Source organism: Ixodes scapularis, unplaced genomic scaffold, assembly GCF_016920785.2.
Source record: "Ixodes scapularis isolate PalLabHiFi unplaced genomic scaffold, ASM1692078v2 PGA_scaffold5__190_contigs__length_132052651, whole genome shotgun sequence".
Classification (NCBI taxonomy): domain Eukaryota; kingdom Metazoa; phylum Arthropoda; class Arachnida; order Ixodida; family Ixodidae; genus Ixodes; species Ixodes scapularis.
The window spans coordinates 108,387,812-108,459,900 of record NW_024609880.1 but is presented as its reverse complement, the minus strand read 5'-3'; the positions used below and the strand labels follow the sequence as shown (position 1 = coordinate 108,459,900).

At 46.1% G+C, this 72,089-nt stretch overlaps 1 protein-coding gene and 2 pseudogenes across 1 annotated transcript; 1 reads left to right on the top strand and 2 right to left on the bottom strand.

Annotated features, from left to right (window-relative positions):
- The window catches only part of LOC115331917, a 10,848-nt pseudogene extending 112 nt beyond the window's left edge, over positions 1-10,736 (top strand).
- An 11,910-nt stretch (positions 10,737-22,646) lies between these two features.
- On the bottom strand, positions 22,647-33,497 carry LOC115332577 (annotated as a pseudogene).
- Positions 33,498-38,945: 5,448 nt separating this feature from the next.
- On the bottom strand, positions 38,946-49,609 carry LOC120842737. Its single transcript, XM_040213911.1, has 5 exons — positions 49,490-49,609; positions 48,368-48,525; positions 48,198-48,292; positions 46,361-46,444; positions 38,946-39,103 (listed from the first exon to the last, which is right to left on the bottom strand). The coding sequence occupies exons 1-5, from the start codon at positions 49,607-49,609 to the stop codon at positions 38,946-38,948; spliced, it is 615 nt and encodes a 204-aa protein (XP_040069845.1).
- Between the last annotated feature and the right edge of the window lie 22,480 nt (positions 49,610-72,089).

Genomic DNA, 72,089 nt, shown 5'->3' with positions numbered 1-72,089 from the left:
CGATAGCACCCAATATCAACAACACACTTCAGAGAATTTCGATTATAAACATGTGAAACACAAACGCAACCTTTTTAGGGGCGAAGGTCCTTAGGGTCTAGCCTTCTCCGTCCGGCGTCCGTCCTCACATCGATTGCCATCCCATCTGTCTTCTTACAAAAGAAAAAAAAATGTTTGCGCAGTCGACAGGATTTGAATCTGTGCGGGGAGACGCCAATGGATTTCTAGTTCATCGCCTTAACCACTCGGCCACGACTGCGGGACGAGTACGGGCTCTGAGATGTGGTAGTACCTCAAGAGCTGGGGATGTCATGGATGAAACGCTGCATGTAGCCGCTCAACGTCTATAGGGGAGGGGCGGCTGCGGTCAAATGCGTATATAATCGCGTTAAACTTTGCATGCATCGGCTCATCGTTTATAGACCAGAGGGCGAATCGGTCAAATGCTCAAATGCGTATATAACCACGATCCATACCACACATTCCATACCAACGCTACCCGGAACTCAGCACTACCTATGAGCAATAAAAAAAATCAGCACCATCTGCACTACCTATGAGCAATAAAAAAAAATCAGCACCATCTGCACTACCTATGAACAAAATCAGTACCATCAGCACCGCCAGAGCTTTCCTCCAAACAACATCATTCACCACGTGGAGATGCGGCCATCTTTTATATTTGGATGACATTGCACAATGCACATGGCCATAAAAATGTCCTGGACGTTGCATCAATTCACATGGCCATAAAAATGTCCTGGTTGCAATAAAAAAAATTAAAATAAATATATCTTGTATTGATACAATAAAAAAAATTAGCTTTTAAAGGTGGAAAGCGATAGCGTTATCGTGCCCGTCTACTTGTATGCAGGTTCAGAGAAAGCGAAGCTGGATCCACCGTTCCAGCTGCACATCCTGAAGGCGACCCTGACTAAAATGAAACGAGGAACGGCACGGGCCGGGACATGATGACCGTGAAACAGCTGGCCAATCTTCCCGACCCCGCCTATCAAACCTCCTCGCTTTCATCAAGTCGATATACCCTGGTGAGGCACCCCTCCCACTAGAATGGAAGCCCGCCCTAATAACTTTCAGTCCAAACGCCGGCAAAGCCATAAACACAAACAACCTCCACTCCATGTCTCTCATGTCTTGTGCGGGGAATCTGATGGAGACCATGGTGCAGGGCAGGCTGTCTGGGTTTCTGGAAAACCAAAATGCATTCGTAGAAACCATGTTCGGTTTCCGCCAGCACCGGTCCGCGCAGGATATTCTGCTTCAACTCGACCGAGGAATTCTCAACCCTGTCGAATACCCCTCAACGATAAGGCAGTACTTGCCCTAGACTTGAAGGTGGCTTTCGACAACGTAACACACGAAATCACCCTGCAACATCTCTCCCAGACCAACTGTGGACATAACACCTTTCAATATATCAAGTAATTTCTCTCGGATCGACAATCTCTCATCCGAATACAAGACGAAAAACACGGCCCCTTTCAACTGGGAACGAGAGGAACCCCGCAGGGCACGGTCCTCTAGCCGTTACTTTTCAAACTGGCCATGATGAAACTTCCGGCTCAGCTGGGGAAGGTTGAAGACGTCCAGCATATGCTCTACGCCGACGGCATAACCATCTGGGCCAAACACGTTTCGGCTGGGGACTTTGAGGCAAACCTGGAGCAAGCTGCGGAGATCATGGACGCCTACGCCTGCCGCTGCAGCCTTCAGTGCTTTACGTCGAAATCCGAATTTGTGCACATTCGCCCGTCGCCTAGGTGCACCACCAAAAATGAAACTATCCCTGGCCAGCGGCCTGATACCCGAACATGTTGAGATTAGAGTGCTTGGTCTCTTGATCCACAAACATTGACGAGATGACACAGCACTAGCCAAACTGCGCAAGGTGGGGGGGGGGGGGGCAGGTGGGCCGGATGGTCTTTCGGGTTTCCAACAAACGCGGGGGGTTACAGTGCAAAGACACCTAGCGGCTGGCACATTCATTCGTGCCCAGTCGAGTCGTCCACTGGACTACTTACCTCCCTCCACCTGCGTAAATTCGACGAGACCCTCCTTGAGGCGCTTCTCAGAAAGATGTACAAGCGTGCCCTCTATCTTCCGATGAACAGGTCCAACCTGCGCCTTATGGGCCTGGGGATGGTAAACACTCCGGGAGGGCCTCTTAAGCAATCAATGTGCAACACTTTCAGAGACGCCGTCGGGACGCCGCCTATTACCCCGACTGCACATCCACCCCCGAACACTGACGGAAGAGCGCGTACGCATCCCGATGTAGAGATACGCCCTGCACGTGCACACTCTTCTAGCAAACATCACACGTGACGACCATAGTGGTAGGCGCCATGCGCGGGAGGCGGCACTGGCCCGCCACTAAGGGACCAAACCCGGAATCTTCTGCGTTGACGTCTCCGGCCCTCACCATGAGGGGGGTGGGATGGTACACGGCCGCGGTCGTCCACCAAAACGTCGCGGTGAACGGCCTAACGTTTAAGACATAACACATGCGGACGAGATCGCCGTCGCTCTAGCCGCCGCAGACAAGGACTCGCGAGTCATCATGACTGACTCGAAAGGGGCCTGTAGAAATATTGAACATGCGTACATTCCTCTCTTTGGCTATCGCAACCTTAAAGATAGCGACTACTTCGGGGCCCCCGCGTCTCAAACGATCGTCTGGGCTCCTGCTCACAAGGGTCTCGAAGGCAATGAAACCGACAGACGCCACCGCCCGTGCGCTCACTCTCCGGACAACGCCTTCAGACCCTTCCGAAACGGATCCCAAACCTAATCCGGCCTTCACTTTTTCGAGAAATTAATCAATTAAACCGATTCGGCCCCGCCATTTATCCTATGTGCCGTGAGGCCTTACAAAGGCGGAAGAACGCACACTCCTCCGTCTTTACACCAAAACCGTGCTGTGCCCGGCAGTTTTAAAACAATTTGATTCTGCTTATACAGGGAAATGCCCGCACTGTGCGAAGTTGTACAGGGTGATTCAGGGAGACGCCAGGCTCTTTAAATCGACCGCTAAATTCGGTTTCTTAACCTATCGCGCTACGACTTTGTGCAGCGCTGCCCACAGATGGTATATTTGTTTTTTCTTTGTAAAATTTGCAAAGAGCGAACCTACGTGAGGAAAAAGTAAAGAAAGAAAAAGGCTTAGCTCCTATGAAAACGTAGCGACGCCACCGGTCTTCAAACAACACGGCGCCGTTCCGCACGGGAGACAAGAGATGGCGCAACGAACGCCGCCAACGAACGAGCATGCGGCGCCGTGAGCCAGCGTCTTCAGCAGGCAATCTTTTCGACTCAAAAGCTGCGCGCGTTCCGCAGGCGGCGACAGTCGCAGAAACAAAAACAGGCGCGGTAAAAACAAGGATTTGGAGTTCCTTATCATTTAAATACGCCGGCTCTCGGCGTCGTATGCTCGTACGTTGGCGGCAGTTGGCGTCGCGACCGCTTGCGCCATCTCTTGTCTCCCTTGCGAAACAGTGCCGTGTTGTTTGAAGGCCGGTGGCGTCGCTGCGTTTCCATAGGAGCTAATCCTTTTTCTTTCTTTACTTTTTCCTCAGGTAAATTCGCGTTTTGCAAATTCCCCCCCCCCCCCCCCCCCCAAAAAAAAAAAAAAAAAATGCACCATCTGTGGGCAACGCTGCACAAAGTCGTAGCGCGATAGGTTAAGAAACCGAATTTCGCGGTCGATTTAAAGAGCCTGGCGTCTCCTTGAATCACCCTGTAAAACTCAAGTTGGAACACTCCACCGTCCCCACACCGTCCCGAATTCGGCTCGGCGCCGACAGCGCCTGCGCCGGGACGCGGCGAGATGCCGGCTGTGTGAATGAGTCCTATGAGAGGACGCCGTCGGTCTGAAGCGGCTTGAGGAGTGCCTCAGGTTTTGATTGCATCTCTCAGATGGCGCCACCTGCTGTATGATCCTCACGACTGGCGCCAAACTTCGAACACCTCATAAAAATATCCTGCTTTTTTCCGCAACTCGGGTGCTTTAATTTACACAAAATAATAGAAGCCACTTTTAGCTGCACACGTCTTTAATACATGGTTTGCAGTATTTAGGGAGCGATCGTTCAAAGATTTTTAGACGACATTAAACCGTTCTATCGAGAAGTGAAATGCAAAAAATGCGCAAGAAGTAAATGAACTAAAATTGTATCTTTCATTTGATGTCACGTGACCTGACGTCATTTCGTCAAGTTATGGTTCCACGTGACATCGGGATGTCACTTGACCTGATCTGACGTCACGTGCCATCACATTGTCACGTCGTAGTGTCACGTGAAGGCACATCACATGACACACGTCACGTGTTATGACGTCAAGGTACGTGACATCATGGTGTGTCACAGGGCGTACAAAGTGCCACATCAAGGGACGTCCTATGCCACCACGACTTAACACTATGACACTGCGCCACCAGACGGGAAGTTACAGTCTTAATTCGTGGTGTCACTTGGCCATCATTGGTTTATATACACATAATAAACTCTCTGCCGCCACGGCAGTGTGGTGGTTCTGCTGCCGCAGTGTGCATGTGCAGACGCGTCACTTCAATGGAACCTGATTTCTGCGCGCGAGCAGTGGCCACACCTGCTGTGGGCAAACACTGACCTGTTGATGAACAGTGTTTTGGTATATCCCCAAATATAATTTGTCTGTTAAATTTAGTAGGAATATGCTTCCCACACTTCCAGTAACGTACGACAGGACCTTGATTGTTGTATAAAAACAAAAGTAAATTTCGGCTCTAACTTTAGCGGCTAAGCCACAGCCAGAGGGACGGACGGGACGACGGGCTTACCTCCCGAAGTTGGAAGTTCTGTTAGAGGGCATTCTAAGCTTTAAAAAAAAGTGAAATATTGTTAACTGTTACATTTTAGCTACAAGAGTTGCCAATAAAAGGAGAAGTTTGGTGACTAAAGCAGTAAGAATCTTCGCTGAAACCAATAAAAATACCAAGAGTTAAAAGTCGTTCTTCAATATTTTCTAGTAAAACTTACTTTTGTCACAATCAAGCTGATTCTTTGAATTTACCTCTTCGAATAAACTAACTTGAAAATTTGTTAGTAGATAAAGTTTTGCAAGAAATCTTCAAGACGTATGAAAATAGTTTTCCGGGCCCTGTAGGCAAAAATAAGGAAGAACAGATATACGTCTGCAATAGTTCAGAATATTTTTTCACGTCCTCCAAAAATAACAGATTATTAAGCTGGTTTCACATTTTGGGGTAACAGGTCACAGCTTAAAAATAGGTTCAGGCTATGTTATGAGTCTTGTGCAATATTATCGATAACGATCCTAATGAGTTTAACGCGGAATGGATTAATGTCGCATCTCTTGCTATTTTTAATGCCATAAAAATAATAAAAACCTCTTGGTCATTTTAAGGTCCGAGAAACATGGTGTCATGGGTATGACGAACAACAGCGACTTTCATGGCATATGTCGTGAAAGTTGCTGTACGCGCGTCCGTTTTTAGTTGGGACATCAACCACGCAAAGAGCCCGTTTGTCCTCCTCGCCTCTTCACTGTCGCCTCTTTCCTTTTCTGTTTTCGTGAGATTGGGGGACTGACGAAAACGGTGGCGTCCATTATTGGAGTCGAACTGCGTATGAGTTGATGTCCGGGCCAACGGGACGAGCACGCTCTAGGCGTCTATAGAGAAACGAAAACAGAGGGAAACTCCTCCTCCCCTCCCCCCCCCCCCCCCCCCCCAGCGAGAAAAACGTACGGCATATTATCTAGAAGACTTAAAACCGCAAAAAACACGGAAGAAGAAGAGAGAAAAAACACGAACTGCCACTAGTCTGCGTCGTATATGTCTCTTCGTCCGTGTTTTTTGCACTTTTAAGCCCTCTAGATCACAATGAACCAACTAGTCCAATCTAAAGTTTTAGTACGGCATACCCTTTTCGAAGGCTCAAAAAACAGTTTACGTTTTGTCGTACTAATGGCGGTAATCGACCTGCAGTCTGTAGTATTTTGCCGGGCTCTATCACTTTCGCTAGAAAGCGGCACACGAGAATGTGTTCGTTGCCTTGCAATTCTTTCTGGATCTCCAACCCAAACAACACAGACACGTTCAAAAGACGTCGAAAGAGCATCATTAAAGTCAGGTCGTAATATGAAAAGGCTAATGTTTGGAAAAAAGCGTGGATTTTACGTCGACATAACGTCCCACTTAACGACGTTAGAACGTCGAGTGCACATCTGAAGTGGACGGGAAGTCAAGTGATAACGTTATATCAATATTGACACATTCTCCTATATAACGCCCATAAAACTTCGAGTATACGTCTAAACTAAACGGGATGTCAATTGAGAACGTCATATTAACGATATCATAACGTCCCATTTAACGACATGAAATGTCGAGCGCACGTATGTGATAACGTTATGTCAATGTAGAAATAACGTCCCATTTAACGGCCTTAAAACGTCAAGCATACTTCGAGACTTAACGGGATGTCAATTCATAACGGTCTCGACCTGGGTCCTCATGGAACAATGGATTCAACCGGATCTGGCTTCCTTGCTCGAAGCAATGCTCGCGAAAGCATGTACATTCGGACGGAATAGACCCTTTCCTAAATCCCCCATGCGCCCCGGCCCGCACTCCAAGAATTATGGGAACGGTGTTCCTTCAGCTCACTAGTTATCGGTAATTACGGCCACTTTCATGGCTCAACCGTTTTGGGTGTAATTCGAAGTCAACCTAAACGAGCGTCCTATAGTGCCCAAGGACTTGTAATATCACTTTTAAGATTTCCCGTCTATGACAGCGTTTTCGATACTGTGCATGTTGTCCACCCTTAAACCTAGCTGAGTCAGAAATCTCTTACATTAGTGTCATTCGCTTACAGCTTCAAACACGCTGATATTAAGTTAGAAACGCTAAAAATGCTATAAACAGCCCCGCTGACTCCAAGCTAAATCCTGTTTCTTTTTTTTTCTTTTTTTTTTTGTGAATTCTCGGCATTTTATGCAATTCCTGCTAAAACAACAATCACGAGAATGATAATATTGTAAGAGGTTTCTGCAGCTCAGGCCAGGTTGAAAGGCGGATTGCACGTACACTATAAAAAATGCTGACATTGACGAGAAATTTTAAAAGTGATATTACAGCACCTTGGGCTTTATAAGGGGCTTGCTCAGGGTGATCAAGGCGTTCGCTCAGATATTGTTAGGACGTCTCGTGCTCAACGTTCAAAGAGCCTCCTGAGAAAAAAAAAAAAACGTAGAACTGACGTCGAATAATGTCGACGACGTCAAAGTGTTGCTCAGGACATTGTTGGAACGTCTCGTGCTCCACGTTCAAAGAACTTTCCGGAGAACGCGTAGAACTGACGGCTATTATTGCGAATAACGTCAAGGTGTTGCTCAGACATTGTTGGAACGTCCCGCGCTTAACGTTCGAAGAACCTCCCGAAAAAACGTGGAACTGACGTTGAATAATGTCGATGACGTCAAGGTGTTGCTCAGGACATTGTTGGGACGTTTCGTGCTCGACGTTCAAGTAACTTCCCGGAGAAAACAGACGTGGATTAATGTCGAAGATGTCAAGGTGTTGCTCGGGACATTGTTATTACGTCTCGTGCTCGACGTTCAAAGAACTTCTCATAGATATGTCGAACAGACGTCGAATACTGTTGAAGATGTCGAGGTGAAGCTTATGACGTCGTCACTACGCAACGTGTTTGACGTTGTCGGAACCTCTCATGTGGATGTACCAATGCCGTCAATAAAAGTTTGTTAAGGACTTCGAGTCACCCAACGTTTAGGACCTTATTTCGAAGACATCTCGACGTCTTGTGCTGCCTGGGAAATTTCAATGGTGACAATATACAAGTGATAGGAATAAGGCGCCAAAATATCTTGACACCGTGATAAACGTTTATACGTCAAGGGTCTTTAAAGCTCATTATGAGTCGTCAACAGCTTGACTGGACCCGAGCTAGAATGGACACTTACGGAGCTTTTGTATTCAATTCCTGCGCCGCGTCACACTCAAGTCCCGAATGTATAGGCCGTGCACCATCCGCTTGGGGACATAAGCAACTTCTTCCATTATCAGTACGAGGTCACCATTAGTACGGCACATATGTCATTCATCAGATTATGACATTTATCAAAGTGGCCAGACCGAATTTCGGAAAGCGTCTATTTAGGAAATCTGCTGTGGGGAAACACGCCGTTTGCTGTGTCCGGTTTGGACAGCACTTGACGTGCCAAAAACAAAAAAAGGAAAGACGAAGACGGTGACATTTTGGAGGCCACCACTTTCTAACCTGAAAGAGTTCCAAGAGGACCCTAGATTTCTTAAAGTGCTGTCTTACTGATTTGGAAGACATGTCCCGAAATGTGTTATCAAAAGACGCTCGAACAAACTGACGCTCTTAAAGGGACAAGTTGATTTTATTACAATTCCCTCTCTCTTTTTCTTCCTTGGCAATAAATTTACATAGTTATGACCTTGCGTAACTTTCATACCACCCAAAAACCGGCTTAACGTACCACGACGTATATAAATAAGGTTTAGAATCTTACTGAGAGTTTTATTTTGTGCAAGTATAGATGAAGATTTTAATGAACTTTGAGCTTAAAAAACTCTGGGTACAATATATAAAAAACAAAAAGTTTTCAACTTTTGTTTAAGAAAATAACAATATCATTTTCGGCACTTCAGCTGCATGTTACGCTATTACATCTCAAAAACCTCACGAAGACAGTATTTATATGTAAAACGAAGCCATTACGTTGGAGCCTTACACGTTCAGACTTTTAATTTGAGGGGTCGGGCATTAGAAACGCATGCTTATTTCATTCATTGTTTGCGTTTTTGTGTTGCATGAATTTGAATGTCATAAAAAAGTATATGCTTATTTTATTATATACATTTAAATTAATTTCTCATACATACCTTCGAGCGGCACTATCTCATTAAATGAGACAAACATACCTGAAATGTCATAAATGCAAACCATAGGCAGCAAGGGCAGGGTGCAGTATAAAAATGCCGGTTATTTCGTTTCACAGAAGTGTACCGATCTTTGCACTGAATTCCTTAAAATTGCATCTCTGTAGCAGAAGGTCAAATTTAAAAACAACGGTAGTATTGAAGCAAATATTGTCTAATGTTATCTTCTATGCAATTAACAACTAACTCGAGCTTTGTTTCTAAATAATAAGGGTAGTCGTACGCTATGGCTTTAGCCGCTGCTCCCACCATAAACATGCGATATACCTTGTTGCAGTATGGTTGTCTACTTCTTGTTTTATTATCGCCGATCTCAGCTAATTTTATATTTTAGAGCGCAGCTCTTAGGGGCCCGTTCCCGGCTTGAGCGGCGTCGCCGTCGGCGTCGGCGTCGCCGTCGGCGTCGGCGTCGGCGTCGGCGTCGGCGTAACCGCAACCCTCGTAACCCTCGTGAGGGTTACGAGGGTTACTTACCCTCGTAACCCTCACGAGGGTTACGAGGGTTTTTACCCTCAGAAGGGTTACCTTCACAAGGGTTACCCTCACGAGGGTTACTTACCCTTGTAACCCTCACGAGGGTTACGAGGGTTAGTAACCCTCGTGAGGGTAACCCTCGTGAAGGTAACCCTTTTGAGGGTTACGAGGGTTAGTAACCCTCGTGAGGGTAACCTTCACGAGGGTTACCCTCACGAGGGTCACGAGGGTTATGAGAGTTAACCTCACGAGGGTCACGAGAGTTACCCTCACGAGGGTCATGAGAGTTACCCTCACGAGGGTCACGAGAGTTGCCCTCACAAGGGTTACTATAGGGTTACCCTCACGAGGGTCACGATGGTTACCCAGGTCAAGTGACCCCCCCTGGGGTCACGTGACCTGGGGATACCCCCCGAGGTCACGTGACCCCCCGTTGACGTCATAGCCACTGATGACGTCATCAGTGACGTCACTGATGACGTCACCGGCATCCGCATCGTCATCGTCACTGATGACGTCATCAGTGACGTCACTAATGACGTCACCGGCATCCGCATCGTCATCATCATCACTGATGGCGTCATCAGTGACGCTACTGATGACGTCATCGGTATCGTCACGTGACCCCCCGACGTCACGTGACGCCCCAAGGTCACGTGACTCCCACAAGGTCACGTGACCCCCAAGGTCACGTGACCCCCCCGCCCCCCGAGGTCACTTGACCCCCCCCCCCAGTACCCTTCCCTCCTCCTCCTCAAGAGCTGCGCTCTAATTCGGCGTTACAGGGAGTTGTAAACGGCTTTCATTTTTCATAAAATGGCTGATAAAAAAATATATTCACAAATACGAGCACTATTGCTATTATGGCCGGCGATTAGTAAAGAATGCAATAAAAGCTTCTTTTGGAGCTTCTATAACATTCTTGCGTGTGTGTCGATTTTATTTCCGGCCGTCTCGGGGGTTGAGTTAGTTAGTGATCTCGTACAGCTCGCTTGCGGCGTCACATTTCGTTCATTAATTTTATAAGACCAAACTATTGTCACTTTTCGGTTATTTCTCCCGAATCACTCCCGTTTCCACATGTGCACTCACTCTCGCTCTCTGCAAGCTTCGACAACAGATAGACCGGATCGAAGCCCAAATATCGTACACGGGTATGGCCCACAGACACAAGTACATCGATGCAACTAAGCTTGGGCAACTAGCAACAACAGAAGTAGGCTCTCATAGCAAAAAGAAAGTCTAAACGACTCCCGGACCTGCACAAGAAAACAGCTACAGATAGCTGCGGACCTTCCCTGTCGCCAGATATAGACCGCTTTTTTAGGCGAGAACTCTCGCTTTGTGACACGCAGTGGCAACCAATACAATAGACACTCTTTGTGTGGCAGTGCTCTTTTTGCTTCCTGCAGTCTCGGGGATTGAGTTATGAAGCTCCGACCCCAGCACGCGCTCGTCGGCTTCATACCTGTTTTGGTTGCGCGAGCCGGAGCATTACCGAAAGTTAAAATCCCGCGTTGAAGTTGGAGCTTTAATTGTATTCTTAACCTGTCAACGACCATACAATTTCTCCAGCGCTCATCACCCAGGCGAAAAATGCCGAGTTAGTGGGCTCTGAACGCAAGTGCTCCGCCTAATATTCCGTAGAAGAGGCTGACCACTTGCTGAGAACGCGCTACACAAAGCAATAGTCAAATGTGGCAGTGCAGCAGAAGCCAATACTGGTTTTGTCCTGTAATATGTAGTTTCGATTGAAACCTTTGAATGGCACCTTTATAAAACATAAATTCCTTATGGTCATTTAAGATAAGAAAGAGTCAAGAAGGTAAGACATAATAAATAATAAACTTTTATACATATAGCGGCCATGAGAAAGGCAGGGCAGCTCTAACCAGACAAATATGTTTTGCCCTCCAGGGCATAAAACGTTAATAAGAGATATGGACAGTGATTATAGGTATAACAATAAAAATAAGACAGAAAAATGAAACAGCATTATGCGATCCATTATTTGAAATGGCCTGGTAGGCCATTTTTTGTAGAAATTCACCGATTATATATAAAATATAAAATCGACAAGACAAAACATGGACATATCTTGTCTTCCATTTTTCATATTGTGCATGGACCACTTGGACGGCGTTTATTTGTCGTATTTTGTGGAAACTGCGAGACCGCTAGTAAACAGAACTGATAAAATAAATGCCTGGATTAGTTTGTATCATTGCAATCATTAATTCCCTCATTGTAATGTGTCTACGCTTCCTGTTATATTCTTACTTTTATGTGCTTTTTTTTTTGCGTGAGTCAGAAAATGTTATATACAGTAAAACCTCGTTATAACAAAGTTGAAGGAGCAGTCGTAATTATTTCGTTATAATCATTAGTTTGTTATAGCCAATGTCCATTTCTTCCCACTATTAGCAAGCAAGGGGAATTATAATTGCTTTGTTATATCCATTAGTTTGTTATATCCCGTTTTGTTATAACGAGGTTTTTCTGTATTGCCAACCGCTAGGTACCGCTCTCTTAGTGTCCGAATAGAACACTTCTCGGTGGGTGGTTCATCGGAACAGCGTCACCAGCATCTATGCGGTTGTGAGTAGCGCCCTTACGTCCCTTTTGAAAGGGAAACAAGAGAAAACGTTTATGTTAGGGGTGGCCAGACAGACATATGCAGAGGGCCATTTCAACTGAAGAGCTGCAATAAAAAAGGAGACGCGGCATTTTTTTTTATAATTTCAAATATTTCAGTTGGCGGCCACGGTGATTTCCACTCTTAAAGCTGCTGCTAATTATGTCACTGACCCTAATGCCATTTATCCGGTGGATCCGATGTGTGCACGTAGGCACAAGGCCGTCAAAACACAAGCTATATGTTTTCATCTTTCCTTCTGATCTAGCACTGCATCAAATAGGGAGAGGAGTGGGGGAGGCAACCTTACCAGGGAGACGCGAGCAGCAGTTGAACCCGCGAAGAGCCGCATGCGGCTCGCGACTCACAGTTTGGCCACCCCAGGTCTATGTAGTCGTTTATTAAACTAAAAAATGATTCCTCCTGAAGTAGATCGAGGTGTTGCTTGGAGCGGTTTGCCGGTTTCAGCAAGAATATCGGCAACTCATTTCGCTTCACCTGAGTTGTATCCGCTCACAAGGTTCTGAGGTTCACAAAACAAACGACCACATTGCCGGTCGACAGCCTTTTCTGATGTGTACAGCTTCATCGGTTAGGTTGGCAATGCGGACAGGTACGCATTCAATACAAAAATCTACGAGTTTTATTCGAACAGTAACGCCTGGAAATATGAGAACATGTTACATGTTTTTTTTGTTTTTTTCTGTGACCGCGTTACCTTGTGCACTATTACCATCAGTCGTATAAAAAATGGCTTCGCTTCATGGGGAAGCCAGAGTTGAAGAGCAGATGACAAGTTGACAAGAGCAATGTTTCCCAGAAGCGCTCGTCAGATGCCCAGAATGATGCTTTACTCGCTCGAATTCAAGGTTTGAAACTTTGGATTCATTGAGGAACCACGTGCTTTCAAAAAATCGAGCAACGTAATACATTCTTCAAATATATCTGCGACATAGATGACATGCGATAGTTCTTACATGCCGAAGCGGAGCGTAAGTTTAGATGATGCCGTGACTGGTGCTACGTGGCTTCTGGCCGTACACAGTGAACATCCTGTAAACGTCTGTACGACGTTCGAGATCACCTTATTTGCTTTAAGAGAGCACGCCTCACTAAATTGTCTTTTGCACCAGTGTTCACAAGCATGGTACTACACGTAACGCCTTGCGTTCCTCCGTCAAAAAAGTCCGTCCTTGAAGCTCGCAACTTATGCACCTGTAGATCAATGATCGGCCCCTTGTCTTCTAGCTCTGCCGAGTTCTTACGTGAGGTTGGCCGTCAGTAGATTGTCCGGAAAACAGTCATCGTTTCCTCTCAGCCGTGCCTCAATGCCAGTCCGGTTACAATCACGCCTGAGAACGAAATACCTGCCACAGCTTCAGCATGTGGGCGGGGATATCTGGCACAAAAGGTTCCTGCATTCTTATGCACTAGTTTGAAAACTGCATCCACTTGCCTGTCACTCCTACCACAAACCAAGCTTACATGATGCCGGTTGGAAACTTTGCATCAGGAGCCTGATGGGTAGCCCTGAGAGATCTCTTGGCCCCTTCCACCTCCATGACTCGAGCAACAGCATCGCCCATGCAGCCAGGCAACTAAAGACGCTTGAACTGCTGTCTACTCCTTGGTTGGTGAAGGTTTGTATTTCTCGAATTTTTGGCCCAACCAGACGGAGTTCCGTCAAACGTGTTTAAGTTTAGAACATGCATCTCAATATACCTCTTTTTACAGAAGAATACCATTAATTATCTCTCTTCCTGTACATTTCGTGTATTTGCCTTCAGGTCTATAACGTGAGCACACAGTCCTTTCTAGCATACCCAGCGACCCGGTGTTTCACACTGTGAAAGGCGATAGGGCGATACTCGCTGCTACACAGCGAGTATCGCCCTCTCCTGTCGGTCTCAAGCGACACGGGAGGATCTGAACTTCGTACAGTCAAATTTATTAATGATAAAAAGAAATAGTCTATTGCTAAATGAAGACTTGACAACATAAATAAAGGACCGATCACCGTAAAGATATACATCATAAGTACATGCACCCCCAAATTATCTGAAATATACTCTGCCAATCTTTGCTGGCGTTTTTATCCTCGGTAGGCACGTCTATATGTGATTTGAAAGTTCCTGACCCATATTCAACTTCCCAAACATATAAAAGTATGTTGCCTCTTTTTTTTTTATGCAAAACAATTTTAAGTGTCTGCGGTCTGGACGAAAACAAAGTACACATTCGCGCGTGGCAAAACTATGACGATTGCAGACGCAGGCCGTTAGAGAGTCAGCCGTTAAGTATGCTGCGATGTCGAGAAGACTGTCAAGTACTACTTTGCCCTGTTTAACAGAAAAAAAACACGAAAAACAAGGATGACGCTTATTTGCAAATTGAATTGACCAGCTTCTTGCCAAGAACAAACCTCAAACGCTAAGCTATGTCGAAAATGTTCATTTCGATACGCGCTATTTTATATCAGATCCTGAAATGAGTAATAAGGTCACTCTTTTCTGCAGAAGTATTCTCCTGCATCACGGTGCTGAATGCAAACGATATTGGTCAGCAAAGCAAGCGTTGTTATTGCCGCTCAGTGTTTCAGTAGAAGGTACACTGAAAGGGTTTGTTCGAAAGCTTTCCTAGCATTTCGAAAATATTATTGCTTCTAGTTCAGTTGCGTCGTCATCATATATATTGTGAAAGGCATTGTGCAAACGAGATTTCAGAATATATCTGTCGAGGACGTGCCCATTTTATGACCTAATGCACTGTAATTAATTCCTAAGTTCAAGAGCACAACGAGATTCGACTTTTATTAGTGCGACGTAAAGTTGTAACCGTCACGGGTGTTTTAGGCGACCTACCAGATTGAAAATTTTTCGATTCAGGTAAAATATATACAACTAGAGTCAAAAGACGAAACGAATATGTCAAGTCATGTACGGTAATCTAGCTTTAATATTACTGTCCATGGAAGTTAAGTACCGTAATTAATTTTTGCTCCTTGAAATTAAAAGTGGATTCTACGAACGATGAAAAACAATATAGTTACTCGTTTTACTTTAGAAATTGTACCTATTGCCAAAAAGAACGCATAAAATATATTCTCAATTTCGGGGTTGGAACCGGTACCAACGAGTTCAAACCGGTTCGAACCGTCATTTTCATTCCCCGGAATTCAACCGGAGCAGAACCGAAAGCCGTGAACCCCTAACCGGAACCGAATCGACAAAAATTTCGGTTCGACACTGCCCAGTAGTACTGGGCGGGGCCACTGATTCGTGGGCGGGGCTTAGAGCGTGTCGTGTGCTCCACCTAAATATCGTCTAACAGTGTAAATATTGCGCGATTTTTTTTTTTTTTTGTGAAAAAAGTACAAAAAAAAATTTGTAAGTGTTTTATCTATGCCCTCTAAAGAAAAATGTTTTTTTCTTTATTCATTTCAATGTCTCTTTCAGTGTGAGCGCAGCGGATGCTACAAGAGCCAGCTCCGGGCTTTCAGCGTCTCTCCCAAGAACTCGCGCTCGTGCAGTGCAAGCGCTGTTCAGGACCACATTCTCGCCCTTTTCTCGTGAGCTGCGGGGTCCATATCACATGAACAAATGACGTTTTAGCGAACAGCGACATTTGAGTGAATTGACGTTTTAGCGAACAAAAGGGGCGCGCGTTATCCCATCCACCGCTCTGAGCTTACGCCGCTTCGCGGCGACAGTCTGCGACGGCTCATTACGAAAGTGTGAACCCATTTGGCCCACCCAAAAACGCCTCTTTGCGGCGTTCGACTATTCGCTAAAGTGTCATTCGGTGAAACGTGGGCGTTCGCTACAACGTCATTCGATTAAGTGAGCGCCTCCCTCAGCTGCGTCTGGACTTAAAGGGGCCCTCCGGAGCTTTTTGAGATCGTCTGTTTATATTTTTTTATATTGCGTAGTAGGTGCAAGTTAATATGTATACAATGTTTTATATTACAAAACCGTTTATTAAGCAGATGGCAGTAGAAATACATTGGGGCTATTTTCTCTTGGAAGACAATTCTCCATTCCCTGCCCATCGCTGAAACTTGACCAACGGAAATGCTGCATCTCGCGGTGAATGCGAACGTTAATATTGCAACACTTTTTAAGCTTGTTGTAGATTAGAGTTTGAGAAAAACGTAAACTGATTGTGGTGCGGGAAAAATAGTTCGCAGTTATCGTTCCAAAACCAGCGAACTATATTTTCTCCTCGCAAGTTTGTTGCTAGGGGGTGATGCGTCGGGGCGTCTGCTCGTCTGCTTCCCGGGGCGTGTGCAGGCGTGCGTTTGCGGGACACGCGTATCGGGGTCGAATCATACGAAATGGCTCTCATGTCAGTAGTAGTAAAAGTGTACAAGTTTGGCCAACTTGTAAACAAACCGTTGCTAGGGGCGTTGCCCGTTGCTAGGGGCGTTGCCCTGTGGGCGGGGCCCGATCCAACCAATCACAGCGCAGCAGGGCGGGGCCTACCCCAATCCGACCAATCACAAAGCAGTGGGGCGGGGCCCCTTCCCTCTCTCCCATCCTAGTGACCAATGACATCGATGGCCCCGCCCACAGGGAATTAGCCAGTGACCAATCGTAGCTAATCGAGGTCCCGCCCTCGAGTCACGTACGTGGTATAGGTGTGAGGTCACGTAGCCAATGTTAACACCTCGTTAAGGATGTTAACACATGCTTAACAAGGTGTTAACAGCCGATGTTATCAGTCACGTACGCGGCGCGTGTCAGAAGCGTGGAAAAGACACGTACAGAGATGTCGTCACCACCGCTCACAACCACGTGACTTTCCACGGGTTCGAGTTGCGTCGGACGGAGGGCGCTCACCTGATTTCACACAGGGTTTGAGTTGCGTCCGATAGAGGGCACTCACGTGATGTCACATGACGGTCACGTGATATTATTTGAATCGCTGCGCGGTAACCGACTTTTATCAGCAAAAAAAGGCTCTGCGGCGGCTGGGAATCGACCTCGCTACCTTGTGCACAGGAGCCCGACACTCTACCCCCTGAGCGCGAAGCACATTGCTTCCTAGAGGGCTTAACTCTTCGTAGTTGTCCGTGTGTGCAAACCAGATCACGTGCTTTCTCGCTACCTGGCTTCTGTAATACGATTGAAAAACAGGATACGACATTGCCGCAGGTCATGTGACGATGGTCGTGTAATATTATTTGCATCGCCGGGATCTAGCGCTGCTCGTCTTCTTATAACGTGATTTCGCGCGATTCAAACGGTGTTCGCGGACTCGTCGCCTCATGGTGCCCCCTTAGCTGATGCATTTGGGGTCTTCGACCCGCTAAATTTGGGCATCATGTGACGGTCCCAAATAGCAGCAGCTGGGTCCCGCTAAATGAGGGGGTTGAGGTGACGGTAAAAATTTGGAGCTCGCGGATCGTGATATATATTGATCCAGCGTAAAGCTTTAAAGTAGCCCTGCTAAATTTTGGGGCCAGCTCGTAAAACTTTGCAAAAAACCCAGCGGATGGATGGATGGATGAATACGGCTGAGCCCTTTGGATCGGGCGGTAGCTTACGCCACCTAGCCATTTTGTTTTACCATTTAAGCTTAGAATATTTAAATGTGAAATCTATATTCACTCCGCAGTGCAAAGAAAGTGAGGCTATGAAACCCCCTTGCCATCAGTGAATAAGAAAATACCTAGTTTTCTCTCGATTTCTGCCACCATTCACTTAATCTTTGCTTGGTAATCTCTACAGTCTTGAAATCCACTCTCCCTTCGCTGTCTCTAAAACCCAATGACTTTATTAAATCTATGTTGTCTTCGGTAGGCATAGGGTGAAGCCCTTTACAGTAGAGTATTAAGTGCTCAGCCGTCTCGTCCTCCTCTCCACAAGCAGTGCACACTGTATCAATTTCCTGGTACTTCACTCTGTATGTTCTGGTTCGCAGAACACCCGTTCTTGCCTCAAACAGCAATGAGCTTCCCCTAGAATTGTCATAAATGCTTTCTTTGGCAATAACTCTTTTGTTTAATCTATAGCTTTCCAGAGCCGCCTTTGCCTGCATTCCCTCTAGCCACCGATCTCTTTCTGTGGCCTTAACTTTCTTCTTAACTGAGACTTGCTCTTCCGTATCTTCGCTATAGCCCAAAAACTTTCCTCTTAATTTCCTAGTGCGCTGTCTCCACTTGGTGTCTACACTCCTCATGTATAAATAGCTGAAAACCTTTCGTGCCCATTGCTCCCCGTCCATTAGCCTCAACCTATCCTCAAATTCTACCTTGCTCACCGCTTCCCTGCTCTCAAATGATGCCCATCCCATGTCTCCTTGTACTCCCTGGTTTGGCGTTTTGCAATGTGCCCCCAAAGCCAGTCTACCTGCTCCGCGCTGTTTTATTTCTAGTTTCGCATGCACTTCGGATTTCATGCATAGCACTGCGTTTCCAAAAGTCAAGCCAGGCACCATGACCCCTTTCCAAATCTCTCTCACCACCTCATACCTGTTGTAATTCCAAAGTGCTCTATTTTTCATTACAGCTGCATTTCTGTTGCCCTTACCTATTATATACTTTTCATGATCTCTGAGATATTCTGCACCATCACATATCCATACTCCTAGATACTTGTATTTACTAGCTCTCTCAACTGTAATATTCTGTATCTTCAGCCTCTCAACTTCATCCTCGTTAAAAATCATGACTGCCGATTTTTCGCTACTGAATTCTAAACCTAATTCCTCTCCTTCCCTACCACAGATGCTCATTAATTCCTGCAACTCTGTCCTGTTGTTAGCCATTAGTACAATATCATCCGCATACATCAATCCCGGTAAGGATTGCTGAATTTTTTGGCCTAGCTTACTGTAAGAAAGGTTGAACCCAAGCCCACTCTTCTCTAGTCTATCCTCCAATCCTCTCAGATACAACATAAACAGCAAAGGCGATAACGGGCACCCCTGCCTAAGGCCTCGTCTTATCTCTATTTTCCCTGTCGCCTTTCCTTCCCATGTTATAATCACCTTGTTATCTTTGTAAATGTTCCTTAATAGTGCTGTTAGTCCTTCATCTAGGTTTAAGTTCTCCATTATGTCCCACAGGTTTCTTTGGTTCACATTGTCATAGGCACCCTTGATATCCAGAAATGCCAGCCAGAGCTGTCTGTTTTCTTTTTGCGCTATTTCTATACACTGTGTTAGAGAAAATAAGTTGTCCTCCAACCTTCTTTGTTTTCGAAACCCGTTCTGTAACTCGCCCAGTATGCCCTCGCAATCTACCCATTCCTCCAGTCTGTTCTTTATAATCTGCATTACCAACCTGTAAATAACCGGTGTCACGGTTATAGGACGATAATTCCTAATATCAGACTTATCTCCCTTTCCCTTATATATCATACTCATCCTACTAAGCCTCCATTCATCTGGAATATTTCCTTTTGTTATCATGGTACTCACTACCTCCCTTAGTTTTGCCTTAGATTTAGGACCCAAATTCTTCACCAGCTTAATAGGGATACCATCTGTGCCTGTCGACGTGCCACTAGGGACTCTTCGTTCCGCCTTTTCCCATTCTCTTTGTCCAAAATCCGCGATGTCACAAACTGGACTGCTACTTCCTTCGGTTCTCCTATCTTCCACATGTACCCGTTCCCGAAATTTCTCCTCCATCACTGCTCCTATATATTGTATCGCATCATCTCCCTCTAATTGATCTCCCTGATGCGAGAGTATGAACCTCTGTCTAGCTTGCGTCGTTTCACCGAGTGAGTTCAAGTGCTCCCAAAACTTCTTGGCAGCGTTTCTATCTTTCTTACTTACATTACTCATCCATTCCTCACCCTTTTTCTGAATTTTCGCATTGATCAAACTGGATGCCTCTCGGCGACATGTTATAAAATTGTCCCATTTTCTTTTTACTTCCGTTTCGGACTCCCCACTACGCTTGGAATACCTGTGTTCTCTAGAGGCTTCCTGACGTTTCTGTATCGCTTGCTTCACTTCTTTGTCCCACCAACTTTTTGGTCTATGTCCTTGCTTCCCCTTTCGTTTACTCTTAACTTTGTCTAGTTCTAGAGCAAAAAGCCTAGTTAGGCTCTCATAGGTCCAATCTGTATGCCGTTGCCCTGAAACTGCTGCCTCAATTCTTTCAACAACTATTTCCAACTCTTTGTCGCTGCAGAAAGTTTGCTTTGAATTATGTTGTCTAGTTTCAGCATTTACTTCTCTGGCAAAATTCAGCTTAATACGTTTGTGATCACTACCAAGACTTTTGAAACCTTCTTCATCTATTTTCATTACTTGTAACTTACCATATATTTTGTGTGACATGAGTACGTAATCTATAGTTGAATGTAGATTGCCAGTTTCCCAAGTTATGTGCCCGTCACACTTCTGACTGGTATTACATAAAACTAAATCATGCTTTTCCACCAGTTCTAGTAATATGCTTCCAGTTGAGTCCGTATACCCATCCAGACCCTCAATATGGGCATTCATGTCTCCCATAATAATTATTTCGGAGCCTTCCCCTAGTTCACTAATGTCTCTTGATATGCAATCAATCATTTTTCTGTTTTCCTCTTTAGCACCTGTCCCTGTCCATAAGTAAACCACTCCAAGGACTGTTGATTCCCCAGCGACTTTTCCTTTCAGCCACAAGTGTTCGGCGCACTCCTTTCTGAACCTTTGAAAGTTCATATTCTTCTTAATAAATGCTCCAATTCCACCTCCCTTCCTCGTTCCCTCCATTCTGTTGCATTCTTCCTTGGGAATAGGCGCCATCTAGTGTTCAAATAGTGAAGTGGTTGTTGTCAAAATGTGGCGCCATCTGGTGGTAAAAGCTTCGAGCCGCTATAAACTTTGGACGTCATGTGACGGTCCAATTGGCATGAGCTAGGTGCCGCTAAATTGGGGGTGAGGTGACGGTAAAACTTTGAAGCTGACGAACCGTGTTAAGGTTTGGTCCAGCGTAGAGCTTTGAAGTGGACCTGTTGGGGTCAAAGTCTTGAAACTCACAGACCGTGCTGCTGGACCCAGTGATTTGTTTTGAAAAGACACCATCAAGCGTTAGAACTTTGCAGTGCTCATCGCTAAAATTGCTGACATATGGTGGTAAAAGCTTCGACCCGCTAAATTTGGGCGTCATCTGAAGATTCCCTTAGCACCAGCTGAATACCGCTAAATTTTTAGCTGGGGTCACGGTAAAACTTTGAAGTTCACAGGCCGTGCTACATCTTGGACCGTCGTAAAGCATTCAAGTGGCCCTGCTACATATTGGTTTCCACCGTAAACTTTGAAAAGCTCACAGACCGTGCTGGACCCAGTGAATTTCGGGATAGGAGTCATCTAGGGTTAGAAATTTGAAGCGCTCATCGCTAAAATTGCTCACCTCTGGTGGTAGAAGCTTCGACCCGGTAAATTTGGGCGTTACGTACTTAGCACACGTGGCAAGCTGTATCCACCTAATTTCGAGGGGTGACGGTAAAATTTTGAAGCTCACGGACCGTGCTAATTTCAGACCCAGCGTAAAGTTTTGAAGTAGCACTGCCATATTTTGGGGGGCTAGCGGCGTGAGTGTGACCTTCCGACATCTTTTGCGGAAAAGGTGAATTGCTTGTATTTCTAAGGTGTGCTCATCCGTATTTTCCCGCTCGCGCAAGTCCGGGCTTTGTGCGGATAAGTTGCCAATTCCGTTTGTACATGGTGAACGTTAGCAATATTGCGTAAAGTCTCTCTCTCGCCCGCGTGACATCTCTCGCTAATTTTAGCGTCATCTGTCTGCTGACCGGAGCAGTGTGGGAAATGGAACGGAGCGTCGCGCGCATCCATACGCGCTAAAGAAGAGACTGATATGGTGTTTCATTTTTTTTATTATTCTCGTTCGCTCTTAGAACACGCACACTTATAAATTTAGATACGGCGTTTAAATTCGATCTACGCAACAAAGACATAATTGGAAATACTTTACACAAAAAATGTATGCAACAGAAGCAGTTTGAAGACAAATCCGAGACAAAAAACAAAGTTGTGAAACGGCATCTCACGAGCAACGCGCGATACAGTCCAAAATATTTACGCGGTCAGGATCTTCGACGAGGAGAAAGATCGCTAGCTTCCGTACACTATCGGAATATACAGAAAAAAATGTACAACAATACAAGATGTTTGAAGACATACCGACGGCGAAAAGTTTGGGAAATGACACCTCGCGAGCAACGCGGTATACAGTCTAAAAAAATATTTACAAGGTCAGGGCGTGCGATGAGGATATGAAGATCGCTTGGTTCCGGAAACGCTCGTTTGGCAGGCGCAGCTTTGTGGGGGATCCTCTCCAGCCTGGACCGACAGATGGCATACCGAAAGCTGTAAAGAAAATCCGATAGGGCGTGCAAGTTGATCGGCTTTTCTTTTACCCACCAAACGCATTGACATTTTTCCGCCCTTTTCCAACCAATGTCGGCGAACGCATTTCTGCCAAGTCATTCTTTAGATACAACTGCATAACGTTCTAGGCGGATTTCTCACCGATGAGGAGATGACACGAAGCATCAGCTGTTATTCGCTGTCCACATAGTCATCCTCCACACCACTATCGTCATCTGAAAAAAGAAAAAGAAAAGTGTATGAAGCTATCAAGCTGTACATACGTGACTCACCAGTCCGCACTGGCAGCAGGTGCTCAGCCGCGATCAGATGATCCCGCACAAATTCTTGCACCTGCTGCGTCGCCTCGGCCGCCTCGGCCGCCCCGCGGGATCCACCCAACCCAGCCCAAAACTGTAGAGTCCGGAAGCGGGCCGTCAATTGTTGAACAAGGTCAGAGGGTGAAAAATACGATAAAAGCATCCCGCAAGGGCAGATATGCTCACCGAAGGCGACCGCAAGGATCACCGACATTTGCATCGCCAAGTATGCAAATAGAGGTGGTTGTATATCTCTCCCGGGATCAACTTCTTCCTCGTCCCAGTTTTCTCCTTCACCCGAGCCGTAGTCGTGGAGGAGTTGCGGATTGACAAACGCAATAATCTCCTCCAAAGACCGAGGGTTTCTTTGCCGAAAACGCTCGATGAAGTGAGAATGTACAACATCAAAGACTCGCTGTCCTTCCTCTGCCATCTTTAAAACGACGGGGTAGTTATCGGGCTGCCTTTGGGTAGTGCGACAGCGAGTCAGTTTCTACCCCTATTTTATACAAACCGTTTCCTCATGTGCAACTATATTTAATTTCAGATATGCGCGCGTACAGCGCGCATATTAATCTTTGTTAGCCCGCGGTTTTAAACGGAGTTATGAAATATGCTCAAACAAAGTTGTTTTTCGACGTCCTTCTTGGAAGTACATGCAAGTGAGATTGAGATAGTTCACGTTGCATGAAGGTGCTTAACGTCTCACACGTCTGCTATAGAAGCGCCCATCGAGAAAGCACGCGCGCGGTATATCTCGAAATAGCGACCTTGAAGCGGTTTGACTGGTTTTTTGCTTCTTTCGAGCCACTGTCTCGTTTAAGCTGGTTAATGGCTGTGTCGGCGGGGCGTCCGCATCCCGCAGTAATTGCTTTTAGGAAAATATGCGTTAAACATTGCGACTTCACCGCTTCCTGTGATTGCACAGCATATGTTTCATTGTGTATACCCCAACTTTGGGACCCTATAACACTGATTCGCAACCGAAATACCCGACTCACGCATCGTTTTTCTCCTGATCTTCGCACTGCAGTGTGAGCAGACTAAAAGCCTCGCGTTTTCCTTGCTAATAAGACATTTTGTAATGTAAGTGTCGTCGTATGTACACATCCTACAGTAATTGCTTAGAGGAAAATCTGCGTTAAACATTACCACTTCACCGTTTACTGCGATTGCACAGAATAGGACTCCCTGGGCGTACTCCAGCTTTGGGACTGTATAAAACTGCCTCGCACTCGAACAACCCGACTCGAGCATCGTTTTTCTCCTTATCTTCGCGCTGCAAGGTGAGCAGACCGAAAGCGTCACGTTTCCCTTGCTAATAAGAAAGTTTGCTTCAAAATTTGGTCATCAAGAGGAAGAAAAATTACCTCGGTCCGGCATCACACCATTATTGCAGAGCAAGGTGAGCAGTCTAAAATCCTGGCGTTCTCCTGGTTAATAGAACTTTTTTGTTTTGTTTCGATATCTGTAAAGTTCACACATGCATTCCGCTTTACGAAAGTGTGTGGAATGCAGGGATTGGTGTTCCACGCGCTGCACGCGCTGGCCGCAGCTGTAGTAACTTTTCTAAATCAAATTCCCAAAACAAATGGCATCCTGCACGTGCGTTCGTCAACACTTTATTTTGGTTATTTACTTCGAATTTTTTTATACGGGGAAGGCGTGCGCGTATTGCATGTGTAACACTAGTCCCTTTCTCCTTGATGTTTGGGTAATTTAGCAATTTGTCTTGTGAACCAAGGCTAAGTGAACTTGCAGCGCTTTCGTAAAGCGGAATGCATGGCGATGGAGTCACATTGTGAACCAAGGCTAAGTGAATTTGCAGCGAGTCTGCACTGCAGGTGCAAACCGCGTTTGTGGACGGTCAAATCAGTAATCACCCCCCCCCCAATTGAGCGGGACCCCGCTGGTGCCTTTTGGGACCGTCACATGACACCCAAATTTAACGGGTCGAAACCAGATTGCATAAATCAAGTAGCAGGACAGCTTTAACACGTGATCTGACTTGCGCGACATACGGATAACTACATCGTCACATGACCTGCGATAGTGAGGCATTCAAAATCCTGTAGGGTTTATTTTTTACCTATATTACAAAAGCCAAGTAGCGGGAAAACACGTGATCTGATTTGCACACACGGACAACTACGAAGAGTTAAGCCCTCTAGGAAGCAATGGGTAGAGTGGGTACAGTGTCGGGCTCCTGTGCACAAGGTAGCGAGGTCGATCCCCAGCCGCCGCAGAGCCTTTTTTAGCGAATAAAAGCCGTTTACCGCGCCGATTCAGATAATATCACGTGACCGTCATGTGACATCACGTGAGCGCCCTCTGTCGGGCGCAACTCGAACCCTGTGTGAAATCACGTGAGCGCCCTCTGTCGGACGCAACTCGAACCCGGGGAAATCACGTGGTTAGAATCACGTGATGGAAGCCGTGCTGATGACATCCCTGTACGTGTCTTTCCCACGCTTCTGACACGCGCCGCGTACGTGACTGATAACATCGGCTGTCAACACCTTGTTAAGCATGTGTTAACATCCTTAACGAGGTGTTAAGATTGGCTATGTGACCTCACAACTATACCGCGTACGTGGCTAGAGGGCGGGACCTCGATTAGCTACGATTGGTCACTGGCTAATTCCCTGTGGGCGGGGCCATCGATGTCATTCGTCACTGGGATGGGAGAGAGGGAAGGGGCCCCGCCCCACTGCTCTGAGATTGGTCGGATTGGGGTAGGCCCCGCCCAGCTGCGCTGTGATTGGTTGGATCGGGCCCCGCCCACAGGGCACGCCCCTAGCAACGGGCAACGCCCCTAGCAACGGTTTGTTAACAAGTCGGCCAAACTTGTACACTTTTACTACTACTCATGTCGGCTGTCCTTTTCAGGATTTCAAGCTCCAGAGACGTCAGGTCTGAAAGGCCCACTGCGCGACGGTGCCGCGAGACGAACGACGACTGCCAAGCACAAAGTCCGGGCTCCTTGACGACGGTGCGCGCGTGTTTGAGATTCCTCCGCGGGTCGGCGGTCGACCGCGTTGGTGACCCGCAATGACGCCGGAATGCTTCGCTTGCTATTGGCTGGCGCGTAAAGAGATGCCCCTCCCGGTTTCCGGGGTCATCTCAGAAAGGGGGGGTGTTGGGGACTTTGATAGCAATTTTAATAGGGGAATCCGCCGCGCATGACCGTAATTTTATGATTTTTAGGATCATTGGGACCTGTAGATTGATTTACCGCCATAAATAGAGCATCGCAGAAGGCTCCGGAGGGCCCCTTTAAGCTCAGACGCAGTATCGCAAGCCGGCCCCGCTGGAGATGAAAAAACTAGCCAGTGCGGTACCCGTGCTAGATGAGTTTTTAACGTGTGTCGCGCAGTAGTGGTACGCGGCGGCACGCCGATACGCCGGAAGGTATGGGAATTGAGCAAAGGGACGTCAAACCCAACAATACTAAAATTCCTGTGAAATTTTAGTATTGTTGGGTTTGACGTCACTTGGGTGCAGCAGCGGAATGCAGATGTGGCGTCGTCAGATTGACGGTTCAATAGGCACAACTCCGACTCATTCGATTGTTTGCGTCGTCGCCCAACGTTGGACAATAAAGAGATTGAAGTATCATTGTATAGCACGAAATGCTTTTTAACGAAAACCTCCATTCCTAAATTATTTTTGTTGTTCCGTTTCTCCGTTCGTCCGGGATATCCCCGCTAAATTTAGGGGGGAAAGTTCAGTAACGTGGCCTAAACACTAATTCAGTTTCCCCGCTAAATTTAACGGGAAATGTAATGTTTAAGTGACATGATGTCAAGAGACCCACAGATCAAATCATTTTCCCCACTAAATTTAGCGGGACAATTGACGTCACGTTACCTATACACCAATTCAGTTGAGCCGCTAAACTCGGCGAGGAAATTGAGAAAACAAAATATAGGTACGTCTTCATTCTCCGAAATGACGGTTTAATGTGTTCTAAGGGAATATAAACGATCGTCTTTCAAATACCGCATTCCATGCATAATTTGACTTTGTAGAAAGAGGTCACTGTCCATTATATTACAAGCAGAAAGGGAGGTGTGACCTAAACTTTCACAAGAATATGTGGAACGACCAAACATACACCTTTGATAAGATTTCAAGCATATACCATGTGAGTTCTGGCGACTCCCGCGGAGAGAGGGCGAAAAGTGATCACAGCGCCCCTGGCGAGCTCGGAGTCGCCACAAGCAGACGAATTCTCCACAACGCAACACAACGCAAAAACAATCTCTCTGGTGTATTCGTTGCTTTCAATGTCAAAAAATAGGTGCTACCTCATGAGTGAAGGACATTTTCTTCGCGTGGGAAACATGTTAGAGATTTCAGCTTGCAATTTTGGGGCTCTCTTGAAGGAAACACTTTTTCACAACTTATCTAAGCTCTATATTGAAAAAGGGCAATGTACAAAAATCTCAACTTCCCTGTTTGTATCAATCAATTCGTTTGTTTTTTGCAATTCCCATTTCTCATGATAGTCTTGCTTATAACTGTTTTGCCCAGTAGGAGAGCTGGCTAACCCCGTTAAGATCGTCTCAGAATGAAGAAACAATATGTCATTTCGAACCACCTACGTTACTGCGATGTCAGTAGGCTCTAAAAGAAGTCAATTGCGCACATGCAAACATGAGGCTATTGCTGAAATTAATAAAAGCGGGGTCACAAGAAAAGCAGACTTCTCGCGCGTGCAAAAGAAAAAATCGGAGAGCGTGCAGCGCAAATAAAGGTGATTTCAATCACGTTAGTGCCACTAAATAAGGTAAGCTTCAGAGTTACGACACTTGGCCAAATTATGGCTTAAAATCATGGTTGCCAGTTATCTGAAGCTTTATCTGAAATCGCAGAAAACAATTTTCCACCTTCCAATAATGCTTAAACAGTTCGCGACAGAGCAAATCAATATTCCATGAGCTTCCTAGCACCGAATCTAATGCTCAGGAAGTCGAACTTTTGAATCATGACGATCGGCAGTTGCGTCTGCTCTGCATACGACCCAAAATGGTAGCACCCACAACAATGTCGGGGAACAGAGTGCCGATACTCTACGCGCAGTTCATTTTGTTGCGCTAGGTCACGTTATCGAACGTCTTACTGAAAGAGGGCAAAAGAAAGGAGGAAAAAGGGCTGCCACGCTTTCCCCCTTGCTTGGGCCTTAGAAAGAGTGAAAGACCCGGATGAGAGGCTTCGCCGGTGTTGGGTGCATGCATTTCCAGAACTTCGTTCGCGCTTTCTTCTCTGTTTTAAACTCCCAAACTTTATTAAAGCCATGTGCTTGGTCGTCGACAGCCTCCGGTCATCGAGACACCATTGCTCTGTTATAGGGTGCGCAAATAACAGGATAACTGTCGAATACTGTCCGAGGACGTATGTAGCTTGCACGGAATTTTTTTCCCCTTTTCTTTTCCCCAACGCCATACTCTTGAGTGTGCTCGGACCATTTTGTGAATGGAACACGCACCCCCTTAACGCTGTACTGTCGATGAACATGGGGTACGTTTGCAAGGTCAGTGCCAGTTTTCTCTTGATAATTGCTCTTTTAGCTTGTAACTTCTTGTAACGGAATTTATCTTAATACTGATATTTTGAAGTGGGGTCACTGACTCAATTTCATCATCTACAACACTTTATTGAAGGATAATTTCAGTGCAAGTTGAGCCGCCCACTACCATCGAGGTCCTTGCATGGCTGCACCCACGCCGTCCAGCTGCGCCCTCAGCCACAGTATCACGGGGATCGGCGAAATCATCCGGGACATTGTCCGCGAAGAACGGAAGAAGCTGGTACCTGTCGCCGAACGTAGAGCTTCAGCCTTGATCGCCGAGATTCTTCGAGAAGAGGTCCAGCAAGCGCTCCAGCCAAACGTTCTCGCCGACGACGCACGCGAACCACCAGCTTTAACCTACGACGTTTAGGTTATTCTTTACCGTTGCAGTAGCGTCGTTTCGGTCTATAGTGGCGTTCAAGTGGGGGCCCTTCGACGTTCGTGGAGGATCTTGGCGTCGGGCATCTTCGGCAACTCCACCTCCAGGGGTGTCAGCGCCTAGTTTCCCCGGCGAGGAATGAGGGGCGACAGGCTTTTACGTCGGGGTCGATGCATTGGTAAAAGTGGACATCGTGGCGACGGCGACCGGAACTTTCGGGGGCACAGGGTGGGGGGACTGAGGTCGTGTCAGGTACTCGTCGGTCTCCCGAGGGCGTTCACCATAACGGGAGCGCGGGTCGTTCGTGTCAAACCCGCGTAGCCCGAGTCGCCGGTATGGGCATCGGCGGTAGGTGTAGTCTGTTTCCCCGCAGTGGAAGCACAGAGGGATTCAGGTGGGCGTCCTTCAAACGTCGACCTTCCTCGCACCACGCTGCTCTGGGCTTGGAGCCTACCGCGGCGCCGGTGCCTCGCGTCGGGGAGTTGGTTGGTAGTGTCCTGTGAACGGGAAGTGCTCTCTTGACGGCGGCATCGGCGTAGGTCAGGGCCGGCTCTTTGGGAGCCACTGCGACGGAAACCTCTGTCAAAAGCGCCCGGTGTACCTCCTCGCGAACAGCATGCAGGATCGAAAAAGCGGCTGGTCGTTCTAGAGAAGGAAGCATACATTTCAGTTTTTCTAGAATCACCTCGTCAATGACCTCCCGAAGGTTCTCAATGCCAACGCTGCCTATTACAGGGAGGGAAGATTGAAGGGATGAGGTGGGAGCTATGCCGGAGAGTCTCTGATATTGACCCGCCCTGGCCGACAGTGCTCGTTTAATGTGTGTTGTCTCAGCAAGGAATTAATTCACGGTCGTCGAGAAATCGTGAACAAGGCCGCCAAAAATCTCGCTCTTTACGCCTCTGATCAGGACGCGCAGCGTCTGGTCTCCAGTGGCCCCAGGGTCGGCACGAACGCACAGGCGCAGGACATCTTCAATAAAGCTTGTCACGCTCTTGTTCAGACCTTGGCACCTTGTCTCAAGGATGTCCTAGGCTCGCTGTTCTGAACTATTGCAGACATGCATCTGTTCTTCCTTATTTTTGCCTACAGAGCTCGGAAAAATATTTTCATCCGTCTTGAAGATTTCTTGTAAAACTTTATCTACTAACAAATTTTCAAGTTGGTTTATTCGAAGAGATAAATTCAAAGAATTAGCTTGATTGTGACAAAAATAAGTTATACTAGAAAATATTGAAGAACGACTTTTAACTCTTGGTATTTTTATTGGTTTCAGCAAAGATTCTTACTGCTTTAGTCACAAAACTTCTCCTTTTATTGGCAACTCTTGTAGCTAAAATGTAACAGTTTACAATATTTCACTTTTTCTTAAAGCATAGAATGCCTCCTAACAGAACTTCCAACTTTGAAAGGTAGGCCCGTCGGCCCGTCCGTTCCTCCGGCTGTGGCTTAGCCGCTAAATTTAGAGTCGAAATTTACTTTTGTTTTTTTACACCAATCAAGGTCCTGTCGTACGTTACTGGAAGTGTGGGAAGGATATTCCTACAAAATTTAACAGAAAAATTATAATTGTGGATATACCAAAACACTTTTCACCAACAGGTTAGTGTTTGCCCCTCAGCAGGTGTGGCCACTGCTCGCGCGCACAAATCAGGTTCCATTGAAGTTACGCGTGCGCACATGCACACTGCGGGAGCAGAACCACCACAGTGCCGTGGCGGCAGAGAGTTCAATATGTGTATATAAACCAATGATGCCAAGTGAGACCACGAATTAAGACTGGAACTTCCTGTCTGGTGGCAGAGTGTCATAGTGTCAAGTCGTGGTGGCATGCTACGTCCCTTGATGTGGCACTTTCTACGCCCTCTGACACACCATGGTGTCACGTACCTTGACGTCATAACACCTGACGTGTGTCATGTGATGTGCCTTCACATGACACTACGACGTGACAATGTGATGGCACATGACGTCAGATCAGGTCAAATGACATCCCGATGTCACGTGGAACCATAACCTGACGAAATGACGTTAGGTCACGTGACATCAAATGAAATCATTTACTTCTTGTGCATTTTTTTGTGTTTCACTTCTCGATAGAACGGTATAGTGTCGTCTAAAAATATTTGAACGATCGCTCCCTAAATACTGCAAACCATGTATTAAAGACGTGTGCAGCTAAAAGTGGCTTCCATTATTTTCTGTAAATTAAACACTCGAGTTGGGGAAAAAAGCAGGATATTTTATGAGGTGTTCGAAGTTTGGCGCCAGTCGTGAGGATCATACAAGAAGTGGCGCCATCTGAGAGATGCAATCAAAAACTCAGGCACTCCTCAAGCCGCTTCAGCCCGACGGCGTCCTCTCATAGGACTCATTCACACAGCCGGCATCTCGCCCCGTCCCGGCGCAACCGCCCTCGGCGCCGTGCCGAACTCGGCACGGTGAGGGGATGGTGGAGTGTTCCAACTTGAGTTTTACAGGGTGATTCAAGGAGACGCCAATCTCTGTAAATCGACCGCGAAATTCGGTTTCTTAACCTATCGCGCTACGACTTTGTGCAGCGTTGCCCACAGATGGTAATTTTTTTTTTTTTTTTGTAAAATTTGCAAAGAGCGAACTTACCTGAGGAAAAAGTAAAGAAATAAAAAGGATTAATTAGCTCTTATGGAAACGCAGCGACGCCACCGGCCTTCAAACAACACGGCACCGTTTCGCAAGGGAGACAAGAGATGGCGCAAGCGGTCGCGACGCCAACTGCCGCCAACGTACGAGCATACGACTACGAGAGCCGGCGTATTTAGCAGACAAGGAACTGCAGTTCCTTGTTTTTACCGCGCCTGTTTTTGTTTCTGCGACTGTCGCCGCCTGCGGAACGCGCGCCGCTTTTGAGTCGAAAAGATTGCCTGCTGAAGACGTTGGCTCACGGCGCCGTATGCTCGTTCGTTGGCGGCGTTCGTTGCGCCACCTCTTGTCTCCCGTGCGAAACGGCGCCGTGTTGTTTGAAGGCCGGTGGCGTCGCTACGTTTTCATAGGAGCTAAGCCTTTTTCTTTCTTTACTTTTTCCTCACGTAAGTTCGCTCTTTGCAAATTTTACAAAAAAAAAAGCACCATCTGTGGGCAACGCTGCACAAAGTCGTAGCGCGATAGGTTAAGAAACCGAATTTAGCGGTCGATTTAAAGAGCCTGTCCTCTCCCTGAATCACCCTGTACAACTTCGCACAGTGCGGGCATTTTCCTGTATAAGCAGAATCAAATTGTTTTAAAACTTCCGGGCACAGCACGGTTTTGGTGTAAAGACGGAGGAGTGTGCGTTCTTCCGAGTTTGTAAGGCTTCACGGCACATAGGATAAATGGCGGGGCCGAATCGGTTTAATTGATTAATTTCTCGAAAAAGTGAAGGCCGGATTAGATTTGGGATCCGTTTCGGAAGGGTCTGAAGGCGTTGTCCGGAGAGTGAGCGCACGGGCGGTGGCGTCTGTCGGTTTCATTGCCTTCGAAGCCCTTGTGAGCAGGAGCCCAGACGATCGTTTGAGACGCGGGGGCCCCGAAGTAGTCGCTATCTTTAAGGTTGCGATACGCAAAGAGAGGAATGTACGCATGTTCAATATTTCTGCAGGCCCCTTTCGAGTCAGTCATGATGACTCGCGAGTCCTTGTCTGCGGCGGCTAGAGCGACGGCGATCTCGTCCGCATGTGTTATGTCTTAAACGTTAGGCCGTTCGCCGCGACGCTTTGGTGGACGACCGCGGCCGTGTACCATCCCACCCCCCTCATGATGAGGGCCGGAGGCGTCAACGCAGAAGATTCCGGGTTTGGTCCCACAGTGGCGGGCCAGTCCCGCCTCCCGCGCATATCGCCTGCCACTATGGTCGTCACGTGTGATGTTTGCTAGAAGAGTGTGCACGTGCAGGGCGTATCTCTACATCGGGATGCGTACGCGCTCTTCCGTCAGTGTTCGGGGGTGGATGTGCAGTCGGGGTAATAGGCGGCGTCCCGACGGCGTCTCTGAAGGTGTTGCACATCGATTGCTCAAGAGGCCCTCCCGGAGTGTTTACCATCCCCAGGCCCATAAGCCGCAGGTTGGACGTGTTCATCGGAAGATCGAGGGCACGCAGGTGGAGGGAGGTAAGTAGTCCAGTGGACGACTCGACTGGGCACGAATGAATGTGCCAGCCGCTAGGTGTCTTTGCACCGTAACCCCCCGCGTTTGTTGGAAACCCGAAAGACCATCCGGCCCACCTGCCCCCCCCCCCCCCCCCCCCCCACCTTGCGCAGTTTGGCTAGTGCTGTGTCATCTCGTCAATGTGTGTGGATAAAGAGACCAAGCACTCTAATCTCAACATGTTCGGGTATCAGGCCGCTGGCCAGGGATAGTTTAATTTTTGGTGGTGCACCTAGGCGACGGGCGAATGTGCACAAATTCGGATTTCGACGTGGAGCACTGAAGGCTGCAGCGGCAGGCGTAGGCGTCCATGATCTCCGCAGCTTGCTCCAGGTTCGCCTCAATGTCTCCAGCCGAAACGTGTTTGGCCCAGATGGTTATGCCATCGGCGTAGAGCATATGCTGCACGTGTTCGACCTTCGCTAGCTGAGCCGAACGTTTCATCATGGCCAGTTTGAAAAGTAACGGCGAGGGAACCGTGCCCTGCGGGGTTCCTCTCGTTCCCAGTTGAAAGGGGCCGTGTTTTCGTATTGTATTCGGATGAGAGATTGTCGATCCGAGAGAAATTACTTGATATATTGAGAGGTGTTATGTCCACAGTTGGTCTTGGAGAGATGTTGCAGGGTGATTTCGTGTCTGACGTAGTCAAAAGCCCCCTTCAAGTCTAGGGCAAGTACAGCCTTATCGTTGAGGGGTATTCGACAGGGTTGAGAATTCCTCGGTCGAATTGAAGCAGAATACCCTGCGCGGACCGGTGCTGGCGGAAACCGAACATGGTTTCTGCGTATGCATTTTGGTTTTCCAGAAACCCAGACAGCCTGCCCTGCACCATGGTCTCCATCAGATCCCCCGCACAAGACGTGAGAGACATGGGGTGGAGGTTGTTTGTGTTTATGGCTTTGCCGGCGTTTGGACTGAAAGTTATTAGGGCGGGCTTCCATTCTAGTGGGAGGCGTGCCTCACCAGGCCATATCGACTTGATGAAAGCGAGGAGGTTTGATAGGCGGGGTCGGGAAGATTGGCCAGCAGTTTCACGGTCATCATGTCCCGGCCCGTGCCGTTCCTCGTTTCATTTTAGTCAGGGTCGCCTTCAGGATGTGCAGCTGGAACGGTTGATTCAGCTTCGCTTTCTCTGAACCTGCATACAAGTACACGGGCCCGATAACGCTATCGCTTTCCACCTTTAAAAGCTAATATTTTTTTTTATTGTTTCAATACAAGATATATTTATTTTAATTGTTTTTATTGCAACCAGGACATTTTTATGGCCATGTGAATTGATGCAACGTCCAGGACATTTTTATGGCCATGTGAATTGTGCAATGTCATCCAAATATAAAAAATGGCCGCATCTCCACGTGGTGAATGATGTTGTTTGGAGGAAAGCTCTGGCGGTGCTGATGGTACTGATTTTGCTTATAGGTAGTGCAGATGGTGCTGATTTCTTTTTATTGCTCATAGGTAGTGCTGAGTTCCGGGTAGCGTTGGTATGGAATGTGTGGTATGGATCGTGGTTATATACGCATTTGAGCATTTGACCGATTCGCCCTCTGGTCTATAAACGATGAGCCGATGCATGCAAAGTTTAACGCGATTATATACGCATTTGACCGCAGCCGCCCTTCCTGTATAGATGTTGAGCGGCTAAATGCAGCGTTTCATCCATGACATTCCCAGCTCTTGAGGGACTACCACATCTCAGAGCCCGTACTCGTCCCGCAGTCGTGACCGAGTGGTTAAGGCGATGAACTAGAAATCCATTGGCGTCTCCCCGCACAGATTCAAATCTTGTCGACTGCGCAAACATTTTTTTTCTTTTGTAAGAAGACAGATGGGTAGGCAATCGATGTGAGGACGGACGCCGGACGGAGAAGGCTAGACCCTAAGGACCTTCGCCCCTAAAAAGGTTGCGTTTGTGTTTCACATGTTTATAATCAAAATTCTCTGAAGTGTGTTGTTGATATTGGGTGCTATCGGGCAGAAAACCATAGCGAGCAAATTTCTCCCGTGGAAGCGTCTGATGAGATAGTGACACACTCACCCACATTGTTTCCCGGCGTGATTGTCGACAACGCCACCGGCCGCCATAGGGTACGTTGTTTCACTTTTTAATGCATATTTGCATTAAGGCCAGTCGGCTTGTACATTAATATGAATTTAGACTGTATATGTGTAAGCGCTCTTTGAGTGATACTTCCATGGAATTGCGAGTTTGATACAGTTTGAGAGATTCAATTGCGTTTCACCTGAACATGTGGAGGTTTATGCGTCGAAACCTCCTGAGCTTGAACACTCGGGGAATTTTTAAATACTCGGATTTCAGTAGGTGCCTGGATTAGGCAGGTGCTCGTAACAGAGCATTCGCTAAGTCGAATCGTCAGGGCTTGTTTATATTACGAAGCTATTTGCCTCTGTAAATTTCACTTTACTTGTTGGGTGAGAAGTGCAGAAGACTAGACGATTAGGAACTGCAAACTGGTTCTAGAGATCATCCGCGGTTATTTCGAACTTGTATTGTTTTTATAATTACTGTAGTAGAGCGGTAGTTGTACAGCAGCTGTTAAACATTTACACACATTTTTAAATGTGGTGTTTGTAAGAAAGATGTGGCAGGCAAATGCCTTTTCTGTAGAATTTTTTATTTTTTTTTTCACATTTTAGTGAGGTATTGATAGAGTTACTGCAGGTTCTATTTGTATGGTATTTGCAGCGTGCTCCAAATCTGTACTTCGAGCCTACTAAATCACTGATTTACTGTCTTACACACTTGAGCATATATCAAGATATTTATTTCATAAAATGAGCCCGATATGGTTACCCATGTGGTGTCCCCAGTGACCATTATCATAAGGTACGCGAGCAGATATTTTTCTTTGTAAATATCTATTTTCAACGTGAATGATTAAAATTGTCACAGTGGTCGGCTTTCCACGATTGGCCAAATTATGAGTATGACGTCGCGAAAGAATTTCTGATCGACGGAAATTAGAGTAATGCAAGAACTAAATTGTGACTCTTTTGGCAGTGTTGGTTTAAGAGTGCCATCAGTTCAAGCTTCTGCCATGCTAATTACAAACACCAAAGATCTTGTTGCTCGTAAGGTAATGATGTCAGCAGACGGAACCAAAAGAGGGCGCCATTAAAGCATCTCTCCGGAAATATTTTGTGTCAGGTAAAGAGTTTAGGGAAGCTCCTCCCATTTCTTTCCATGTTAACAAAACGAACGCTGGAGACGAGGTCGCCTTCCCTCCAGCGTTCGCTCTGCTCAAGTCGAAATTGGTATGAGGAGCTTCCCCTGAACTCGTAACCTGTCACTGACTCTAGTATGCGGAGGGCAAGTTCGTCTGCTTCTTGCGCAGGGGGTAGCGGTGATGTCAGAATGACGAGCCCTGATTGGCTGATGGCGACCCCCTATCTGAGCGTCGTCTGCTCCTTGGCAACGTCGTCTGCTCCTTTGCAACGTCGTCTGCTCCCAACGTCGTCTGCGTCTCTCTTGCCTATCCTGCGACTTTCAGAAGTGCAGAGGCCAGATTCACGAAACGATCTTACGCCAAAAGTGTGCGTAAGACATAACTTAAGAACAAATTCGTATTCACGAAAGTTTTGTAAGTTTTGCGCAGGTTACGACGAAATCCTATGACAGCTCCGAAGTTGTCTTACGCACTTCTTACGATCAAATCAGCATGGCCGACAGCGTCGCCGTCCGGACGACCCACGGACGTTTATTTTTCTACGTGCGCTTTTCACGCGTCCCGACTTCAAGCAGCAAGAAAAAAGTAAAAAGTACTTGAAACAGACCACGACGAACAAGAACGCTGGATCCACAAACATCCGGGAAAAGCTCCAACGGCCACGATTCCACCGAACGCGACCAAGCGAGCACGGCGGTTAGGCCTAGCAGGCACTCCTTGACTCGGCGACCGTCTGCCCACGACCGGCTTGCGTGCTGAATGCAATATGCCCACGCGACCCTTGTGAACCCTTCCCGTATTATACTTTGATCGCTGACCTCAGTTTTAGATTAAGAGCTCTATTTCCTCCTCTTGTTATCTCCCTGTTTCCCGAGGCGACGGTGACTCTCGCCGGTAAAAAAGCGGTGAATCTCCGACAGACGCAGGAAAGGTAAAGCAGCCATCGTTTCGACTAGCAGACGTAATCCTTCCTTGAACTTTTGCACCAATCAAAACACACTTTTTCGCAACAAAATACTTTTTTCCATACTGTGCACAAAAAATATGGGCACCAGACACATCCCTCAGACAAAACAAAACAAAAAATCACGGCACGCGCTTTGTGTGCGCGCGTGTAAAGCAGACGACGTTAACTGCGCCAACCCGCCGACGCCGTTAAAGAATGAGGGGTCGGCGGAAGGAGAGAAAAGGTATTTGGGAGGGAACTTGCGGACACTAACACGCTCACTCTCGGTTCTTAGCAAACAAACCTCGGCGCCTCGGACACCTCGCCAATGAGTCCTTTGACTTCCCTCCTTGATGCGCGTCTGCTACTTGTTAGACAAAAACAAGGTACCGTTCGAGTTATTTCGTCAGCCCTCTCTGAAAGGCGAAGTCGAGCTCGCTCGTAAAGACCTGCACTTCCGAAAGTCGCAGGAAAGGTAGGACAGACGCAGACGATGTTGCGAGCAGACGACGTTGCAGAGGAGCAGACGACGCTGAGTTAGGGGGTCGAGATCAGCCAATCAGGGCTCGGCGTTCTGACGTCACCGCTGCTTCCTTTCTCATGGGCAGAAGACGAAAATGAGCCCACTTGCGAGGCGTATAGGATTTGATCAATATTTCCTTCAACTCAGCATTAAACTTAAGATATAGGTGTCTACGCCACGGGTGACAAAAGATACATATGCAAGGGATGGCAATGGATGGCAAGTAATATTTCAATATTTTTTAAAGGTCGCCCTGCAGGTCGTCCTTGAGGTCCGCCTAGAGGACACCTCATGGATGAGGTCTAAGACGACGTCAATGGCGACGTTTGAGAGGACGACTTCAAAAACCTCTAGAACGACCTCCAAGACGACCCTTAGCGCGACCTCACGGACGACCTCTAGGACGACCTTTAGGAAGACCTGAATGACGACGTCGAGTGCTACGTCCTAAGGGACGACGTCAAAGAAGATGTCTAGAACAACCTCGAGGAGACCCTCTAGGGTGACCTCAAGGACGATTTCTAGGACGACCTCAAGAATGGCGTTTACGGCGACGTCGAGGACAACGTCTGGGACGACATCTAGGACCTCTAGGATGACGTCGACGATGACGTCAAAGTCGTCAGGTCCTTAAAAAAGGGTGCGTATGTGAAGGGATTTTTCCCTACTGCCACTCGCTCGGTATATCCGCGGCGCAATGGGGAACACGCACAGAGAGCGGAAATGGTCTACTGCGCATAACTTCTGCCCATGGCGAGGCCAGGAAGGGCCACGAAAGTGGAGAGGGTGGTTGCGGCAGCTAAAGAATGCTATCGCATTAACATATTTTGAAGGAACTACAATGCACATTATAAAGCTTATAAGCAGGCGGGCTGGTTTAGGTTGCACATCGTTAAGACCGGAGACGAGCGAAATGAATGGGGACAGGACAGGACATACGTCTCATACTCAGCTAACAACTTTTACTGAAAACATCGCTTTTATACGTCTTCTCCCGCACCGATATCCGGACAACTGCGCACTTCCCATGGCCGACCGTTATACAATTTCTACACAAAACCGCCCACTTAGCCAAAACACACCTCAATAGGACGTTTAAGTGACCTCAAAAGAACAATGGTAACAAAAGCCGCAAGGCACCAACCCTGAACCCAGAACAACTAGTTCTCACACAAAACGAACGAATCGCTATTATAACACGGCCCCTTTAAACACAGAATTATATTGGATCAAATAACGATTCATAACGACTGTTTTATAAGCGTATGTGTAAGCACTTTATTTTATCGCCCATAATTATTCTTAAAAGAAAAAGAGTGTCAGCAGCCAGGAGGTAATGTTGTGGTTGTAACTTCTTCCGTCGGTTCTCACTGGGACGACTCTCCTGAACTTCTTTCTATTGGGCCTTAACGTTCTTCTTGCACCACGGGTGATACACTTGCTGCGTGTAGGATGAATCACCTTTCCCGCATGCATTACCATATACAGTCTTGCAGTTCAGAGGGACACCATCCTCAACTGCGTTTTCGTGAAGATAGAGCTCACAGGCGTGCCCTATAGAGAAAATTAGTACTGTTATGCTTACTAAGAACACCGCTGGAAAGGAACTTGCCATCTATGAGTGGACAAGCATTAAGCTGTTCTTTACGGCTTGCCTATAAAAATCCACTGGTTTAACACATGGACGTCTATAATGTACACATTGCAACTTTACGTTTTCAAGAAGGAGAACGTATTGCCGCCAAGGTGGAAACACTGCATAACTGAAGGGAAGAGATAACACATAATAAATTAGTCTATAAAATGCGTTAAGATTTTAAGTATTTTATTATCCCTGAGTTGAATTTCTATCGCATACCTTGACGCTGGAGGTTTGGTCTAACGCCTGACACTCAAGAAAATTTATTTTAAAACCCAGAGTCTTAACTCGGCGCAAATATACAGGTGTTTTTGGAAAAGCAGGCGAAATCGCTCCTGCCAAAACAACGCATCGCACAGAAAAAGGTTAATGTCGTAGTGGTTTGTGCTAGACTATGCCAAAGAGCCAATTAAGCAAAATAACTAGCGTTCAGTATAATTACGTAATAATTTACCTTTCATTAGCCTATTTCTCGGTCATTAGCTTGAAAGCTATGGTTTCAATTAGAATCTTGATGCAAAGCATTGAAAGCTACTAAATCCACCAACATTAGAATTATATAAAGTACGCGCGTCATTTTACGGTGTTCCAAAAAATTATTATTATCGTCGCGTTTAAAAATTTATATATCTTATCGAAGTGCATCTCCGGCGCCAGCAATCCCGCTCCCTGTGCCCAAAACGCACAACGTACGTGCGCCTTCACGCATCGGACGTATTACCGGCTAGATAAGAAAGCCTCCAGACTGTCACATGAGGTTTGCCTGTTTGACGTCGGTGCCAGTGTGTCGACTCACCTTTGCGTGAGACCCGTGCCGGCGCACGAGCGTTGCACGTTTTGACTAAGGGGAGCGGAATGCTGGCACGGAGATGTGCTCCGATAGAAAACCAAAACCTAGAAACGCGTCCAAATTGAGCATTATTTCGGAACGCCATAAATGATACTGTGCGTGTCTTATATTATTGTAATGTGGGTGAATTTAGTAGTTCTGGGTGCTTCGCACCACGTTACTGATTATAACCACACCTTTAAAATTATTAATTAAGCATTTACTTTCGGACAAGTAATTCTTTATTTATTCTTTATTTATCATATTCCTGCAGCGCCATCGGGCATTATCGCAGGGAACGAATAAACTTGAAAAAAAAAGCATTTCTGAAATCGCTGCACACACAATCGCACTGGGCAAGGCATTCCACTCCTTAGTTGTTTTAACAAAAAAAAATATTTTTTACCCAATTCCGTCCTGGTGCGGTATCCTCTAATCTTATGAATGTGGTCTTTTCTTTTTAAGATATAATTTGGTGGTAATAAGTAAAATGAGCTATTAGTGCCAGTTTTATTGTTATAGATGTTGCATAAAAACTTCAAGAGCAAATGTCTTCGTCTTAATGCTAATATAGAGCATCCCAGCCCTTTTATAATGTCGGTTAAACTCTGACAACGGCCTTACCGCACCAAAACGAAACGAGCGGCACAACTCAAAATTCTTTCTGAAGCAGCGATGTGGTTTTGCTGATAAGGATCCCAAACGGTGCAGGCGTACACTAGCACTGGGTGTACATAAGGCAGATAGGTCAGCTCTTTGATAGCTTTAGTTGATTTCTTTAAATTTCGTTTTAAAAATCCAAGCGCACTGCCGGCCCTCATAACGACGTCGTTAATGTGTGCGTTCCAGGTGCAGTCAGCTGACAGAGTCACGCCAAGATATTCAACTGTTTGCTTTTTTGTTACGGTTTCATTATTCAGTTGGTAACATGTTTCAACTTTTGTTTTGGTTTTGCGGGTAAAACTAGCGTGGGCACATTTTTGAACGTTTAACTCCATCTTCCAATTTTCACACCATTGCTCTATTCGATTCTGATCAACCCGCAGCCGCGTGGAACTCCCCTCGTCTGTTATGCATGTATAAACAACACTATCATCTGCAAACAATTGTACCTGTGAATTCACAACCTCATTAATATCATTAACGAATATTAGAAACAATAATGGACCCAAAACAGACCCTTGCGGTACACCAGATGTTACCATTACAGTATTTGAAGTTTTACCATTTAAAACAATACGTTGAAGACGTGATGGCAAATCTGCTTTAACCAATTTTGAATAGTCGTGTCAAAATTCAAGCGCTCTAATTTGTATAATAATAGTTCGTGTGATACCGTTTCGAACGCTTTTTTTTTTAATCTAAGAAAACACAATCAATCTGTTCGCCTCCGTCAACCCCCTTCATCAAATCATGATAAAGCTCAGTTAGTTTTGTAGTAGATGAGTATGCCTTTCGGAACCCATGTTGCGAGTCAAAGAAAAAATTATGACAGTTTAAATGCTTGATAATGTGACAATATAAAACATGTCCCAGTAATTTACAGCATATATATGTCAGTGAAATCGGTCTGTATTTCGTAATTTTGTTTTTGGGCCCTTTTTTGTGCAGAGGCACCACGTGTGCCACTTTACATTCGTCTGGCAATGAACCATCATTCAACGATTTGTTATATACTACAAAAAGGTTTAAAGCGATCGCATCTGCGCAACGTTTTAAAATTATTGGAGAGATCCTATCTGAGCCTACTGCCTTAGCTTCATCCATATGTTTTAGAACTTCCAACACACCTCCTATAGCAAGTTCAACTGGTGGCATTACACTGAACGTGCCCTGTCGATGTTCTCAGGAGGCAAAAAAAAAATGATTGAAAATATTAATTTGAAGGCTTCGGAGTTTTGCCAGTCATCGGTAATTATTTCGTTATTGACCAGCACGTCTCCTATCCCAATCTGATTATTGCCTCTGCGCCTCATGTACTTTCAGAACTGTTTGTTGTTTGCTTTCATCCCGTCCTCCAGCCGTTGCAGATGATTTTCTTTGGCTTCCTTCATCTTTATTTTATACAATGACGTAAGTTCTTTTAGCTTATTTAGATTTCGAACCGAGCTCTTCATTTTATACCGTGCTACACATGCTTTCGAATGTTTATCAGCCGCAGTAGGCTACCGGTAATCCATGGTTTTTCTCTATTTTTTAACTTCGACGAGTCTATGCTTGGAACGTATTTTTGAGTTAAACTGATAATTCTCTGTTTAAAGACTACCTATATGTCATGAACATTCATCTCCTCAGCAAGGGATTCGAAGAAAAGCAAATTGTTCGAAAGCTCAGAACTGATCCCTTCATAGTCACCTTTTTCATAAAAGAGCACCTTTCTACCCGCACTCACTTTTTTGCGCGAAACCTGAAAGTCAAGATTTGAGACCACAGCACTGTGGTCACTGATACCGGGTATGACATCAGTTTGTCTAACAGCGGTAGGGTAGTTGCAGAGAAACAAGTCAAGTGTGTTTTGATTCCGTGCAGGTACAAGAACACGCTGTTTGTGTGGTACCGTGTGGTACCAAGATTCAGCCGACTCATGGTACCACATTCGCAAAGTTTCACGCCCCATATTACATCCGGTAGATTAAAACCACCTCCCAGCACTACGCAGTCATTCGAAACACTGGATACTAGGTCCTGTAGTACCTCTAGGACAGCTGGGTCAGAGTTAGGGGGTCTGTAGAACACTCCAGCGGTGAATTCCTTGTTATCAGGCAGCCCTTTGGTAATTACTTATAAGTAATTATTTACAAAATTACGCTGAACGATAATCATATTTCTTAATGGGCCCTTTGGCACAAACTCCTATGGCATTAACCAATGCGTAGATGCGTGCAAGGCGTAGTTTTCGCAGGTGCGATTTGGCCCGCGTTTCCAAAAACACTCTGATACTTTTTTCCGACTGATCACACTGTCAAAAAAGTAGAAATGATAAGTTCAGTTTCCACTCCTGAGAACTTCGATTGTTCTGATGATGTACGGGCAAGTGTGTTCTAATATTGAATGCTGCTTTTCAAAAACACCCGGTAGGCAGCCTTTCGCTATGGTGATGACACAAGGTGCCAACTCGTAAAATTATTCAGCAGTCTTACAAACCAAGTGAGCCTTTTTTTTTTTTTGTCAAGATCAGTAACATATAAACATATTTTTGTTTAAGTTATATAAAATGTTATATTCTAATTTTTGCTTTCATCGCCCAAGATACTATTGCAACAACTTCTGCACTTCAACTACTTGTTGTAGCCTGCAGCTACTTGCCGGCAGCGAGGCTAGCAATTACTTTGTTGGCTTTTTTGTTTTTCATTCTTGCCTGCAATCGCAAATTTTTAAATGTCTAATCATTCTGTAAGCACAGTTGGATGAGTCATGTTTGCATTATTTGAAGTTGATTGAATATTTTTGTACCATTCTGCGTCAACGTTTCAGGGTGATTTTTTCGAGGGTCCTTAATGTCTACTCAGTGCCACCACCGTGCACATGGTGTTTTATCTGCTGTCTTTGTCTCACCTCGTGACAGTCCTTAACAATGTTTACAGCAGGTAAAGGTAGTCAGATACTTAATTTTAAATTCTTGTTTGCATGGACACTTAAAATGGGTCTCTTTATTTTTATATTTGCTTCGTGTCTGTGATGTTCGTGCATTTCCGAGAGAAAATTGAGGGTATACTTGGTGTAAATAAATTAGTGTAAGACACACACAGAGCTCGCATATGTGTTTTTTTGGTGTGTTCTTTTTTTGTGTCTCCTTCCCTAATTGTGTGCTGTTTTTCTCATTGGTATCGAAATAGAACAAGCTTTCAATTTTATTGTGACAGATCTCTTTGGCAAAATATTTATATATTCGCCGAAGTTCGGCATTCGGCAGTTAGTGCTGGCAATCATGGAAGTGTGAAGTTGATTGTGGTGCGAAGACACTACTCACATGCTACAGTAGTTCTACCCCTTGACTCAGATTTGTTAGTCACCTAAGGAAATCATGGTGACAAGCTTAATCATGGATCGTGAATACAAAGTGCTTACTAAGCTACGATTACCACACTCCATGGGATAATTTGGTTGTAGTTAGCAGTGATGTAAATTTACTATCGACAGTGTTATCGATAGTTTCTTCGCTATCGGTCGTACATTCGACTACCGATAGCACTCTCCACAGTCGACTATTGATAGTCAATTATCGATAGCGCTATTGATAGTCGATAGAAATATCGATAGTCGGCTATCATGAAAATCAAGAGCATAATATCAATAGTTGACTATCGTGAAATTGTTTATCGTCGAATATCAATAAAATAGCGGTATTAAACTATCGTAATGCTATTGATGGGTTTTTATTCGGTGACGGACGAAGAACGTCCAGGAAATGTCGTGTAGCTCGGAGAAAATGCAACTGCATTAGGGACTTCATCATAATTATCGAGGAACGATATTAACCTATTGGAAACAATCACAAAACGGTAGGAATTCTTAGAAACTATTTACAATATTGTATTAGACTAGATATTGTATACTACTAAAAAATTGTGAATAGAAAATATCAACTTGATAGGCTGTTGAAGAAGTTTGTTTTTTGCTGTTTAGAGTGCTCTCCTGGGTGTGCCCATTGTTTTTTATGAGCTCAATCAGATAAATGAATATTTCTGTAGCCTCTGATAAGTAAACTATATATGTGTTGCATAAATCCCGAACCCGGCTTGAATACAAAGCTTACGATGGTGATCAAATGTACACTGTAGGGACACGACTTTACCCGCATGAAAACAACGGTGTGGCTTTCTTTTTTCTTTTTTTTTTCAGAACAAAGAGGTTTCGAGAATGAAAGAAAACAGTATTTTCTTTCAGATTCACAAAATTTTTAACTGAAATATTGCTTCGTTGACGGCAATATTGTTACTTGAATCACAAAAATAAATTTCGTTTTTATCATTTGTTTTTGATTCAGCTAACGTCGTGTTCCCAAACTAACAGTATTTAAGAATTGGAAAAAAATAAAAGCATCAGTTACAATGTTTTCTTGGTAGAAGCATTTTCTCTGGCATGTTCAGTTTGAAGTCAGCACTACAAAAGTTCTGTTACATTAATTTAAAGAGATATATTTATTTAGAGGTTAAGGGACGGCCTCTGTATTTTAAGTTGTTTTTTTTATACCAACAGCGGAACATCAAGTAACTTTGCCAATATAAAATAAGATGTTATTTTATTTGAATTGGATGTAATGTTTTTTGCGAGAAAGATATACGTTTCGCTGAGATTTAGGGAGCACAGCAATCTAAACTTTTGTTACTATTACGACAACATTTTTGTTTCCCCGCATCCAGCCTAAGCTCGCTGAGCGCGGACGGAATAAACGAAGGCGTACAATGTCTCCAAGCTCCAGCAGTCTTCGTCTTTTGTTTCTGCCTAATCCTAAACTAATAAAATAATCTTCTAGACAAGCGTCCAAAGAAAAGCTGAGAAAAATACGGGGAGGTTTTCTTTATTTTTTTATGAAAAAAGATCTCTTTTGTGACTAGCCCAGTCCGAACTGTTAAGAACCAGCACCCGCGGTGCCGCCTGGAATCATAAAATATCCACATTTTAGTTTTAATTCAGCTGCGAAATCCCCTTGAAGCCTTCAGGCGTTAAGAAGGACAAATATTTTTATATCCAAGATAACATTTCATCAAGTGTAGATTATCCATTGAAAATAAAAGTTTAGATGTTGAGTGCGAATATTCAAAAACTTATTTCCAAGATCAGTCCATGACTGCAAGGACCACATTGGACGTCCTGCAGAGCTCTTTGACCAGGCATCGGCCGTCGAGAAGTGCCTGGCCATGGGTTAATCAGCCGTCGGTTGGCCGTTCATGTATGTGCTGCTTAGGTTTCTACTGGAACAAGTCACAAAAACTTCCGATTCGACGCTCTACCCTTTTCAATAAATCTGTTACATTTCTTTGAGTGTTATTATCTCTTATTTTTATAATGTACTTCTCGTTTCAATATTATTTTATGTATATTATACTTTTGTGAAATACTTGTGCTTTGGAACACGGTTTTTAATATATGTGGGAAAAACTGTTATTTTAAAATCCCCTGTAGTAATGTCGCCTGGGCGATCTGGGTAATATATAAATAAGAAACAATAATATTTAATAAATAAATAGAAAACCTTGATGGAGCGACCAATTTCGATGTTTTAAGGCGCTTAAGGTGCTGAACGCACCTTAATGATTCTAGGTTTTTTTTTTTTTTTCAATTTACGTATATATTTTTTTAAAGCTGAGGAAACTAAGGAAAATAAACTATTCTCACTCACCGTTGTCTACATCCAGAACTCTTAGAATATCGCATTTGTCAGAGTCAGTGTAAATCAACTGGAATCTTTTTCCACTTGCGGCATCTTAAAAAAAAAAAGATTTCCAATTAACTACGCCTGTGAAATTCCTCGAGAAGCATGATGGTATCACTTAGTGACGGAATATATCGCTTGTAATTATAAAGAAAATATATTCGTTTATATTTTTCTTGTGCAATAAGCTATTTAGTTGATTCCTCTCAAATTGACACTTTCTATCTATTCTAGAGATTTATTGATAATAACGTTATTTCACCTTTTATAATACTTGACAATCTTAACGCTACTCGACATTCTTTCAAAGACAACGTTGACACGTTTTTGTAATTTTTTGGCGTGGCATAATATGCTTCTTGCGAATCGAGAAATTAGGTGCTTCTGGAATATAATCTTCAAGAAATGTCACTGAAACCCGCATATTTTTGTGTTCTGTTGAAATTTGTGCAGCTCAAGTGATTTCATGTCCATAAAGGAAATCGTAGGGCACAACATATCGGGTTATCAGTGAAGAATCTGGTTTAGTTGCGCTACATTTTATATTTAAAAATACTTATATACAAGCATCCAATTGAAATGTCTGTCACAAAGACTTTAGTCGTGACCTCCCTTGTTTGAACTAAGTCTTCTGCTAATGGGCCTTTTTAGCTCTTTCAGCCGATCGGCGCTTTGCATGCGGCTAGCTGAGGTATCCACGTCTCCATTAAAACAGTGAAAATTGCTTAGTAATAATATTATTGAAGTATACTTAGAGCTACTGGGGCCTCTTTCAAATTGCTTAGATATTTTTTCTAATCAAGATTTAATTCGCTGCTCCTATGATAGTAGACAAAATTGGGATTCAACATGAGCTGTAGAGTCATAAATGCTCAGTACAGCTGACACCAAGGAGCGGTGGAAAAGGCACCAGGCACAGGGCTTGTCACGCGAGGAATGCTGTTTTGAATATCTGCCAAATATTAGCTTAGTTGATCCAATCTACTTCAGTGACTAACACCGACATAACTCTAAACATGGATAGGTTTTGACCCGACAAGGTGAAAAAAGTTTAGTCTGGAGCCACAATGAAAAAATATTAAAACGAAAAATTTACATTGTTGCTTTCTAGTGCTGCTCTCTAACTGTCTGCAGAATACTGTTCGGTCTTTACTAATTTAACTTGTAATTGAGTTACTTGGGTTGGAATGGTGGCTCAACACTAAATCCTATGATATTCAACTTACGTGTGCCTGTCTTGCCTGTGCACGCACTATTTTTTGCTATATTATTTGGTATAATTATCATTATAAAGAGTCCCCGAGGAAGATAAACTTTACGTAAAAATAAATTGACTTCCTCCTCAAATAATAAGCAACTGGCGCACTGTAGGGGTCTGGTGGCCGATGAAAAAATTAGCCTGGTCCGGGATTGAACCCCGGAATCTCTCCAAGCCTAGCGGAGCCCTTTATCTACTGAGTTAGCCAGGAGCTGGTAGTCAGTAGAGCAAACAGATGCTAACAGTTGTCACTAATATCAATCCTAGCCACCGCAAGGGTAAGAACAGTCACTAGAAATGACACAGTGAAGGCTCTGCTTTGCAATATGGGTCTTGTAAATCAACGGTAGTACCGCAAAGCTACTAATCAGCTAGTCATCATTCGATGCTTCATAAAAGAAATTACTTCGACGCTGTGCCCGAAATTTGAGGCAGACGATTAGCCCTTAATATGAGAAGGGATTATAAGATATTTAAATCTCATAAAAAATATTTATTTTACGTAAGCGAGCATCTGATGAAAGCTGGGTTTGACTATTTTCTTACCTTTATATGGGCTTGTACGCATTGCGTTGTTATTTTGTCGTTCGGTGGCATGCATCTCTGTTTTATATGGAGTCGCGTAAAATCTCCCCGTTGTTCTGAAGAGAATGCACACAGTGGTCAATGTCTGCAAAATTTCCTCACATATTATATCAAATGCTTAACTAGCTTACTTTGTGCTATTTTCTGTAGTTCCCAATCTATATTCCTGGACAAATTCGTAATCACTTCCATTCGGTTGCTTTTTGCTCACTTTCACATACACACAAGCGTCGTCCCTTGTATATGTTCGATAGTACAACCAAGAATCTCGATCAGGGTTATTCAGAGTCTGAAATTAAAAAAAAGTCAATCTTGTACGTGTAGTCAACAGATTATGATTTACACTTTTGAGAACGATTTATATCACCGCCTATTGCCGCGTGCATGGTCAAGAGGGAACGCTTCTCCATACTTCTAGGAGATTCGCGTTTACTTTCCCCCCGCACGTACATTCACCGAAAATGTCGCGGATAGAAAAGGATCGTCAAACGTAAAACTCCAAAGAAAGGTTTAACCGGTGAACTTGTGCAAGAAATAAATTAAAGAGCGCCGAGAAAGCAGCAGCGAACTTTGGGGTGTCGGCGTGACAGCTGGATAGCGCGTGAGTCCGAGAGTGAGTCGTCAAGGCCACGCTGGGCTCCTTATCTACTGCTAGTGAGGATGCGCACCGCTAGGCATTTGTGTGCACAATTCGAGGGATCATTTCCGGATGCCATTAAGCTAGCGGGATGGAGGGTGTGGTTGCAGCTTTCGGCGCCTTGTCAGCTTGCAGGTGAACGGAATGCACCTGCACTCTTTCTCTTGAATTCGAGATTTAATTTTTAGAAAGACTACCATAACACCGGCGTATGAGAAAGAAAAATTAGTGTTGCAGTACATTTTCGAAAAAAATACCAAAATTGCTTGTATTATTTTCTGGATTAATGTGCGCAAAAATTAACATGAAACTAATTCGTAACGCAACAAGTAAAGTAATCCGTTACTTTTTAGCGAAAGTAATTTATAACGGTAATCCATTACATTTTAGGCTCGGTAATTTGTAATTGTAATCCATTAAAATTTTCAAGTAACCAGCAAAAGTCTAATATTTGGAAATTACTTTTGTTCCTTCCCATTTTAATCATTCTGAGATTCATTGGTTCATATAAACTCTTTTCAGAATGATGTGGCAGAACTTACTCCACTATCTCACTTGAGTAATAGGGCTGACTAAACATCGCAAAACCATAGCGTCAAATTAAATTCGAACTTGCCCGGTTGATGTCTTGATATTGCCAATAATTTTGCTCCTCGTCAATTCGTATTTCTCCTGGTGTCGCATCGACAAGTATTGCTAAGAAACACCATAGAAAGAAAAAAGGCATCACCTCCATCTTAAAGCAGCAACTATAGAAGTACTCTTGTAATTTCAAGTCGGAGCTTTTATACTCGGAGAAAATTAATTTTTTTACATTTCACGTGTTTAACCTTTCATTGCTTCGCGCGAAGGAAGTCAACAAGGAATTGTTTGTTATGGCTTTTGCGTCATCAGGCATTTAAACATTGTTCATAAGGCCTGTCAAAAGCGTCGAAGCTTCCGTCATTTTTTGGTTTTATTTATTGATAAAAATGGACAATAGGCTGATATCAGCAGCCAGTTTGAATACGCCACCGCTGCTGCAATACATCCAGGGACGCTAAGTCTTTCTGCACGTGCGACAACCTCGCTGGAGCTCTGCACCTGTAGACTGCCGAGCAGCCCCACAAGACTTCTCGTACACTGCCATATGCCTCCTTTGAACTAAAGTTAGGGCGACTTCTGGCATGCGCCGAACGCTTAGTGAGATCGGACTATTATGAAGTCTTACTCAAGCGTCCTATAATTCACGTTGTTCTCTTTCAGTTAGCGGCAAGATTTTGTTTTGTGCCAGGAATAGTTTAGCATATTGCAAAAGCTGAAGACGTTAATAAGAGAAACACGTGTTTAGTACTCGTTTCAAAAAAATACCGTCGTGATTTTCTGTTGGCTAATGTGAAGCAGTATTAGCAGAGTTGTGGCAGCCTAGTTCTTATCACACGCGGATTTTTTTTATTAATTGAGGTTTTACATTGCCTTCTGATTTCTCTTGTAATGCTGCTTCTAGCACCATATACATTTTTTTCTTTTTGGGGGGGGGGGGGGGATATTTTATATCCTCTGATGACATATTAGCTCTTTTTTTTGCAGTTACCAAAAGTGTTAAGCCACGTTGCTGAACTTTCCCCGCTAAATTTAGCGGAAAATGCCCGGACTAACGGACGGACGGCAAAATAAAAAAATTGAGAATGGGAGTTTTCATTAAAATGTATTTCGTACTCTAAAATGACACTCCAGTCTCTTTAATGTCCAACGTTGGGTGACGACTCAAACAATCGAGTTAGTGGGAGTTGTGTCTAGAGACGCGTCAATCAGACGACGCCATTATCCGCATTCCACTCCTGCACCTTCTGTGCAGCAGTAAACACACGTGTGTTTTTACGCACAGAAGCTTGTAAACAGGAGAAGTGTTAACATGTACCAGGTGCCGCGCCTTCAATCTCCAGCTGCCGTGCGGAAGTGAAGATTGGGCGCGGCAGTCTTTGGTTAAATCCTGGTACGTTAAGGCGTATTGGCGTGCCGTCGCGTACCACTACTGTGCAACGCACGTTAAAAACTTATCTAGCACGGGTACCGCACTAGCTAGTTTTTTTCATCTGCAGCGGAGCCGGCTTGCGATGCTGCGTTTCAGCTATTGTCCAGACGCAGCCGATGAGACAAACGCGAGCATGTGTTCCTGCACAGCGCTTGCACTGCACGAGCGCGAGTGCTTGGCAGAGACGCTGAAATCCCGGAGCTCGCTCTCGTAGCATCCGCTGCGCTCACACTGAAAGAGACATTGAAACGAATAAAGAAAAAAACGTTTTTTTTCAGAGGGCATAGATAAAACACTTATACATTTTTTTGTAATTTTTTCACAAAAAAAAAAAAAAATCGCGCAATATTTACGTTGTTAGACGATATTTAGGTGGCAGACACGACACGTTCTAAGCCCCGCCCAATGATCACTGGCCCCGCCCATTACAACTGAACAGAGTGTCGAACCGAAACGTTTATCGGTTCGGTTCCGGTTAGGGGTTCACGGCTTTCGGTTTAGTTCCGGTACAGTTCCGGGGAGCGAAAATAACGGTTCGAACCGGTTTTAACAGGTTTGTACCGGTTCGAATCGCTAAATTGAGAATATATTTTCTGCGTTCTTTTGGCAATAGGCACAATTTCTAAAGTAAAACGAGTAACCATATTGCTTTTCATCTTTCGTAGAACCCACATTTAATTTCAAGGACCAAAAATAAATTGAGGTCTTTAAGTTCGATGAAACAGTAAATTTAAAGCTATATTACCGTATATAACGCAACATATTTTTTTTTTTTTACTGTAGTCGTATATATTATACCTGAATCGAAAAATGCTCAATCTGGTATGTCGCCTAAAATACCCGAGATTATTAGAACTTTATGTCGCTCTATTAAAAGTCGAATCCTCTTGTGCACTTGAACTTAGGAATTAATTACAGTCCATAAGGTGATAACATGGGCACGTCCTTGCCACATATATTCTAATATCTGGTTTACAAAGTACATTTCACAATATATATTATGGCGACGGACTGAGCTAGAAGCAATAATATTTTCGAAGTGTGTGAGTGTACCTTCTATAGAAACTCTGTGCGGCAATAAAAACGCTTGCTTTCCTGACCAATACTGTTTGCACACAGCACCGTGATGCAGGCGAACACTTCTTCAGAAAAGAGTGACGTTCGTACTCATTTCAGGATCTGATCTAATATAGTGCGTATCGAAATTAGCATTTTCGGCATAGCTTGGCGTTTGAGGTTTGTTCTTGACAAGATGCCAGTCAATTCAATTTGAAAATAAACCTCACCCTTGTATTTTTTTGTTTGTTAAACAGAGCAAAGTAGTACCTTATAGTCTACTCGACACCGCAGCTACTTAACTGCTCACTCCCTGACGGCCTGCGTCCGCAATCATCATATTTTTGCCACGCGCCACTGTGTACTTTGTTTTCGTCCAGCCCACAGACACTAAAAACTGTTTTCTATCACATAAAAGAGGCAAAATACTTCTTTATGTTTAGGAAGTTGAATATGCGTCATTAACTCTCAAATTCCGTATAGACGTGCCTATCGAGTATAAAAACGCCGGTAAAGATTTGCAGAGCATATTTTGGAATATTTGGGGGTGCATTTACTTTTTGTCACGAATGACTAGTGATGAGGCGATAATAACTGAAGAAAGTAAACGTTTAATCGGGCGAGTTGTGTCCAAAAGTAAATAAAGGGAACAGAAGAAAGCAGAGCGTCGCGGGCGTCGAAGTCGACGTGAGAGCAGAGTCGAACGCTGGGGCGAAACTGGCTCCGGCGTGCCACGTGGAGCCCCCTTTGTACACGGGTGGGCTCCTGGAACATTCGTAACTGGATCGGACGAGAAGGTTCTTGAATTTAGGCGAATGCCATGTAGAAAGAATAAATAAAAGAAGATTCCGCTCCCTGGAATCGAACCCGGATCCTTCGCGCGACAGTCAAGCACGCTAACCACTCCGCCACGCACGTTTGTTTTGCTTTTTATTTATTTCGTACATAAAAACAGGCTACCCAAGTCTTTTGGGCAGCCGTTGATTAAAAATCTTTCATGTGAGACAGTTTGTCTAATACAGGTGCCCATTCGGGTGCATCATTCCCATTAATATCGTATACAAGCCTCACTTTTGTCACGAAATCAGTGAAACAGATGGGTGCCGTTATCGGGTCGGGCTCAGCATGGCGTACCATAATTCGTGATTTCCAAAACCCAAACACCGCCAAAATCATTATCATATCATAGGGAACGCCGTCATTCGCGTCTACAGGCAGAAAACGAATGGACTGTGCAGTTATACACAATTATTTTTTTCAAAGTGCGTTGAAGCACATCCCACATAAAGACCGCATCCCAACAATCAATGAACACATGCTCAATTGTTTCTGCTTGTATGCATTGCAGGCCATTAACACCCCATGGCACCGTTATACCCCTTTCTCCCATCCACACTTTAACAGGTAATGTGGCGCTGTGCTGTCGAAAAAAAAAAAAAAAAAGACTTAGCCGCAGGGGGTATGGACATCTGTCTAACGCGAACTAGGACATCCTGACCTCGCCCATCCGCATAAAGTGTCCGATACAGCGGTGCAGGAAAAAAACTCTCAATGAGATCACGCGACAGTTTTTGCGGGTTACTGTAGACAGATACTCAAGCGAGTACCGCATCGTCAAAGATTCAAAAGCGCTCACAACTTCTTTAACAATGCCAGCCATTTTTGCTGGGGGACCAATTTGCGAAGAGACAATGAAGGTTGGCAAACGCACCGCCAGTCTTGTCTGCAACATGACCTGAAGAAATGGTTTTTCTGGTCTCTCAAATAAAGGAAACGTGAGACAATGTGTCGAATAAAAAGGTGCGCCAGCCCTAGTCCACCTTGTGAGACTCGTCGAAAAAGATTGTCTCGACGCATTGGTTCCACCACACTTTTCCAGATGAACACTGCGAAGACCATGTGCATTCTTTGAATACTGGTTCGAGCGCAATGTATTACTTGAAGCACATACCACAGCTTTGCGACCAAAAACACATTACAGACAATGGCTCTTGTAAAGATTGACATATAGCGATTGCACCACTTTCTGCTCGTTCTCTTAATTCGCCTGCAACCTGTGTCCAGTATTCTTTACTGTTTTGCATGTGCTCGAGCGGTGCACCCATGTATTTACCGGGCGCGGATCTCCATTGTATTCCTTCGAAAATTGACGACGTTGTGGCCCATTCACCATGCCATACAACAGAATATTTGTTTCTATTGACTACAGCACCTACTGAGTCTCAAAAATTGTTTGTAGTGACAAGGAAAGTGTTTTTACACTTTCCTTGTCGCTACAAAAGACAGCCACGTCATCGGCGTAAGCTAGAACTTTTATTTCCACGTCACCCATATAGAAGCCTCGTACTCGCTTAGGCCGAATAATGCTCAAACACAAGGGCTCTAAATGAAGAGCGAACAAGAGTGGGGACAGTGGGCATCCCTGCCGCATGGAAGAAAGAGCGCTTATTTTACGAGTCAACGAATTGTTTATCACTAACCGCGTCGCGTAACCATTATATTGTCACAAATGACAATTAATGAGGCGTTGATAACTGAAGAAAACTAAACGTTTAATGGGGCGAACTTGTGCCCAAAATAAAGAGAACACAAAGAAGAACAGAGCGTCGCGGGCGTCGAAGTCGGCGTGACAGCAGAGTCGAGCGCTGGGGCGAAACTGACTCCGGCTTGCCACGCGGAGCCGCTTTTGTAGCCGCGTGGGCTTCTGGAGCGTTCGGCGTAGAATGTTCGGCGCGTAGAACTTTCTGACCTCGAATCAGCCCAAGACGGTTCTCGAATTTACCAGAATACTAGTCTGCAGGAATAAACAAAAAGATACGCCGCTTCCAGGAATCGAACCCTGGCTTTCCGCGAGGGAGCCAGGTACAATAACTGTTAGGTCACGCGGGCTTTTTTTTTTTTTTTTCTTTTTTTTTCTTTATTGCCTTTGTGTAGATGACCATATATACATAAGAGTGACAATGCAAAAAAAAAAAAAACACAGTGACTAATGAAATGTCCAAACCGCCCTGGGCAGGGCGCGACCGTCTAAAATCTTTTCATGGTCATTAAGGATTCTACGATCGGAATCCAGACTGGCACGCACACTTGTGCCTTATGCGTTTCAACCAAAGAAGCAATACTTTCGCGGAAATAGTACCCCGCCTCGCGCGCGTCAATATCGGCATGGCGTATAGCCATCCGACACCTCCAAATGCTGTGCAGGCCCAATAACATCAGCATATCAAAGGGCACCCCGTTCTCATTTTCTCTGGAAAGATACCTGATGCCGTGTACGTCTAACGGAAAGTCTTTCTTCAGAGTGCCTTGGAGGATGTCCCATAGGAAGACGCCATCCCAGCACTCCAGAAAGACGTGCTCGATTGTTTCAGGTTTCTTGCAGAGCAAACAATGGTCACCCCAGGGGACAAAGATTCCTTTCATCGCCATCCACGTCTTTACAGTTAGCGTGCCGGTGTGCAATTTAAAAAAGAAAGTCTTTACACCCGGCGGAACCATCATTCTCTTAACACGCTTTAAGACGTCTGTCCTGGGCCTGCAAAATACACAGCTCTATACAAAGGAACTGGAAGTACAACATCACAAAGGTCTCTGTACAACCTTTTACGCGACACTTCGCTTAAGTAATCCAAAGAAAAACGCGTTGCCAAAAATCGGCATGAACCAACAACTTCTTTAAGGTAACCATGAACACCGCATGGCTCACTTGACGCGGAAACAATAAACTCGGGTAGGGTACTACTCAGTCTGACTTGACAAACAGTGCGTAAAAAGGCGTCACTGACGTCATGAAAGAAAAGGAAACGATTAACAATCTGCCGCAAAAACAAATGTGAGAGTCCTAGTCCGCCGTCGCGTACGCGCCGGAACAGGTTCATACGACTCGTACGCTCCCATGTCGAGCCCCAAATAAAAACGGCAAAAACGCGGTGTAATTTCTGAACGTTAACTCTTGAACAGTGTAAAGCTTGTAGCACGTACCACAGTTTGCTAACAAAAAGCGAATTGCAAACTGTGGCGCGGGCGAAAATTGAAAAATCCCTTCTGCCTTCTCCCGGAGCTCTGCGACCTGTCCGCGCCAGTAAGGCTCGCTGTCCCGGTAGTTCTCAAGTGGAACACCCAGATACTTAACAGGAGTGGTTAACCATTTTACATTTTCAAAAACGTTGGGAGTGGAAGGCCAATTGCCATGCCAAAAAGCCAAGCATTTACTCCAATTGACGGCGCTACCAGAAACAAAACAAAAACGTTTGACAATGCTCACTACTTCAACTATGCTTTCTTAGTTTACGCAAAAGGTAGCAATGTCGTCCGCGTAAGCTAATATGCGCACCTCGGACAAATTAAGTTTCAACCCACTGATAGCATTGTTTCTGATTATGCTAAGCCAAAATGACTCAATGTAAATACAAAAAAGAAGAGGGGAAAGGGGACATCCTTGGCGGACAGAACGTTGCACTTTGATACGGCTTCCTACCGACTTATTAACTATGAGATTAGTCGTACACCCACTATAAGCAGTCCGCACGCCTTCGCGTATAACAGAACTGACCATCACGTGATCTAAAACAGCTAAAAGAACATCATGGGGCACCCGATCGAAAGCTTTTTCAAGATCGATTTGAAGCATTGCCACTCCCCTATTCATTACATCGCAGCACTCCAGCACGCTACGGGCTTTCTGAATGTTTGTGACAATGGTTCTCCCCTTTATCCCACACGTTTGGTGGGGTCCTACCAGTTTTGTTATGACAAATTGCAGCCTTCTAGCCAATATTTTTGTTAGGCCACGCGGGCGCTGCCTACTTGGCCAGCTGCGCGCGCGGCATTACTCCCCCCTTTAAAAAGTGCTCCGCCCCGATGCAACGGAAACAAAACAAAATAAAAAAAATGATAAACTAACCAGTCCTTTGGAGCACATAAGGTCCACAGTTCTATCGAGCGTAGTACGGCTTCAGGCGCACGACGCGGACGACCTCAGGTCGTGGTGGGCGGCGTGACGATGTTCGTGTTCCGTCAGGCATAACCTCGTAGTTCAGCTCGCCGAGGCGACGAAGTACCTTGTATAGTCCGAAGTACCGTTTCAGCAGTTTCTCACTGAGGCCGCGGCGACGGATGGGCGTCCACACCCACACCCTGTCTCCGGGCTGGAAGTGAACGTCCCTGTGACGAAGGTTGTAGCGGCCCGCGTCGACGCGTTGCTGGTCTTGAATCATGAGTTGGGCGAGCTGGCGGACTTCTTCGGCGCGTTGAGCAACCGCCTGGGCGTCGTCGCTCTCATTGTCAGATGGCTCATGGGGCAGCATTGCGTCCAGCATGGTCGTTACCTTCCGACCATGTACCAGCTGGAAAAGGGTGAATCCAGTGGTCTCCTGAACCGCCGTATTATAGGCGAACGTGACGTAGGGAAACACCTCGTCCCACGTCTTGTGCTCTACGTCGACGTACATAGCGATCATATGGGCGATTGTGTTGTTGAGTCGCTCGGTCAGCCCGTTGGTGTGCGGGTGGTATGCAGTGGTTCGACGATGACCGGTGCCACTGAGACGAAGGATCTCTTGCGTCAGCTGGGCCATGAACGAAGATCCACGGTCTGTGATGAGGACTTCAGGGGCGCCGTGCCGGAGGACAATGGACTCGATGAAAAAGTTGGCGACTTCAACAGCCGTGCCTGCTGGAAGGTCTTTCGTCTCGGCGTACCGTGTGAGATAATCGGTGGCGACGATAATCCAGCGGTTTCCTGACGTGGACGACGGGAAAGGGCCAAGTAAATCCATTCCGATCTGCTGGAACGGCATAGACGGGGGAGAAATCGGATGCAGAAGTCCTGACGGCTTCGTCGGCAGTTTCTTGCGTCGCTGACACTCGTGGCATGATCGAATGTATACGTGAACGGTCTTCGGTAGCCTCGGCCAGTAGTACATTTCTCGAATCCTTGCGAGCGTCCTGCTGTAGCCAAGGTGTCCCGCCGTTGGGTCGTCATGGCATCCTTGGATTATTTCGTCTCGAAGGCTGGTAGAAACAACCAACAGCCATGCTGTGTTGTTGTTGACGAAGTTCTTGTACAGCACCCCTTGCCGCATAGAGAATGTATGCAGGATTCTTAAGAGCGCACGGGGAACCGAACTCGCTTGTCCCTCTAAGTGCTGGATGAGCGCTCGCAGTTCAGGGTGTCTCGTCGGAGTGCTGCCATGTCGCTGACGTCCAAAGCGCCGAGGAAACACTCATCGTCGTCGTCTTCGATACAGGCAGGACCGGCCTCGACAGGAGCTCTTGACAGGGAGTCGGCGTCATTGTGCTTGCGGCCGGACTTGTACAAAACGGACATGTCGAACTCCTGCAGTCGTAGGCTCCACCGGGCGAGGCGTCCGGAGGGGTCTTTCAGATTCGCGAGCCAGCAGAGCGAGTGGTGGTCCGTGACCACGCGAAACGGACTTCCATATAGATATGGGCGAAACTTTCTTATTGCCTAGACGACAGCATGGCACTCCTTTGCAGTTGTAGAGTAGTTCCTCTCCGCCTTCGACAGCGTCCGACTCGCGTATGCGATGACTCGCTCTGCCCCGTCCTGGCTTTGAACTAGCACCGCGCCAAGTCCGGTGTTAATGGCGTCCGTGTGGATCTCTGTATCGGCGAACTGGTCGAAATGGCCAAGAATCGGGGGCGTCTGGAGTCTTCGTTTCAGCTCATCGAATGACCGCTGGTGTTCGTCTGTCCATTCGAACTTTACGGCGTCCTTCGTTAGGTGCGTCAGCGGTGCGGACAGCTTGGTAAAGTCATGAACAAATCGTCTGTAGTAGGCACAAAGTTCGAGGAATCTTCTCACGGCCTCATTGTCAGACGGCGGCGTAAATGCAGCTACGGCGCGGGTCTTCTCGGGGTCAGGGAGAACACCTTCGTTGCTCACGACGTGGCCAAGGAACTTAAGTTCACCATAAGCGAATCGACACTTTGTTGGCTTGAGTGACCAGCCGGCGGTCCTGATGGCTTGAAGCACGGCTCGAAGTCGTTTCCGGTGCTCGTCGAAATCTCGTGAAAATACCACGACGTCGTCGAGATAGACGAGGCAGCTCTGCCATTTCAGGCCTGTCAGCACGGTGTCCATGACACGCTGGAAGGTGGCTGGTGCTGTACAAAGCCCGAACGGCATCACTTTGAATTCGTACAGTCCGTCGGGAGTGACGAAGGTAGTTTTCTCCCGGTCGCGTTCGTCGACTTCAATCTGCCAGTAGCCACTCTTCAGGTCCATCGACGAAAAATATCGGGAGTGGCGCAGTCGGTCTAACGTATCGTCGATGCGGGGGACTGGATAGACGTCCTTCTTCGTCACAGCGTTCAGTCGACGATAGTCCACGCAGAACCGCAGGGTTCCGTCCTTCTTCTTTACAAGGACGACTGGGGACGCCCATGGACTTCTTGAGGGTTGAATGATGTCGTCGTCGAGCATTTCTTGGACTTGATCCTGAATCACCTTCCTTTCCTTTAAGGAGACTCGATACGCCGACTGGTGGACAGGGAGCGCGTAGTCGTCGGTAATAATGCGATGTTTCGCCATTGGTGTTTGGCGAACTTTCGAGGACGCGGCAAAGCAGTCACTGTATTCGGCGAGGAGATCAGCCAGTGGCCGGCTCTTAGGAGCTGGGAGCTCGAAGTCGATGTCGATCGGCGACGGCGGCGTGCTGTTCTGCTGTGATGACGAGGTTTCTTCGGAGATTGCGGTGACCACGGCTGGCGCCTGAAGCTCCTCAATGTGGCCCACGGTGGTACCCTTCGGTAGGTGCTGCGGCTCCTCTCGGAAGTTTGTCACAAGAACAGATGTACGTCCTTCTTGGAGATCCGTTACGCCTCGTGCGACGCCAATTCCTTTCTCAAGGAGAAGTTGGACGCTGCCTTCCAGAAGAGCTTCACCGTGCATGGCTGCGTCGGTTATGACGGTGATGAAAACACTCGATCGTGGCGGTAAGTTCAGATGGTCGGCGATAACTCGGATCGCGATTGACATCCTGTTGGCCTCCACCGGCGGTAAAACAGGCTTTCTCAGCGTGAACTGCTTTGCCCCGAGGTTGATGACGGCGCCATACTCGTAAAGAAAGTCCATTCCTAGGAAAACGTCCCTCGAACATTCTTCCAGAACTTCACAGGGCACGTCTCACCGTGGACCTCGACGCGAGCAGTGCATCTACCGACTGGTGTGATGAGGTGCCCTCCGGCGGTTCGTATTTGTGGTCCATCCCATGGCGTGGTTACTTTTCGAAGGCGGCGGGAGAGCCTCCTACTCAAGACCGAGTAGTGTCCTCCGGTGTTCACGAGAGCTGATGCGTCGTGGCCGTCAATGACGACGTTTAGGTTATTGGAAACCGCTGCAGGGACGTCGTTTCGGTCTCTGGTAGCGTTCGAGTGGGGGCCCTCCGACGTCTTCGGTCGTCTTCGACAACTCCACCTCCAGGGGTTGCCGCGCCTAGTTTCCCCGGCGTGGAGCGAGGGGCGACAGGCTTTCACGTCGGGGTCGGTGTATCGGCGAAGCTGTACGTCGTGGCGAAGGCGACCGGGACTCTCAGCGGGACGGAGGCTCGGGGGACTGAGGTCGTCGCAGGTACTCGTCGATTTTCCGAGGGCGTCCACCATAACGGGGTCGCGGGTCGTTCGGGTGGAACCCGCGCAGCCCGAGTCGACGGTATGTGCATCGGTGGTAGGTGTGGTCTGCTTCCCCGCAGTGGAAGCACCGAGGGCGTCGGTCGGGCGTTCGGCACACATCGGTCTTCCGGGGTGCACGGGGCTCCTGGCTGGCGTACTGGAGCTGGTCGTCGCGGTGTCGGTAGTGCTGCGGCGCAGGAGACTGACGTCGGGGCGGCGCGACATAGGCGCGAGGAGGAGGCCGTGGCCGTCGGGCCACTGCGGCGTAGGTTAGCGTGGGTTCTTTGGGGACTCCTGCGGTGATGGGAGCCTCTTGTTGAATGGCTCTCTGCACCTCTTCCCGCACGACCTCAGCGATGGAGAGCGAAGCTGGTCGGTCGGCGGCGGGTAGTAGCTTTCGCAGCTCCTCCCGGACGACGTCGCGAATGATCTCGCGAATGCTTGGGATGCTGGAGCCAAGGTCGCAAGCAGACGGCGGAACCGCGCTGGCAGCGGGTAGGCTCTGTTAGTGGCTGGCTCGGGCTTGCAGAGCACGCTCGATGTTCGTCGCCTCGGTTACAAATCCTTGAATCGTCGTCGCTGGGTTGCGTGCGAGCCCACCAAAAATGTCGTCCTTCACGCCGCGCATCAGGATACGCAGCTTTCTTTGCTCGGTGGCCTGAGGGTCGGCGTGGGAGCTGAGGCGCAGGACGTCTTCTACGAAACTCGTGACGCTCTCGTTGGGGCCCTGGGTCGTGGATTGCAGCAAATCTTCGGCCCTCTCTCTTCGGTGTTGATTGGTGAACGTGCGCGTCAGCTCGTTCTTGCAAAGCTCCCATGAAGTCAAGGAAGCTTCGTGGTTTTCGAACCAGTGCCTTGCAGTTCCTTCAAGCGAGAAATAGAGGTTCTGCAGCCGCTGTTCGTCACTCCACCCGTTGTGGCGAGCCACGCGCTCGTACTGTTGATCCAGACTTCGACGTCCTCGTAGGTCTCGCCGAGGAAGGGAGTAGGCGTCGGCGGAGCGACGGGCAGGACGACGACAGGCGGTGTGGTCATCGTAGGGATGTTCTCCTTCGGCTTCAGCAGCAGGGGTCCGGATCCCGGTAGTCGGACTTAGGTACGGCGGCTTGCTCGGGCGTCGGCGTCTTCTGCGAAAGGTAGCCTTCCGGGGCTGAGCACCTCACTTGGCCGGGATGTTTTCGGAGGGGTACGCTTCACGGGCATAGAATGCGATACCCCGCACCTCCACCAAAATGTCACAAATGACAATTGATGAGGCGTTGATAACTGAAGAAAACTAAATGTTTAATGGGGCGAACTTGTGCCCAAAATAAAGAAAACACAAAGAAGAAGAACAGAGCGTCGCGGGCGTCGAAGCAGGCGTGACAGCAGAGTCGAACGCTGGGGCAAAACTGACTCCGGCTTGCCACGCGGAGCGGCTTTTGTAGCCGCGTGGGCTTCTGGAGCGTTCGGCGTAGAAGGTTCGGCGCGTAGAACTTTCTAACCTCGAATCAGCCCCCAAGACGGTTCTTGAATTTCCCAGAATACTAGTCTGCAGGAATAAACAAAAAGATACGCCGCTTTCAGGAATCGAACCCTGGCTTTCCGCGTGGGAGCCAGGTACGATAACTGTTCGGCCACGCGCGCGCTGCCTACTTGGCCAGCTGCGCGCGCGGCAATATGCCATATTATCCCCTTCTAGAATAAGCTTTCCAACATTAGCTCGGATTAGAATATCTCGAAGTACTTTATGACATACCCGATCAAAGGCTTTTTCTAAATCGATCTGAACCATCCCAACCAGATTCCCCTCATTAGACGAACATTCTAAAATAGTCCGCGTAATATGGCTATTAGTCTGAATCGACCTGCCTCTGATGCCACATGTTTGGTGATCTCCAGCCAAGTCAGCGATAACAGTTTGCAGCTTTCTGGCTAAAAGCCTTGAAAAAATTTCATAATCCACGTTGGTCAGAGCAATGGGTCGGTACCCACTGACACGCCGTCGGCTAACCTCGTCATTCGAGTTGGGAATGAGTGTTGTATGCGACTGTAAAAAAGAGGGGGGCAACACTTCAAGCTCGTAGGCTTCGCGTATAACCTCAAGGAAAACGGGGGAAAGTTCTTTTTAAACTTTTGATAAAACTCGGCACAAAGGCCGTCTGGACCAGGAGTATTGTGGGCTGCCAAACCGTCAATCGCGTGTTCTATTTCAGCCAGCGTAAAAGGTTGTTCCATGGTTTCCTTACTCTCTTCCGTTAGGTCGGGTATTATCTGAATTAGATTCCTGATGGCTGGCACATCCTCAGGCATTTTCCGACCCCCAAATAACCTCTCGTAGTATTCAGTGAAAGAACCTTCAATAATGTCTTTATCATGGCTAAGAATACCGTCGTGCTCAATGGCTGATATTTCTTTCGACAAAGCGAATTTCTTTTCATTTGCTAAGGCTCTCGAAGTAGGCTGTTCACCCAAAAGAAACTTGTCAGCCCTTGCACGCACTACCGCTCCTCGAAAACGTTCGCGTTGATATTCGTCTATACTTCGTTTCAGCTTTGGTCCGAGCGCGGCCAAAGTTATGAGCCGAAGGGCCAATCAAAGAGCGCAAAAAGAGCAGCGTCATGGCGTGCTGTCTGGTCTTGATAGGACTAGTCGGCGGAGAGGCGCGCACAGAGACATGGCGAATAGCGGCTGGTCCTATCAACTGCAGAGAGCACGGCATGACTTTTCGCTTTTTGCACTGTTTGATTGGCCCTTCTGCTCATAACATCGGCCGCGCTCGGACCGAAGCTGAAACGAAGTATAGCTTTGCTTTTATCTCTTTGATTTCTGTCGCGTTTATACCCGGGTTATCGCATTCGGCTTTCAGCAGGTAAACCAAATATTGCTGCATCACTCTTTCCTCCTTCCTTGCGTTAAACTTCAAAACAGACGACATTTCTATTGCCAATTCCTAACTACTTGTTTGAAAAATTCCCACCTTTCCATGCAGCTTATATCAATGTTGCTACACAATTCATCTAAACCTCTTTTCACGCCCGAGACAAAAACTTAATCCTTCAAAAAACTGACATTCATTTTCCAAAGTTCCCAATTGAACCTACGGGATGGTTTTCCTCCCGTTCTCAATGTCACTGCTACAAGACAGTGGTCGCTAAAGAAAGTGGCTTCACATCGTATGCTGATATAGTTGACAGTCAAGTCAGTAGAAACATAAATCCGATCCAAACGTGCATGCGAGGACAATTGAAAATGAGTATACTTAAATTCATTTCTCGGGGCCGCCAACTTTGCAACATCTTCCAAATTATATTCGTTTAAAATTTATCTCAGCACAGCGGCACTTCGGTCAGAAATTGGTTTAAAGGGCACCCTGTCTTCGGCCCAACATACACAATTAAAATCGCCCATCAGAACCGTTGCTTTGTTACACTGCAAATACTGTTCTAAATGTTGAAAAAAAAGCTATCCTTTCATTTATTTTGTTGGGTGCATACACACATATCACTCGCATATATTGATTCCTCAGCGCAAAGTCGCAAACAATAAGGCGACCTAGTTCGTCAATGCAGATGCTGCTTTAAGAAATAAAAAGCACCCAGCAGACATAAAAACGGCACGACTTACACAAACCTGGTAGCGCTTAAGGAATGGATGCAGTGCCTGCTCAATTTGCTCGTCATTGGCCATCTTAGTTTCCTGTAGGGCGAACATGTCAATGTCCTCATCGCTTAGTAACCTTTGCAGCTGATATTGCTTTTTCCTTGCATTTAGGCCTCGGACATTTAAGGTCACCAACCGAATAGGTCGAGGAAGACTAAGCATGTTATTTGCACTGAACTTGCCCTGAATTATTACAAAAAAAGACCTCCCTTAATTAAATCAAAGACAAAGACCTCGCACTCCTGTCATCCACGCGCTACGGGCCTTCACTGCGCGTCTTTACGCCTGCAGTCACTCTGCGGTACACGTGGCTTGACCACGGTGCGACTCTTTTTGGGACCCTGTACAATCCATAGAGGACCGCTGTCGTTCTCACCTCCAGGTGAGGCCAGAGATCGGTCTTGGTCAAGTGGGCGTTTCAGGTTGACGTCCGAGTCCATGTCGATATCGCCTTTGGCCGCACTGTCATTCCCTGGCCCGTCGTCGTCGGCACTGCCTGTAGTCCTTCCTGAGGCTCCGCTCGAAGCACTCTTACCTTCGGGTGACGTCGCGTGGTTCCCATCCCCTTCTTTTCCGGGTCTTGCCAGTTTCGCCACGTCGCACTGCGTTCGCTCTGAGTCCGAGTTGCTCCCACCACGCGAGGTCCGCTTGTGCGTTCCCTCGTCCTGCTGGTCTGTCGGCGTTGAGCCTGTAGCCGCTCCTTCGGCTTCAGCTGCGTCCATTATCATGTCATCATCCGTACGGCGTGCCCCAGCAATTGAGGCGTAGGTTTTTGGGCAGTCCTCACTTTTGTGGCCGAAACGATGACAGTCCGAACAGCGTGGAACGCGGCAATCACGTCTGATATGTCCTGTTCGTCGACACCGCAAACAGAGGGGCGCTCTTCCAGGCACAACCACTAGCACCTTGCAGCCTTCAAGGCGTAGTTCATGAGGGAGCTTGTCCACCGTTGTACTTCCTTAAGCGTCATGCGGACCAGAATCGTGTTAGATTCGACGTTCTCGAACCCCTTTTCACGAAATAGCTCCCGGGCGATATCAGCCACTTTGCCATAACGCTCAACTTCTTTACCCACCTGGTAATTCGGCACGTCGTAGGGAACCCAGTGGAGCTTTAGTTTGACCTTATTGTTCGCTGGGTCAATCACGAGACAACGCCCACCTTTGATGGACAGTTCTTTTAGTGCTACAAGCTTTTGTTTCGCAGTGAGGGAGTGCAGTCGAAGCATCCAAACTTGATTCTATTGGTACGCACCGGCCCATGCCAAATATTTCGAAACGTCTAGTCGTTGTGGCTCTTCTCTGAAGTCTTGTATCTTATACGGTTTTCCTTTCTTCATTCTGAGACGATCTTAACGGGGTTAGCCAGCTCACCTATAGGACAAAGCGGTTATAAGGAAGACATTCATAAGAAATGGCAATTGCAACAAACAGACGAATTCATTGATACAAACAGTGAAGTTGAAACATTGCTATGTTCTGAAATTTTTGCACATTGTCCTTTTTTTATATACAGCGCCAAGGTACATCCGTGTTTTGTCTTGCTTAGAGAAGCTGTGAAAAAGTACTTTGCTCAAGAGCGCCCCAAAGTCGCAACCTATAAGCTCTAACATCTTTCCCAAGCGCAGAAAATGTCCTTCACTCATAAGGTGACACTCATTTTTTGACATTGAAAGCAGCGAATACCCCTGACAGTTTTTTTTTATTGGTCACCTCGCACAGAGTTAGGCAAAACCAATGCGTTGTGGAGAGAGTGGAGACTCCGAGCTCGCCAGGGGCGCTGCGATCACTTTTCGCTCGCTCTCCGCGGGAGTTGCAGTACTCACATGTGGCATTTGCTTGAAATCTTATCAAGGGTGTATAGTCGTTCCACAGATTCTTGTGAAAGTTTAAGTCATACCTCCTTTTGTGCATGTGAGATAATTGACAGTGACCTCTTTCTATAAAGTCCTATTATGCATGGAATGCGGTATTCGAAAAACGATCATATATATTTCCTTAGAACATATTAAACAGTCATTTCGGGGAATGAGGAGGGACCTATATTTTTTTCTCAATTTCTTCGCGGAGTTTAGTGGGTCTACTGAATTGGTGCGTAGGTTACTTTACGTCAATGTTCCCGCTAAATTCAGTGGGGAAAATGAATTGATCTGTGGGTCTCTTGACATCAGGTGACTTAAAAATTACATTTCCCGCTAAATTTAGCGGAAAATGTCCGGACGAACGGACGGGCGGCAAAACAAAAATTGGGAATGGGAGTTTTCATTGAAATATATTTCGTACTATAAAATGAGACTCCAATCTCTTTAATGTCCAACGTTGGGCGACGACTCAAATAATCGAGTTAGTGGGAGTTGTGTCTATAGACGCGTCAATGAGAAGACGCCTTATCCGCATTCCACTGCTGCACCTTCCGTGCGTAAACACGTGTGTGCGTAAACACGCACGGAAGCTCGTAAACAGGAGAAGCGTTAACATGTACCAGGCGCCGCGCCTTCAACCTCCAGCTGCCGTGTGAAAGTGAAGGTTGGGCGCGGCGGTCCTTGGTTCAATCCTGGTACGTTGCGGCGTATCGGCGTCCCGTCGCGTACCACTACTGCGCGACGCACGTAAGACGCAGCCGATCAGACAAGCGCAAGCTGTGTCGAAAATGAACATTTTCGACATATTTTGGAGCTTGAGGTTTTTTCTTAACAAGATGCCGGCGAATTCAATTTGCAAATAAGTGTCATTGTTGTTGTTGTTGTTTTTTTTTTGTTTCTTTTTGTTAAATAGATCAAAGTGTACCTCATAGTCTACTTGACATCGCAGCAACTTAACTGCTCACTCTCTGACGGCCTGCGTACGCAATGGTCATATTTTTACCACGCGCTACTGTGTACTTTGTTTTCGTCCAGCCCACAGACACTTAAAATTTGTTTTCCATCACATAAAAGAGGCAACATACTTCTTTATGTTTGGGAAGTTGTATGTGAGTCAGGAACTCTCAAATCACATATAGAGGTGCCTATCGAGGATAAAAACGCCGGTAAAGATTTGCAGAGCATATTTCGGATTATTTGGGGGTGCATTTACTTATTGTCACGAATGACAAGTGATGAGGCGATAATAACTGGAGAAAGTGAACGTTTAATGGGGCGAACTTGTGCCCACAAATCAAAAAGGGAACAGAAGAAAGCAGAGCGTCGCGGGCGTCGAAGTCGGCGTGACAGCAGATTCAGACCGCAGCTCCTCAAGAGCTGCGGTCTAATTCGGCGTCACTGAAAATTGTAAGCATCTTCAATTTTTTTTTTGCATTTTACCGCCGTTATTTCGAAACTTTCATTTTTTTATCAACTGGAAGTCTTGGTTGCTGTCGCTCTTTAACGGTTCCGCGAAAGTTTCTGCGCCATAACCCATACAACACGTATGAGCATAAAGTATATGCAATAGGGTACTTGCGGCTGGAAGGTTTTTTTAAACCTTTTATTTGAGGATTCCGCGTCGACGAGTGTCTCTTTTGTCGACAACTGAAAAGAGTAGAGTCGAGATGGGCCTATTGCCTGAGCGAGTCAATCAATCATTCAGCGTTTCAAAATTGATGCATGAGCGTGTTTCAACTTTCAGCAACAGAAATTTAAGGCTTTGTTCCGGCTACATTATGCACCAATCTTTTTTTTTTTTGAATAAGAAGAATCTAGTTTTGTTGAGAAGGCCAACATAGGTTCACGGCTCTCTGGTTTCGCGCAGGAGATCGCGATTTAGGAAAACCGATAGAACTATCTTATCGACGATTTCCAGCCACAGCCGTTGGCTGAAACTCGTCTTCAATTAAGTGTTGTAGATGATAAGTTTGAGTCATTGTCACCACTTGAAAATATCAATATTAAGATAAATTCAGTTATAAGAAGTTACAAGCTGAAAGAGCAATTATCAAGAGAAAACTGGCACTCACCTTGCAAACGTACCCTATGTTCATCGACAGTACAGTGTTAAGGGGGTGCGCGCTCTTTTCACAAAATGTTCCGAGCACAGCCAAGAGCATGGCGTTGGGGAAAAGTATTTTCGGTCTACGGAAGCAACCCACTGCAGCCGGAGATCGGAGTCATGTGCAAAGCGATAAAGTTTAAAGACATTGCAGCCGCACTTGCCTTGCCGGATTCCGTGCAAGCTACTTAGCTCCTCGGACAGTATTCAAAACTTTCTCTCGTTATTTGTGCACCCTATAACCGAGCAATGGTGTCTCGAGGACCGGAGACTCTGGACATCCAAGCCCATGGCTCTAATTAAGTTTGGGAGTTTAAAACAGGGAAGAAAGCGCGAAGGAAGTTCTGGAAATGCATACACTCAATAGCGGCGAAGCCTCTAATACGGGACATCCATTCCTTCTAACGCCTCAGCAAGGGCGAAACAGCGGTAGCCCTTTCCCCTATTCTCTTTCGCCCTGTTTAAGAAAGACTATCTATAACGTGGCCTAGAGCCACAAATATTGTGCTGCGATTAGAGTATCGGCACTGTGTTCCCCGACATTGTTGTGCGTGCCAAAATGTTGGGTAGTATGCAGAGCAGACGCAACTGCCGATCGTCATGGTTCAAAAGTTCGACTTCCTCAGCATTACATTCGGTGTTAGGAAGCTCATGGAGTATTGCTTTGGTCTGTGGCGAACTGCTTAAACATTCCTGGAAGGCGGAAAATTGTTTCCTTGAATTTCAGATAAAGCTTCAGATAATTGGCAACCATGATTTTAAGCCATAATTTCGCCAAGGGTCGAAACTCTGACGCCTTCTGTACCTTATTTAGTTGCACTCACGTGACCGAAATCACCTTTATTTGCGTTACGACGCTCTCCTATTTTTTCTTTTCCTCTCGCGAGAAGTCTGCCTTTCTTGTGACCCCGCTTTTATGAATTTCAGCAATAGCGTCAGGTTCGCATGTGCAAAATTGGCTTCATATAGAGCATACTGACTTTTAGAGAATTCTAAGACGATCTTAACGGCGTTAGCCAGATCACCTATTGGACAAAACGTTTATAAGCAAAATATCCATTAGAAATGGGAATTGCAACAGCCAAACGAATATATTGATACAAACAATGAAGCTGAAACATAGCAAAGTTCTGAAATTTTTGTGCATTGCCCTTTTTCTATATACAGCGGGAAGGTACATTCGTGTTTTGTCTGGCTTAGTGAAGTTGTGAAAAAATGTTTTCTTCAAGAGATCCCCAAAATTGGAATCTATAGACCTTTCCAGCGGCAGTCTCGAACGAAGCGATTTACAGCGCGCGTCCCTGGTTTTTGAGAGTTTACGTCAGTGTTGCCCGACTGCGCTGAGCTGTGGAGTTTCTCGTCAGCGGGCTGTGGCAGCCTGCGTAGGCGCAATTCCGGACGCTGGTAGCGGCTGAATTGCCGCGTTTTCTTTTTTATTTTGAGTTCTGTGGCGAACATAATTCATAGAGGTCTTTAAGGAAGCAGTGCTCTATTTTTGGGAACAGAGATAAAGAAATGAAAGCTGTTTTGGTGAGTCCGTGCGCGAGAGAACAAATACAACTGGAATGTTTGTTTCATTTTATGTTTATCGTTTTACAGCACCGTACACTCAGCCGTGTCAATCTATATAGGTCAAAATATTTACCACACAGGATATCCGAACTGCATGGATATTCCCCGCGCTCACAACATGAAATTCAATGAGTCTCATCAATCGAACAACATATATTTTACGTACCCCACGCTGCCACGTTATCCGAACAGGATTTGAGAAAGGTCTCAAATAACACAGCATATTCAATATACAGTGTCGACGATAGCCACTTCACGACAATCGGACGGAATCTGGCGTGTTTTGGGGAACATGTTGAAGAGAGCAGCTTTTTTGTACAGCTTCAAAGCAAATAAACGAACGTGTCTATTCTGTCCCCACACCCCGGACCCGAGCCTATCAGCTATTTTTCGCGAAGACCCGGAACAAAGCGGCCGCAAAAGGCTTTTTGGAGATTATCTCAACGGAAATAATCCTCCAAGAACTTTGAACTGCCTGCGTCGCGGGCTACTTAACGTTCGCTCTCTTCGTTCGTTTCCTGCGAAGCCCGAGCAGGCTACGAGCGCTGTTATTCTCTGGTTCTCACAGTGGAAGACACAAAGGGTAAGCATCCTAAACAGGCGAAGAAAGTAGAAACATCCAAGAAAAGCCGGCGAACTCCGAATGCAAAATGCAGGTGGGGAGTCACACTGACCGGGTTTCCACAGGCCACAGGTCAGGCGGGTGCCAGAAATTTCTGGCTGATAACGGGTCGCTCGATTCGCAAAATGGCGGCGGCCAGAGCGCTCTTTTTGCAAAGGTCTATAAGCTCTAACATCTTTCCCACGCGAAGAAATGTCCTTCACTCATAAGGTGACACCTATTTCTTGACATTGAAAGCAGCGAATACCCCTGACAGTTTTTTTTATTGGTCGCCTCGCACAGAGTTAGGCAAAACCAATGCGCTGTGGAGAATTCGTCTGCTAGTGGCGACTCCGAGCTCGCCGGGGGCGCTGCGATCACTTTTCACCCGCTCTCCGCGGGAGTTGCCAGTACTGGCTTACATGGCATTTGCTTGAAATCTTATCAGGGGTCTATGGTCGTTCCACATATTCTTGTGAAAGTTTAAGTCACACCTCCTTTTGTGCATCTAAGATGATTGACAGTGACCTCTTTCTATAAAGTCCTATTATGCATGGAATGCGGTATTCGAAAAACGATCATTTATATTTCCTTAGAACACATTAAACAGTCATTTCGGGGAATGAAGAGGGACCAATTTTTTTTTCAATTTCCTCGCAAAACTTTGCGGGTGTACTGAATTGGTGTATACGTTACGCGACGTCAATTTTCCCGCTAAAATCAGGGGGGGAAATGAATTGATCTGTGGGTCTCTTGACGTCAGGTCACATAAACATTATATTTCCCGCTAAATTTAGCGGAACATGACCGGACGAACAGACGGAAGGCAAAAACAAAAAAATTGGGAATGAGAGTTTTCATTAAAAAGCATTTCATACTATAAAATGACACTCCAATCTCTTTAATGTCCAACGTTTGGCGTCGACTCAAACAATCGAGTTAGTGAGAGTTGTGTCTATAGATGTGTCAATCAGACGACGCCATAATCCGCATTCCACTGCTGCACCTTCCGTGCGTAAACACGTGTGCGTTTACGCACAGAAGCTCGTAAACAGGAGAAGCGTTAGCATGTACCAGGCGCCGCGCCTTCAATCTCCAGCTGCCGTGCGGAAGTGAAGATTGGGCGCGGCGGTCCTTGGTTAAATCCTGGTACGTTCCGGCGTATCGGCGTGCCGTCGCGTACCACAACTGCGCGAAACGTGTTAAATACTCATCTAGCACGGGTACCGCACTGGCTAGTTTTTTCATCTCCAGCGGGGACACCTGCTGGGCCGGCTTGCGATACTGCTTTTCAGCTGAAGTCCAGAGGCAGTCGATGAGACAAACGCGAGCATGTGGTCCTGAACAGCGCTTGCACTGCACGAGCGCGAGTGCTGGGTAGAGACGCTGAAATCCCGGAGCTCGCTCTTGTAGCATCCGCTGCGCTCACACTTAAAGTGACATTGAAATGAATAAAAAAAAAAAAAACCTTTTTCTTTGGAGGGCATAGATAAAACACTTATACATTTTTTTTGTAATTTTTTCACAAAAACAAAAACAAACAAAAAAATCGCGCAATATTTACGTTGTTAGACGATATTTAGGTGGAAGACACGACACGGTCTACTACGGCCACTGATCCGTGGGCGGGGCGCCCACAGATCAGTGGCCCCGCCCATTACTACTGGACAGAGTGTCGAACCGAAACTTTTATCGGTTCGGTTCCGGTTAGGGGCTCACGGCTTTCGGTTCA

Excerpts from the sequence above, each read along its gene's own strand:
- LOC120842737 (XM_040213911.1), bottom strand. The coding sequence starts at position 49,609 with ATGGAGGTGATGCCTTTTTTCTTTCTATGGTGTTTCTTAGCAATACTT. Across the intron at positions 48,526-49,489 it reads AATATCAAGACATCAACCGG|ACTCTGAATAACCCTGATCG; the intron begins GCAAGTTCGAAT and ends TTTTAATTTCAG. Across the intron at positions 46,445-48,197 it reads GCGTACAAGCCCATATAAAG|ATGCCGCAAGTGGAAAAAGA; the intron begins GTAAGAAAATAG and ends TTTTTTTTTAAG.